Here is a 65,910-nt window from a genome sequence, read left to right on the forward strand (position 1 = left end):
AACAAATTGGTGGATCATTATGGCATTTTTATTTTCCACAATTGTTTGTAAGATTTAAGATCTTCTTGCTGTTACTGTAAATGGTGTTTTAAAAAACCTAATTGACTAAATCCAGCTTGACATAAGGAACCAACGTTTCCTCTTTCATCAAATCTTTTATCTGAGTGCTCTTTTAAATAATTTAATCTTATCATATAAAAGGTATTTGTATAATCTTAAATTGACTTTAAATAAACAGGTGGATAACCTCTTTATTAAAAGTCAATTTACACTCAATTTACTTCTGCGTTTATTGGAATTACTTCACAAGAAAAATCCATCTAAACGGCATAAAAGAGGTTGAACATATATCTATTTAGCTTATTGAAATTTTTTAGGCTATAAAAAGATGTTTTCAATAAAAAAAAAAAAAATGTTTAAATATTAAACGCAATTTTTAAATATTATAAAAGTTTCTATATAAAAAAATCTTAATAACAAAAAAACTAGAAATTCCTTCTAATGTGATCAATTTTTAGATACTCAAAATCAGTCTCAGTTGACATATATGACCTTTGATCGTATTGCTGGAGATAAGGTTTCTGATGATTCAGGCTATTCTAACCAAGGAAATTTGATCCGACTGTCAAAACTTGCCAGAGATGCTGGAAAATGTGGTAATGGACTCCGATTTCAAGGCGGTAAGCTTGAAACATAGGGGGAAGGGTTAAAAGATTTATTTACAATCGAGATTTAACTTTAGCAGTTCTTAAAAACAGGTTATATTCTCTTGAATTGAAACCCAATCAAAAATAAACCACAAACAGGCATCAAAATTGCAGTGTGGGTATACATAGATTCTATTGAAGGACAGCAAGAAATATTTCAAACTATTGATTCAAAAAGAGCAGTTAATAAACAGGGAATGTATTACTTAGAAGTTAGTAACGGCCAGCTAAGATGGTTTCACAGAAATGAAGAAGAAGAGGTTTCAAAAAAATCCAAATAACAAAGCAAATCATGTAATAGAATTTCCTATTTGAAGATTCATGTTGGTATTCATATACCGCTGATTGAAATAGAATAGGTAAATGACATTTGGAATTTGCCTAAAAAGGAAGTAATGACAAGAATCAGGCAAATAAAATTCTAATTGTAATCATATTTTCTAAATTTTGAAAGCATATTAGATTTTAAATAACAATAAAAGGCAAGAAAGTCTATAAGATGATTGCAGTCATGCCTCGGAAAACATGTGCTTAAAACTTGCATGAGCCTATACTGAAAAACTTAATCACATGCTTTTCCAGTATGTTCAACTTAGTAAAGTTTCAGGAAGAAGATCACCTTTTATACCCAAATGCTGGTCTTGATACAGAAGTAGCAAATTTTTCTCAAAGTTTGCTGCTAAAGTTTCTCTTCTTATACTGAGATAGTAAAAATGTAATTTAAATGCCAATTGTTAAGCTTATAAGACTTTTGATGACGATGATTAATTTCCAAAACCCTTGTGTTGTTCTCTTAAAAAAAGCTTATGATAAGCTGAAGATAACCTGTGATGCAAAAGTTTTCAGATATAACAAAAAACTTTAATACTCTATATATAAACAAAGATAAATCCAAAATGTTTTCTTTCCAAAATAAAGTATTTCTTTTTGAAGAAAAATCAGTTGAATGTTTAATGAAAAAGCTCTATCTGTAATAGATTTTATCTTGCTTTGACACTTTACAATAGCAACTCTCAGATATTTATATCAGTTTGTTTTAGGTTTACTTGATGCGATTAATCAAGACTCGCTTTATTTAAGCATGCTAACCTTCCTCATAAATCTTTTGAGTCAAAATATTTTCAATAGGTTGTGCTTGAGGTAAAGTTTCTAGTTTGGATTCTTTAGTAATATGACATATTCGTGCATCTAGAAAATCTTTAGATTATGAACTAGCTTAGTCTTAGACTAACCAAGATAAATAATGAAAGTTGCCATAATACTTGTGAATGAATGGAAGAAGTTTATTTTATGAAAATTCATTAATACATGTTGATGTATTAATTATAGCCTTGGAAGAAATAAAAAATACACATACTAAATATGCTTATCAACATCAACAACTTTTTCGTAATTTATTTTTTTCAAGAAAAACGAGCATTTTCTGGGCATGTTTCTTTGATGTTTATGTTGCATATAGATACTCCTAGTATGTATTCATCTGCAAAACAAAATAATTTTTCATCAGCAAACCGTAAGCGATTTCCTACAACAGAACTGGTTAGCAAGTTTTTTGTTTCTTTTCTTTACTTGTGTTTATTGTTCTTTAATGTTTTTTGGAATGTTTTCACATTTTCTGTATTGAAAATCTTTTTTTTTTTTAATTGAAGACCAATTGTTTGCTGATTGATTCCAAATGTAATTCTCAGACTTCCCTGACTGATTCCTTTCCGATTGTTAACATATTTTTGAGCCTGACTTTCTTTTCTCTAGTCTAATATGTCGGACGACTGGAGCACTTGTTCTTAAAATAAATTAAAAAAAACTAAACAATTCAAATATCTTTAACCTCTCAAACATAAAAAGTTGAGTTATTTCATTTTTTTTCGAAGTCATTTAAGAACCCACAGTTTTTAGAATTGTTTTCTACAAAAACACTTTTGAAAAGCGTTTTGCACCATTTAACTTCAATTTAAATAAATTTGTTTAATACAACAAATATTTCAATTTTTCAATATGTAAACACACCATAAATTCTATTACATAAGCAACAAATCAAATAATCGATGCAGAACAGAATAATTAAGTTAAAGTTTTTCCAAGAACTACATCATCACCCGTTACAGTAAGAATCTAACTGAGGCAGTTTAAAGAGGCTAAAAGCAGCATTAGAAAGTTCTATTGTTTATTGGTTCTAATCTTTAAATAAAATCAGGTAAAAAGGCATTATCATTGTATAGAGAATATATAAAGAATGAGCGCTTGCAAACAGTCACTACTTTTTTACCTTTACTCACGAATGGTGCTTATAAACTTCATTCTAGAACTCAGTTTTGCGAAGGATAGATATGTTACTTAATAAATAAGGAGATAGTTAGTTAGATTTGTTATCTTTTTTTATTTTTTCATTTATTAGCAATCATAATATAGTTCCTACAGAAATGCTTAACGTTTAACGTTTAATGTTCAACGTCGTTTCGTCATTAGTTACTAGGCTTTGAATTAGTTAATAGGCTTTGGAAAAGCGCGTTCTTCAAATGCACGCGGCCAATGGAGAAAGATCTTTTGAGCGATTAAAACTTTTCTTCTTTTGAAATTTAATTATTAGTTTAGATATATTACATAAAGAATCATGTTAAAATAAATAATCATCGTTACGATCATATTATAATTGAAGTAAGTATGAGAAATAGTTATATATACATTTTTATCAGATAAAGTAGAAAGGATTAAAATTTTTATTAGATAAAGTAAAAAGGATTTAAAGTAGAAAGGATTTTAATTTTTTAAATCTTTTAGATTTTGTTTCTTTTAGTTTTTCTTTTAGCAGTTTTATTTTTACTATTTTATTTTTTAGAAAGAAAATAGGGGTATGGATGTTATTTAAAGTTATAATAATGCTATTTCCATAAAAGGGTTATTAATACTTTGAAATTTCTGTGATGCTATTAACTATTTTTGTTCTTTTTTAAAAAATTTAGAAAAATAAATTAAAGTTTTGTGCCAACACTGACAACGTATGTCACATGTTAATGTATGTAAAGGTTAAATTTTGTTATGAGGATTATAGTTCTTATGAAAAAAAAAGAAGGTAAAGATTATTGTTTGTAAATATATATTTTGCATCTTTTTAAATTTTCTCGCATCATTTTTAAAATTTTTGTTTGCACACGTTTATTGTTTGCATATATGCTTTTTTGATATGTATGTGTATGTGGTAATAAGTGCTTTATAGTCGTTTTATCAATGTGTTTTTAAAATAATGTTTTTTTAATAATGTAAAGTGTTTTTTTACTCTTTGTGTATATGTTAATATGTGTTATATAATTGTTTTAAAAATGTGTTTAAATATGTATATAAGGAATATATTTAACCGTATATACATATTTAAACATATTTATTGTGTTTATAGTTGGTACATATGTTTATATTATGTTGTTTCCATGTTTTCAAAGTGCTGTGACTTGGTAAACATCTACCTGAAAATCAATTATTGTATTTTAGAGAAGAAGCAGAACAAATGGCTTTAGGTCGTGCAGTTCAACGTGATACGCACCTAACGGCATGGTGTAAGTTAAATACTGAAAATGAAAGAGCACATTGCTATTCTTATGTTGACATTCCTTATCACTTTATATTTGATGATAAACATTGTAAATGGAAGGTTAGACAAAGGGGTGGTAATAAGGTGATAGTAAGAATGGATAAAGTTAATCCAACTGGAGCATTGTTTTTTCTTAAACTGTTACTTTTGCAAGCAAAAGGAGTAACATCTAGGGAGGATGTGCGTACTGTTAATGGTATTGTCCTTGAAACGTTTCGTGAAGCATGTGTTTTGAAAGAATTTTTGACACTGAATGGCAGAATGCTCTTTCTGAGGCGATTTTAGCACGTATGCCAAAGCAAATTAGACAGTTGTTTTCAATTATTTTGACCTTTTGTGAATCTGACAATCCTTTACATCTCTGGAATACATGCAAAGCTTTTATGATGGAAGATTTCATTCACTGCTCAATCCCACTTCTAATAGCTGAACAAGCTACTCTTCATCAAATTGAAAAGATTATTAATCAAAGTGGTAAAACGCTGACTGATTACAATCTGCCTGTTATCGATGAGTTTATTGCCTTAAATATAGAAAATTTTGATGAAAACGTTCAACAACTGAAATAGTAGAATTGTGTATAAACACAACCAGCTGAAATAGTAGAATTGTGTGTAAAATGTTCTTTGCATTGGCAATGGGTGCAGAAGTTTGCATTAACTGAAAATATGAGATTACAAGATGGGGAAGGTGAATTTTCCCAATGGCTTCTAAAACTTGGGAATGGAACAATACCTGTCAAAGAGGAGGATCCTTTTAAAGGAGGCATTAAAATACCAAATCAGTGCATTATTAGAGAAAATGAATCAGTTGTTGAAAAGATTTTTGGAGATGCTGATCAAAATGATTATTCTAAGCACGTGATTTTAACACCAACTAATGTTGATTCATTTTCAATGAAGAAGTGATTGAATATCTGCTGGGTGAGGTCAAAATTTATTTAAGTGCTGATCAAATTGATACTGATGACCTTAATGAAAGAAATAATTTTCCTGTTGAGTTTTTGAACAGCTTTACTCCTTCAGGTATGCTACCTCATTGTTAAAAATTGAAAATTGGTTGTGTAATTTTGCTACTTAAAAATTTAGATCTCAAAGCTGGGTTATGTAATGGTACTCGAATGAAAGTTTGTGCTCTTCAAAATAATTATATTGATGCAGAGGTTTTGACAGGTGTTTCAGGTGGTAAACGGGTTTTTGTTCCTCAAATTCAGTTGGCTCCATCAGATTCTAATTTACCTTTTGTTCTGAAACATCGTCAGTTTCCTGTCAAATTGGCTTATTCAATGACAATTGAAAAATGTCAAGGTCAAACATTTGATAGAGTTTGAGTATATCTCAAAAAACCGTGTTTCTCTCATGGTCAACTATATGTTGCATGTTCAAGAACTAGAGCATTTAATAGTTTGTTTTTCAAAACTGATAAACATCTCATTCAAGATATGGTAGGTGAAAAGTGTTACACGAATAATGTTATAATTTTTTTATTACTTTAATATATTTTTCATAGTTTTTGATAAGTATACCTGTCATTTAATATGTTTATATGTGTTATATGAACCATATTTGTTTATAGCTGTATATATGTTTAAATTATGTTGTTTCCATGTTTTCAAAGTGGTGTGAGCTGGCATTATATTGAGCAAGATTGATAACCTTGCCAGCTAAGCGGTGTACTTATAGCAGAGGTGTGACTTGGCAGCATTTAGTGTCAGGCGGTTTTACTGCTTTAGAGCTAGGTTGTGTTGTCTAGCCTTTTTTTAATTATTCTGGAAACACAATGTCTTTCATATTTTAATTTGGTTTGTTATTTTCGCTGGATTTTAGGATCAAGTGTGTAAATATTCTATTGTTATGTGTTATTGTTGTGATGTTTTGTGTTGATAGACTGCTTGGCTTACCTTCACGTTGGTGTCTATTGTTAAAAATGAATAATAGGTAGTTTTATTATTGGAACTTACTGCTTTTATTTATTTATTAAAAGCCAACATTATGCTAAAAATGCAGTTTATATCTTAATTTGATTTTTTTTTTTTTTTAAAGTTTGTTTTAGTATTGTTAATCCTTTGCACTTCAAAACAGATTTTATAGCTACATTTTCGATAAATGTTTTTATTAACTGCCATGTCAAAATAGGTTTCTATAAATAGGTAAATCGATTTTCAGTTTTTATGTGGTTTTTTTTTTTCTTTAAGATTTACGATTGACGCATTTATACGATTTATAAAATGAAAACCTGATTACCTTTTAGTGTAAATTTCTGTCAGTTAAAATGATTTCAATAGATGCAATTAGTTCAATTTTTTTTTAATTTTCTCTATTTTATGTCTAATAATATTTGTTGTACGTAACTAAGGGGATCTTTTTAAACGGGGAGGTGAATATTGTAGTTTTGCGCATTTGTCAAATATCGAGTTACTTAAGTTTTATTAGGTATTTAACTAATTAATTAGCTTAATTTTGAGGAAAGAAAAAATTTTTATATATGTTAAATTCTTAAATCATTCTTTCACATTTTATTATTCTGGTAAAAGGTCTTCATCAAAAACTTGATTACTCTTAGTAAAAATAGCTCTATTCTCCTGACCACCATTAAGGCAAAAACGGGAAAGGGAGATCCTTTATTAGTGTAAAAATATTTAATAGAATTAAATTTCGAGTAACAAAAGGAATTTTTAGTAAATGGTAGCAAATTACCGTTTATTAAAAACTGTTGAAACAAAGAGGCCATATGTAAAAATGGTCAGATTAGTGCCATAAATAGTAATGGTCTAATGTTCAGTTATTTTTAATTCATTTATTTAGTTGTGGGCATTTAACGTTTTAAAGACAATTTCCTTTTTTAAAGAAACATGTATCAAGGGGATACCAACAAATTAATAATTCATGTATAATTAACGTTCGCTTTATATTACTCTTATTAATTAAAGTTTTTCTTATAAGAACTATAACAAAAATTTAGCTTTTTTCGTCAATTTAAAGCATGATGAAGTGTTATTATTTTCTGTCAGTAACTAAAAACGTATTGTTTTGAACTTAGTAATGTCAGGGAAAATGGTTCTGCCTTATACTGAAATGAGATATATCAGTTTTAAATTTCTCAAATAATGTTAAATAATTGGTAAATTACTTTACCTCCGCATACTTTTTATTATAATTTTACAGATGGTTTAATTTTTTTCAATTTGAAGGCGTTTTTCTAAAAGGGTATTAGTAATGGTTTCGCAACTTTAAATTGTGGAAAACAGCCACCATAAATTAACAGACCGACCATAACCCGTATTACGGGTTGCTTTTTGCTAGTATTAATTATTTACATTTTAAATGCTGCTTTAAAAAACGAGGCCTTTTAATTTGCTTTACGGTTTTGACAATACAGGGGTTCACTTTTAAATGCTTTTTAATTAAAAAAAATGTTTTGAGATTCTTGACATTAAATACCACCTGCAAAAAGTTTAAGAAATAAGATCTCTGCCTCTAATCAATTTTTTAATATAAAGTTAATCCTAGATGATTGATGGACTGTAACGCTTTCATTTTTTGTTAGTTTTTTAAGAAAGCATAATAATGCAAGAATGATTTTTTAATGTCAACTTAATAATAACTTTAGTTAAGAAAATTATGAACTACTTGTTTAAGATTTATTTACGCGTTTTTTACAACATTTCCACGAAACCTAAATGCAACCTAGGTAATAAGGCTCCAAGAAAACATCTTCATTTTTAATGGGATTAATACACCTAGCTAAAGTAAGAAATCGTTTTTTTTGCACAAAGATGAATGTGGTAACAGCCTGCAAAATAAAATAAGCTGATGTCTTTAAAATTAAATACTGAGTTTTAGTATCCGTTCTTATGTTTTCCAATCAATGCCATGGAAATAAACAATATAGAAGCAATAAACAATATGGAACCGAAGATAAAGTACCATAAACTTACTATTATAAGAAATTTGTCGCATAATTCCGCGCAGGTAAATTTTAGTGTTTAAATCTCTGACTCTAATGTTTTGTGTATTTTAATAAAATTAAACGTTACTAAAATATGTAAACATTCTATTAAGGTAATAACCACTTGCAGTTACTCAAGTGAACTAAGGCGGGAAACCAGGAGTTTTTTAACAAAAACTGTACTTATGCTATAGTTGATATTTTGTTTAATGTTAAACAAAATGCCACATATTTGGTACCGTTGGAAAGATTTTTTGATGAATTTCTTGATGCAATTAAAATATATATTTTATAAGTAACCTACGAGATAGGATAGGCGCTAGAAAGTAGCCAATATTTACTACAAAACCTGTCCGCGCACAGAGATTAGCGCTCGTTTTCGGCTAAATTTTGCTTCAGAATATCCGTTGAGCTTTGAGCCATACAATTACATCGTGACAAAGTCTTTTAAATTAACATAGAGCTCGAAAATTAAATAAAAACCGTCTTTTTTTTGTTATACAATAATAAAACTTTGTTTTTTATAGAACAAAAACAAAAGTGATAACGTTTGTCACGTACTTTTTGTGCACAGTTTTCAGTCGGGTTCACTAAAAGGTAATAAAAATTTATAAGTAAATTATGGTTCGGTTGCGCCAAAGATAAATGTAATAAAAATGAGTCTCGATTGTATTTTACTCGGTTATATTTCCTCAATATTCTCGGCTGTAGTTTTCGGTAAATTTATTATATAAATTATCTTACGCGTCATTCGCAACAGAACTGTTTTTTAAAAATTGCTTATATATACAAAAGAAATTATTGACGCCAAATACGGTTTGCATAAATTATAATGTTCTCGGTAGCGAAGCTTACCGCGGTATGCATAAGTTATTAACAAAACAACCGATCGAATTTAACTAAAGCTTTCGGCTTTTTTTTTAGAAAAAAACTGGTTTCCCGCTTTAGTACACTTGAGTAATATACTCACTTAGAAGTATGTATTGCTATATGTGATCATAATTACTATGTATAACCATACTCACTTAAAATTTTTTCATCATTAAATATTTCACTCTATTTGAAATTATTTAAAAGATTTTTAGCAAGGTTTCTAATAATTAAAAAGAAAAAAAAATGAAAAAACTCATTCATGATATTTTGAGTAGAAGTCAAAACAGCTTGTATGTATTTATCTTGAGCTTATCAAAAAATTTCAAGGAACATTAACTTTAAGACTCCAGAAAATAGAGGTAAGTATTTACTCAACTAAGTAAACAAATGTTATCTAGTATTCCAATATTTCTATTAAAATAAGTAACAGAAACTCTTTTGCGCATATGCTTCACATTCTAATTTCGAAGATGATCTTGGAAAACATTCCCATTAAAAGTTCTCTGAATTTGTAAAATTTGACACTTAAAGATGAAAAGTCTATCAGTTAAATGCAATTATATTGGAAAATCGATAAGGCTTTAATTTTAAGGAGATAACATAAAGAAATTAGAAGCTTTACCCTAAATTGACGTGTATTTAAAGCTCTTTTAAAATTTATGCTGTAGAGTTCGACATTCTGTTTTTGTAATTCAAAATAAACTTTGTCACGCATCGAAGGTTAACTTAAACACGAAACATTGGATTGCAACGTGCTTATATGAAAAAGAACAGTATGAAAACGCTTTAAAAATGTTTCGAGAGGTAGAATAAAAGAGGTATGATATAAGGGTTTTTAAGAAAATCATGAAAAAGAAAAGTTGAAAACAGAGGTTTTAGGAGAGAGATATCTAGTTACATTAAATACTAAATACCGGATTGCTATGTGCTTATATAAAAAACATTAGTTCGATAACGCTTAAACAATATTTAGAGAGGTAGAAGAAAAGAGAAAAGTGACTTTAGGAGAGAGACATGCATAAATACTTTATACTTAATACATGGTTAACATGTGCATATATAAAACATAGCAGTTCGAAAATGCTAAAAGTTTATTTAGAGATGTAGAAAATATGCGAAAAGATGTGTTAGGAGAGAAACATGCAATGAACTTATATACTAAATACATGGTTGAAATGTGCTTATATAAAGCAGAACAGCTTGAAAATGCTAAAAGTATATTTAGAGGTGTATAAAATATAAAAAAAGATGTTTTTGGAGAGAAGCATCCAGGTACATTAAATACTTAAAACACGATCCGAATCTTCCTAATAAAAGATAATAATAATTCGAAAACCTGCAAAGATTTTAAATAATGTAGATAATAAGCGTAAAGTATTCTAAGGAGAGTTGCATGCTCATACAATAAATTTTTGAACGAAGTAAAAAATGTCTAGAGAAAAAAAAATTGCAAAAAGAAATGATGAAATACTAAATACTAGATTGAAATGTGCAAAAAGGAAGTGATGAAATACTAAATACTAGATTGAAATGTGCAAAAAGGAAGTGATGAAATACTAAATACTAGATTGAAATGTGCAAAAAGATGTGATGAAATACTAAATACTAGATTGAATTGTGCAAAAAGATGTGATGAAATACTAAATACTAGATTGAAATGTGCAAAAAGATGTGATGAAATACTAAATACTAGATTGAATTGTGCAAAAAGATGTGACGAAATACTAAATACTAGATTGAATTGTGCAAAAAGATGAGATGAAATACTAAATACTAGATTGAAATATTCATTACATAAATTGTGTTTGAGTACTTTGATACAATGTAATAGAAAACGATGGCTTTTTGTATTGTTTCTTTTTTAAATTATATAATCGATGCTTTTTTTTAAATTTATTTGATATCAGAGTTTAACTTCGAGCCTACACTAGCTGAACGGACCTTAATCGTGAACTTAATGAGTTTATCATGTATTTCGTTCTTTAGACTTGGATTTTTATGAAAATGAGAAATACAATCTTTAGAAACCTTGCTGTGCGATAGGGTCCATGTTGCTATGTCGCGCTTTCCGCTGTCGATATTCCAGTGTAAGTATAATTTGCAAATAGAAAAATATGTAGTACGCAGGCTACCTAAGATGGTCTCCGCACCTACCTCAGAGGGTGTAAAAAGGCCTAACCATGAGCTCTAAGCTTTGTCAAGCTAGGGGCAAGCTCAGCTGAGTAGTGGTGAGCTAAAACCCTATTTTACATCTACTAATAAATATTAAGTGTAAACAAAAGTTTATCTCATAAAAATTCAAGTAGCACGTATACAATTAAAGACTTAAAGGCTGTACTGGTTTTAATCAGTTGAAATGTTTTCTCAAGACATATATGGAGTGCTAGAGTTCATTCGAATTTTGTTTCTCATGATTCAAGCCCCTGCTTGAGTTTATGTGGAAAATTATATTAGCTTTAACTCAGGGAATCTAGGGAGCCAAACATCTTCTGGCAATGGTTGTTGTTTCTGAGCCAATACTAAAATAAGTTTGATGAGTGAAATTTTTTTAGTTTTCAATTAAATAATTGAAAGTTCTTCAGATTGTCTTTTCTGATAATTCATGTCCCTTGTTTTTGACCACATGGTCTTGAGGGGATTTTCTCAATATGGATCTTGCACTGTAAGCAACTGTATGCAGTATACATCTTCACAATGTTAAAGTAACCCATATCATACCAATACCAGGAGCGTCACTACATGTACACAGTTATCCTCATGCTTTTTTAAATAGAATTTTAAAGCAAAAATGTTTATATATTGCAAAGATTTTTTGTAGGAAGCAGAGAAACCCAATAAACTACGATTGATATATTGCTGCACTGCATGTGGTAAACACAATAACTTTACTTAAGTCAACTAAAAGTTGACTTAAAAGTGCTTGCAGTTTATAATTAATAATTATGCAACACTTTTTTTTGAAACTTTCATTAAATGAAAAAGATACCTTCAAGTCAGCACATATTACTCAACAAGGAGAAGCCTTTTTTTCACAAGCAATCTGCTACTATAGGTCCTATAGCAATGCTTTTCTTGCTTTTGTTTTCTTTAATACTATCATATGTCTCTACAGATAAATATTAAACATGATTAAACTTACAAAAAACTTCCAATATACCAGATGAGTAATGTATTTAACGAAATTTTTCGAAACACAAATCATATATATATTTTTTAAACAGATATGATGCAAGTTTAACCTGAAACTAACTCTTAGACTAAATATAAAGTTAAATAAGAAAAAGGAAGTTAAAAAGAATATGCAAACAAAAAATGCGTGTTTCATTGGATAAATTTTTAAACGTAAAAATCTTTTTTTATGGGAAAACCTTTTTTTATAGGAAATTCAAGGAATAGTAACACTTTTAAACTCTTTTAAAAGGTAAAACATCCAAATGTTATTGTTAGGTTACCATAGTTATTAAATGACAAACTTAATAATTCATAATTATTTAATCATTTTTAATTACTAAAAAATGGCAAAGTTCAGCTCAAACATTTGCGACAACTTGCTTTTGAACTTTGAAGATGAACCCCAAAACCAATGTAAAAAAAACTTTTTTTAAGATAACCTGCCTAAAGTACTGAACCTTTAGATTTCAATAATAAAATTATTCTACTCCATTTTTTCTGTCTTTTACTAAACAATTCTAAATAACATCTAACATTTAATAATGTCCATTGTCATTATGCAATAACATGCTCAAGTAAAACATCTCATAGTTTGTTTTTAACACTTTATTTAAGCTTTAAGGGAGTACTAGCCCAGATGTAATATTGCTTAAAAGCTATAAGTATAAGTATACTCTAAAACATGCTCAGTCAGCGAAAAATATACAATTTAACTGCATTTTTAAACAACTATTTCTCATGAAATACTTAGTGTTTGCGACTAAAACTTTGCAAAAAGGTTAATAACTTGTTAATGGAGGGTTTTGATCAGAATTACCATCATTCCTTATACAGAATTAAAATGGCTGTATTTTAAACATAGATTTTTTAATTTTTAGGTAAAATTTGTGCTGCCAATGTCAAAATAACTCAACAACATCTCAACAACTGCCAAATATCTCAACAACAGGAAAATATAAATACCTCTTTTTGCTTAAATAGCTCTTTTTGGTTAAATCCCTTCAAAATAATCTGATGAACTATTTGTGAAAAGTTTAGCCTTAATCTTCAAGTAGTAGAAAAAATAATTTTATTTAAAGTTTAAAAATCTGTTTATAGAGAAAAAGCAAAATAGCAAAAAAAAAACAACAATTTAACTGTTATTATTATTTTAAACAATGGAAATAATGTAATGGTAAAGTTGATATAAAGCAAAGGAGATATATATAAAAGATTATAGAAACAAATTTGTTGATTAAATTTATTGAAAATTAGCCCAAAAGTAAGCAATGTTTATGTTGCTATACTGTTGCTAAGGGCTTCTTTTTAAGATCATATTTATAAATTGAAGTTTTCTATAACTAAATTACTTATAAACATAGTAAAACTATACATTTTTAAAATCAAAAGTTATTCAGTTTTCCAAATTTGAAGAAAAAAAAAATCTGAAATTGTTGAAATTCTTAAGGCTCGCGCCACCTTAAAGAATCAAATAACACAAGAGTTTAATCCTCATTACATCTTTATAACACCATACTTAAAAATCTAAGAAAAACTGAAGGCCTAAATAGAAACAAATAGTGTAAAAGTATAATTAGTAACTGCGTTTTCTTGATGCCAAAAATTTAATGTGGGAGGTCTACCTAGTTTAAAAACTTGCATGTTTACACAGAAGTTGAAGAGACAATAAAACAATATTTAGATGAAAAAGTTCTTAGCGCACAAGAACAGAAATATTAAACTTTACTTACACAATAATTTTGTGTTATAATTTATTCAATATTGGATGCTTTATTTTCCAAAGAACTTAGCTTAAACTTTTGTTTAAAGATACTTTTAAAATTTTTTAAGATTTTTGAAAAATTTAAAAATTTTAACTATCAAACTAATATGCAAGGTTTTACGGATTTTAAAATTAAATTACTTCAGAAAGTAATCAAGTAAGGTTCTGAAATTAATTTTCATAAAGACGAGAACAATTTATTTATTTTTTAATTTCAATTTTTTTGTGCTAAATATGTAATGAACTGTTTGGCAATTTTACTACTTTTTTGTTCAAAAAGTATTGACGCTTTTTTATGAAAAACTGACTTGAATAAATATATTTCAATATATATGTATAATACAAAGGACAAAAAAGGATTAAAATACAAATGGAATTACGAAAAGAATCCTGTACATGGGTTGTGAAGAAGCTTGGCATTAAAAAACTTATCAAAAGCTCTGCTTACAAAAATCTATTGAAAAAAGGGTTTCTTTAACCCTTTAACAGTCCGCGCGTTTTCTTAAAAACGGTCGCTATAAGTTTTGCGTTTTTTTTGAAGTGGTCTCTAAATGTCCCGGCTATTTAAAAACTTCGTTTTTTTACTTTTAATTTAAAAAAATGTTTTTACTATTTTAACACTATTAAACACAAAACAACACTATTATTCATGTACAAGAATTTTTAACCATACTATAATAATAGAAAATGTTTATAAAAAATAAGTTCTAACATTCAGTCTTTGTGTGAAAAGTCATAAAACATGGAGCTGCACAAAGTCCAACATCACATTCTATGCATCACACATCACAGTCCTACATCATATTCTAGCTCTTAAAACATTTTTAGCCCCATCAATAGAGCAAGTTGAAATGGTATAAACATCCTTTTTATCTTTCCAATGTGTTATCATGATATTTGTTTTTTCTTCGTAAAGAACTTTGCGTTCATTTTTATTTAACTTTTCATGGATAGAAATAGGTAAACCTTTTCTGTTTTTTCGAAGTGTTCCTATGGTATCTGTAGATCATAGCAATAATACTAATAAAAGGTCATAGGAAGAATACCAGCTGTCAACGTAAAGTTTGTAACCCTGATCAAGTAAGCCATTTATAAGAAACATAAAAATTTTTGTTGCAACGTAGCGATAATCTGAACTTAGAGTATTAGTCAGCTCAGATCCTATATATAAAATGGATTTCCATGCACATCCTGAATCTGACTCGCATAATGAAAAAGTTTTTATACCAAATCTGGCACTTTTGCTGCGAATACAATGTTTCCAAAAAAGTCTTTATTTCCACAATAAAAGTGGCTCATCAATTGATATATTTTGTGTAGGTGTATACACCTCTTGGAATTATTTCGTCAAATAATCCCATACTGCGCTTATTTTGGATAAAACAGGATATTTATTTGGTAATGTGGTAGAATCAACAAAATGAATAAACTTATCGATTAACTTGAACTTGTTATAGGATAACAACCACTTAATACCAGCACTTGCAATTAATGGATTTGTGGTGTAATAAATTTCATACGTGGGCTTCCAAAGTACTCCTTGATGTAAAAAAATTGCAATATATTGTCTGACCTCTGAAACTGTCACAGGCAACCAACGCCTCATTCTGAATTTAACTGATAATTCATTTTTATTTATAGTTTGGGAAGCATATCGATTAGTTTCATTAAAAATAAACTCACAAATTTCATCTGTAAAGTAAAGCTCTAACAAATAAAGAGGATCATTTTTGACTATTTCCTGATTGCACCCAGAAATACCGGTAAATTTAAAGCGGTGAACTCTATTATTTGAAGATTCAGATTTCCAAATCAGTATGTATGAGCCAGGAAATACATTTTCTAGGGAAATGTCACTAGAACTAAGAGCATCGACCAATACAAGCATTTCTTCTTCTACACTTAACTCTAATATCTCTGGTTCGGAATTTTCTTCATCATAAACATCAGATAAACTATATTCTTTTTCTAAAACCTCACTCAACTCCTCGTTTTTATCGAATGTATAATTTTCTATTTCCTAGCGAGTAAATATTCGCTTTTTCGTTAATAATTTATGCACTGAAAAAACATGCTTGTGTGCCATATTTAAAATAAAAGTGATCACGTGCAAAAGTAAATTATTGAATAAAAAGCTTATTAATTATCCAGTAATAAATTTTGTGACGATTAGAAGTATAATTACTCATAAAAAGACAGAAATTATGAGGAGATACACTGAAACGTAATATTACGGCATGGACATTCAGGAACCACTTTTAGTTTGCGTAATATTACGGCATGGACATTTAGAAACCACTTTGGATTTGCGTATTATTACGGCATGGACTGTTAAAGGGTTAAGAGTTTTTGCGGTGTTAACTATTTTATCATTTCCACGCTGTTATTTTTTGTGAAAGCAGCCCGTTTTCATGCTAACGTAGAAGTAACTTTAGTTATATTAAATTATCAGTCGCATAAAATAGTTGAAATCTAAAAATTTTAAATTTGTTTAAACTTTAAAACATAAAACAAATTCTTTAAAGCAATATGAAAATAGTTATTACTTCTGAGTCAAACTTGATGCTTTGCCTATGGTAATAAATAAATTTGTAGCTTTTCCTATAGTATAATTGCTGAATAAGATAGTATCATAGCTTATACAGTAATTACGCTTATAGAACGACGCAAACATAACTTTAATCTGTCTAAATGCCATGATTTTTTTATATTCTGCTCGGTTAAGATATAGCAAAAAATATTATAAAATTTCATTCAAAAGGGGAATTTGTATCATGGAGTTGATACAGGACCAACAGCATCACTACCAGACACATTTACACGGTCCAACGCAGCTTTAGCTTTATTTACTTGATGTAAACCGAATGCAATACGGCTCTAAATCTTGATGATTAAACATCTGACAAACCTGCGAAAAACGCTAAATGCACAGACTCTTCTTATGATTTAGCAATACTGGCCCATTTCCTAAAGTCAGCCAAGATCACTTCAGCTTTCTCTCCGTCGCTTAATCTTCATTTTGTGATTAATTTGTATGTAGTGTGGGCATCTAGAGAAAATACTGCAAAAAATATACGCACGTCCACAATCGTACCTTTTTAATATTTCGAGGTAAAAGCATCCTATACTGAATGGGCAGCTTCTCTGAGAAGAATCTGAAATAGTAGTTCAAACTTTAGATTCCGATAATCAGCAATCACTTTTGTTCGTTGTATGCAAACTGTAGCATCCAAAATGCTATCATACGTTTTGAACATAGCAAACAATTTCAAACTTTGCCCAGTTAGCTTGCAGCTTGCAATGTTTCTCAAAAATATCAGAAAAACCAACTCATATCAGCAATTTACACATATTTACAATAATTTTCTAACAACTGTAAAAATTATTAACTCCTTAAGGCCATTAAACGTTCAGAAAATTTTCGCAACAGAACTGCAGGTAAATAAGAAATGTAAGCAAATAAAATGTCTGAAAATAAATGGAGTTCAAAACTACATTATCCCCTATTTCAGTTTGACAAGGATAAAAAAAATAGATGCGGAAATTAGTAAACTTGAAAATATACTACTCATTTCCAAACACTAAATAAAAAAGTAAATACAGTAAGTATTCTTCAAATGATGGAGTAATATTGAATATCATTCATATACCAGAAGGTTGTTTTGAGCTAGCATCTGCTAACAGTGATATGCCAAAACATATGGAGTGAAAGGTCTTTTTAATTACAATCAGTATTATATAAACATTTGAGTAAATCAAATAAAATTAAATCTTTGCAAATGTTGAAAATTATTTAAAAAAATATTTAAGTTGGTATCAAATTGATTATCAACTACACAATGCCCATGTCATGAGTTTTAGTTTCATATATCAAAAACAATATCAAATGCACACAAACAACGAAAAAACATATCATCTTAATGTCCGTTTGTTGCTAACAATGAGTGAAAATTTAAAAATAGGGTTTGAAACTTGATAATAAATTTTCTAAAAGAGTTGTTCAACTCATGGTTAATGATGATATATGGCGTGTGATTGATAAAAAGCCTACCGTTTTTAGAAAACTTAATCATCTTAACTTAAGTGATGTTTTAAGTTTTTGACATATTGGAAAACAAGCAGAATGAGCTGTAAATTTACTACCAGAAACAGATTTAGAATCATTTTTCTAGTAAAAATCACTTGATAAATTCGGTTTCAATCCAACCGCAATCAAATTTTAATGAAGAAGGAGCATCAACACCGTGAATAGAGCGAAACTTTGTTTAAAAGTATGGTAATACATTAAGGGCAGAATTAAACTTGAGTAACCGTAAAATAAAAAATGAAATATATCTAACTAGCGTACTTGATACTGCTGCTGAAATAAAGGTTGAAAACAATTCACTGTCTCTAAAAAACTCTGTAAATACCTACACATATGGGTTAATTAAAACGTTCATAAAGTTTTGAGTGTAACTGACCCAACTATTAATCAAGATTTTGCTACAAAAGAATTTGTTAAAAAAAAAGGCATTATTTATAAAAAATTCTGGAAGTATAATGAGTGGTAAGATCAACATGGAAACTAATAGAATAGCAAGTTTAGCATATCCTTCAGTTGATGAAGATGCATTTATTAGAGCTATTCTGATGAAAACGTTATTTGAATGTTAATGGTCAAAATAACTTATACTGATTTAAAAATAATACTTGGCAAACTTAGCTGAATGTCAATATTTAATTGATAGAGGTATGAGTACAGAGTTAACTATGATAGAGACAAGAAAGATATCCGCATTTTTAAGTAGAATTCTTACTGGCTTGAGTGCAATACTATGCCTTACTGCAAATCAGCTGAACAGACGTTCAGATAGGAATAATGAGCGATATTACATACATTTCAGTGGAAATAATTCTGCAAGATTTCTATCAGCAATAAATTTAAACCCTGTTTTTGGTGTAGCTGATTTCGTTAATATACTTATGGTATACAGATTAAAGATATATACTGCAAATAGTTACGTCGTAAGAACTTGTTTATTCTCTCACGATGATGGCGCATAATATTAAATCTTTTCTTATAAATCTTAAAGTAGTTAATGGTTCCAGGAAATAATAATCATTCGCTGGCGATTGGAAGTGGTCTTGTTTAAAATAATGCTCCTATTGCAATTAATAAACTAAAGCAAATGCTTGAGCTTTAAGTTAATTAACATGTTTATATATTGTGACCTTCTTATTTGTTCATCAGCTCATTCCGTGTGATACGATTGAAAACGGTTTGATTACTTTACTTGCCCACCCTTAAAAAGTATGCAAATACCATTTGTTGGGTTAAACCCAACAGGACTCGTAACGCTCGATGAAAGTGTAAAAATTTTTACACTTTATAAAAGTCTTTTAAGTAATGATGATCATATATAAGCACAGTATTTAACTTTTTGCTGAAAATTTTTAGTGGGTTATTGTTCTAATATAAATAAGCACTGAGCTTGAAATTGTGCGAAATACTACATGAAGCATTTAAATGACGATGAGTAATTAATTTCATTTGAATAATTTTTCACATTTAATAGCAGTATTTCCTTTTTATTTTACTATGATCAAATATACTAGTCTTACCTCATGGTACTTATACCCACTTTAAAATAACAGTTTATTCGCACCTGCACCTTTGCACTCTTTACAATCATTTTTAGCTTTCAGGTTAATGCGAAATCCATTAGCATCTTTACCCTCACTCAAGCATACCCAACATTTTGCACTTCATACGTGCTGAAATCTTTTTTTATCTTTATTTGCTATTACATTATTCCTTAAGAAATTTACAGCTTTAACTTTTTTCCATCATTAATATATATTCGTCTATTTGGTCAGCTTAGAATTATTTTGTTTTATCTGTCATGAATGTTGGGAGAAAAGGAGATATTAATTTTAGTAACAAATAATTACTTTTAAAATAAGTTATATTTTTTAAAATAATGTTTTCATATTTAAAACATTAAAAGCAAAAATTCTCAAAAATGAATAACTCACCAGCCCTGTTAAGCCCATTTCGAGGAATTATTTAAGCTATCCCTAAGACACTTAAGAGTAACTGTTTTCTTTATAAACTTGATAAAACTTTTTCCATCAGATTGTGAAGTATACAACTTAAAAACTCCATTCCCCTTTTAAAACCGCGTCATTTTAACGCATTAAATACATTAAAACCGTACATGCATTAACAACTACGTATATTAACACCCAAACGCTTTTAACACTTTACATACTTAACACCTATAAACACGTTAATTGCATATTAAAGACGGCATTGACGACACCATAATGCTCATGATTGATTGAAACTCTAACATTAAGTGATATAAAAACTACCATTAAATAATCAAAACAAAAAATCTGACATCTTCTATTACATTAACTGATATTGTCAAAGTGAAATCTAACGTATTTGTATATGCACATTGCAATCTGAGACTTTGTATTTAATCTATACACAAATTCAACTCTTAAATCTTATTTTGGCATATTTTCTACTTTACTAAATATATTTTACTTCTTTCAAAAGAATTTAGCGTATGAGCATGCATCTTTCAAACAATACCATTTCGCTAAACTTCTACAATATTTCAAACATTCTTTCAGCAATTTCGATTTGCTGTTTTTCATTTAAGCAACTTGCAATCAAGTGTCTATGAGAAAAAGTTTCTGCATGTTTCTCTCCTTGAATCTCTTTTCGCATTATTTCTACATCTCTGAACATTTTTTCAGCGTCATCGAGTTGTTGTTTTCCATATAAACACTGTGCAATCATATATTTAGCGTATATTGTTTCTTCATTTTTCTCTCCTAAAACCTCTCTTCGGATTATTTCTACGTCTCTGAACATTTTTTCAGCATCATTGAGTTGTTGTTTTCCATATAAACACTGTGCAATCATATGTTTAACATTTATTGTTTCTGCATGTTTCTCTCCTAAAACCTCTTTCCGCATTATTTCAACATCTCTGAACATTATTTCAGCGTCATCGAGTTGTTGTTTTCCATATAAACACTGTGCAATCATATATTTAGCGTATATTGTTTCTTCATTTTTCTCTCCTAAAACCTCTCTTCGGATTATTTCTACGTCTCTGAACATTTTTTCAGCATCATTGAGTTGTTGTTTTCCATATAAACTCTGTGCAATCATATGTTTAACATTTATTGTTTCTGCATGTTTCTCTCCTAAAACCTCTTTCCGCATTATTTCAATATCTCTGAACATTATTTCAGCGTCATCGAGTTGTTGTTTTCCATATAAACACTGTGCAACCATATATTTAGCGTATATTGTTTCTTCATTTTTCTCTCCTAAAACCTCTCTTCGGATTATTTCTACGTCTCTGAACATTTTTTCAGCATCATTGAGTTGTTGTTTTCCATATAAACACTGTGCAACCATATGTTTAGCATACATTGTGTCTGGATCTTTTTCTCCTAATACTTCTTTTCGTATTATTTCGACATATGTAAAAATTTTTTCAGCTTTGTCGAATAGTTGTTTTTTATATAAACACATTGCAATCCAGTATTTAATATGTAGTGTTTCTAGATGTTTCTCTCCAAATATTTCTTTTCGTATTATTTCGACATCTCTGAAAATGTTTTCAGCATCGTCGAATTGTTTTTTTTTTATATAAGCATAATGCAATCTGGTGTTTAGTACGTCGAGTTTCTCGATGTTTTTCTCCTAATGTTTCTTTTTGTATTATTTCTACATCTCTAAACATTTTTTCAGCATTTTCTATTTCTTCTTTTTTAAATAAGCACATTGCAATCCAGTATTTAGTACATAGTGTTTCTACATGTTTCTCTCCCAATTGTTCTATTAGCAAATATTCTACATCTCTATACAATTTTTCAGCCTCATCAAATTGTTTTTTTTTATATAATTGACGTGCTTCACAACTTTTTATATTCAGCGCGTTTGCATGCCTCTTTCGATCTTCGTGTTCTGTTAAATAAAAAGAGGAGGACTTTAATTTTTGTGAAAATTAAAGTATATTTTTTATATAAATATACTGCTAAAAGAAGACCAATCAAAATGTTTTTAAAGTTTAAAAAATCAGAATTCAAAAACACATTTTAAAGCCAAATACTTTCGCTTCTCTTCTTAAATGATAACTTTGATTTATTTTGTTGTATTATTACTTATTTGCATTTCCTTGAATATTAATGTTTAAAATATTAAACTTAATAAATTTCTTGAATTATTTGCTACAAAGGGTGCGAGTGTATGTTTAGCTATCAATGGTGTGAAGATGTATGATTTAATATCACTGGATATTTGCTAAAGCTGGATAAGCAAGATTAAAATATTAAAGTTAATAAATTTCTTGAATTATTTTGGTAAACTAATGATAAACAAAAAATAAACTCTATTGGTGTCTTCTAAGATGACGGAAATGAGTTTTCCCTTTAAGTTCTTTAAGAATATCACCACTTTGCATGGTCAAGGTTGATCCGAAAAGATATTAGTTCAATCACTTATTCAGAGATGCACGTTACATAATCACTTTAAGGCGAACACAAATGTTAAAACTCATGTTAGGCAACTTAAGTTAAAATTGAAGTACACTGAGTCTAAATACCAGTTTGAAAAGAATATAATGGAAAATGGAATATGAGAAAAACAAACATCAGCCAAGATTTGTCACAGGAAGTTCTTCTACACTAAAGCGATCCCTCAGTGGTGCAAAAAAGGATTGATACTTAAGACAAGCTCAATACATTCAACTTAAATCTTCCAGTATACTGTTAAATTGGGCTTTAGTTTATAATTATGTTTATCCCAAATGCTAACTATGCACGCTAGAAAATTAGTAAAATATTGCTTACCCACGATTTTAAGTTTTTTATTAAATTAATATTTTACCAACAAATAAAGTTTTTTGTTAAATTAACATTTTTAAAAAATGAGAATACTTAATATTCCAATGTTCGTTATCATTACTCGACTAAACACAATCACAAAGTCGAAGTTACTTTGTTACACAGGTGACTTGAATTTCTAATCTTCGTGCAAGATTTTATTTAAAGTTAATGAACAAATTATTATGGCTAACATACGACTAATTATCTAATCATAACTAAAGTAGTGCAGAGAGCAAAGTCGTTTCATTACGAAATAATGAATAAAGAGTTTCTTAGTCAGTTTTTAGAGTTTAACTCCGAAAAAAAGACATTCTTTCTTCCACGGATGTAAAATTCCCATAATTGGCACGTTTGCCGCATTTTTTTAATCTTTGATTGTGCTCCTGAATATAATTGCAGCAGCGTCATTTCCACTAAAAACATACTTACAAGTTTGTGAGCAAAGGCATTCATAAGAGCTGCTATTACAAGAATGTTGTTTGAAAATTTGCATTTTACAAACAAGTTCATCAAATTCATTTATTACATCGATTGTTGTATTAATCGATGAAACTTCGTAAATCTCAAGAGTATTTCTGTAAAAGTTTTTTATGAGTAGTTTCATGTTTGAAACATTAAGACGTTTGGTTGAGTTTTTTGAACTCAAAACAAAAAGCAATATTTAAATCTTTCTAATTATCCCTTTGATCAATGAGAAAGCCCGTTTTGTAAAGAAATTATTTTCCCAATTTCGTTACACCCTGAATTCATAATTCAACCGTGAGATTTTGCTAAATGCCTCTTCTTATTTTTTGAAAAGAGAAATAATGATCTCCAGTTTTCTCTTTTCTTGAAATATTGAGAACTGTGTATTAAACTTTTTAAATATTTTTAAACTTCATTGACAAACAAGTTCACTTGCAGCATAGTTTTTATTTATTATATGAATTCTTCTTTACTTTTTTTTTTTTTTTATTGAATAGTTAAAAACCTTGGCAACGATCTATATAATAATTCAAAAGAGAGTGAAATATCTGACATTGAAAAACTTTTTAGTAAGCATCATATATATATTAGCTTACAAAAATGGTTACCCATTTTAGTAAGATATAGTTTTATTGAAATACTTACACTAAACTTTTGAACCAAATACTTAAGGCAAAAGTTTGCAAGAGTGAAGTTTTGTGACAAATTTCCTTTATTGTTCATAACATTAAAGTAGGATACCTCGTTTTTGGATTATTGCATATTTTTATGGCATAGCCTGAAAAGCAAAAATGAAAACAGCTTTGCGATAATAAATGGAGTTAAAATGGACAGTTTTCTATAGCTCAATATTTATTTTTTAAACGATTCAGCTTCTTTTCAATTCTCTTTTTTTAACAAAAATATAACAGACCCTCTGCATTATCAATGCAGATTAGAGCAACACAAATTTAAGTGCCATTTTTTTTATATACAGAATTAAAAATAAAAACAATTGAGAAGGTAAATAAAAAGAAATAAAGGTAAATAAAGAGGAATAAAAAAAAAAAAAACCAAAGAAAAATAAACCAAATATTCTGTTAATAAGCAATTAAAAAGTATTATAAGACCACATCTTTGAAGGTACTTTTCTCTATTAAGCTAATTCTTTCTCATTTATTCTGTCGAGAGTCTGTCCTCAGCCGAATTGAGCTCTAGAATGACACGATAAACAAGTAGTGACTGTTTGCTAGCGCTCAATCTGTAATACTCTTTATGCATTACTTATGCCTTTTGCCTGATGTTACTGAAAAAATAGAAGCAGAAAACAATACAATTCCGGAAATCTTTACTGGATTTCAATAATCAATCAAACCATCATTAAAAGCGTTTCAAATTTTAATGAAAAAAGTTGATCTCATTTGAGAAAACTTCCAAGTACGTCTTCGTTTCTTACATGCCAACCTAATGTTCGTAAGGTCAAAAGGTGTGGATTTTATTCGTGAAAAGAGAAAGTAAAACTTCTCTGCATCAAGCAAATTCTTTTAGTGTTTAGCAATTAAAGTTGAATGAAGACACCACGAAAGCTTCTTGTCGCCATAGTTAATTGTTGACGTATATTACGCACAGGGGGCTGTTTCTTTTATCATAAACTGAGCTAAAGTTTTTTAATGTTGCTTTTTACCTCCTTAAACTCCCTTAGTCAGATGACGCTGTAAATTTCCTTGTAAATCGTTTTCGCAGTGTAACGGGCGATGCGTTTTTCGCATTGTAACGGGCATTTGTTTTGGGACAAACTTTAATTTTTCTTCTTACTTAAACAATCGATGCTCATGCAAAAGAGTTTATGGAATCTTTATTATACTAAAAGATTGAAATTTTTGAATGTATTGTTAAATATATTTATTTAAAATAAGTTTAAATGCTGTAGAATGAGTCTTTTTAAAAGCGTCTTTAAACTTTACTCTTTGTGAAAAATCTACATATTAAAAAAGTGGATTCATAAATCATTTTAAAAGGTGGAAGAGATTTTAAGTATTTTTGAGTTATCATAGAAATACTTTCTATGATAACTTAAAAATACTTAAAACTGAATTTATTTGGTTTTGAAAAAAAGCGCTCTAATCACTTGACTCTTTCAAATAGAGAAAACAAAATCAACCTTAAAGACTTGTAAACAATCGAAGTGGAATCAGTCAAAATACTTAAAACTGAAGTTTGAGTCTTACGTTTGGATTAATTGATTTTCAATTAAAACAAGGACAAATGGTTGTCAATTGAAAAAATGAGTATTCAATATAGAAAACGCAAAAAGACTCCCAAATACATTAAAGTACAATAAAAGCAGAGAAAAGTAGCGATACACTTGTTAACCAGCTCTAGAAAAGGAAATCACTGTTGGTTATCGATGCTGAAAAATACTTTTGTTTTGCAGATGATAACGTACTTTGAATTTCTAAATACAACATGAACATCAAAGAAACATGCCCAGAAAATGCTCGTTGAGAAATAGAAAATGTTGAAACATTGTTAATGTTGATAATCGTATATGGTTGTGGTATGTGCGAGCCATTGTTTCGTTCCTTTAAGAGTATGGCAATACACAAATCTATATAAATGAATGTTTATTGGTTTGAACTTTTCAGACTTTCTTATGGAAAGTCTTAAAACAAATTAAAATATATTGCGGATAGTTTTTTCATATAACAAATAACTGATTTTTCTTCAAGTAAAAATATAAAAATATGAAGATTGGAAACTCATGAAAAAACGGTTATATTGAATAAGTTATCTTCGATTTTGCTTAGGTTGATGGGCTAAAATTGAAAAACTTTACGTTTGCGGTAAAAAATAAAAATATTGGCATGCTATTAATTTAACATTTAAGTAAAGAAAATGTTAAGTTAAGTAACTTCCCCGTTAAAACTTGATTCGCACAGAAATCACATTCTGAACAAGAAATCATTAAATAACGGTTAAGAAACTCTTTTACATAAAACAACAAAACCATATTAAAAAAATACAGCGCAAGAAAAATAGGGCTGCACTTACGAATCATTTGGATCTCATTAAAAATATCTGTTTTACCCATCAATCTAAGAGATTTTTCGACCACAGACATAACGCCGGAATGGCTTTGTAAAACGAGCAAGTTAAGTAGCTCGTCCATTTTAAGCTGATCGCTGTTTTTATTAAGATCGATGTTATCAATAGTAGCTTTTGAAAAACTAGCTTCTTCCGCAAACCTTTTCCACTCAGGAGCTATTTTATCAACCAAAATACATTTTATTCTTTGGTCCATGATGAATGTGTCTAAAACAAAAAAGATTTCTGCATGAGTTTTTTATTATTAATTCATTCATTTTCTAAAATGGATTTTTGATCTTTTTTTTAAACTGACATTTTAAAAACTTTTTAATAATAATACTCAACTGTTGAAATACCCTATGTTGAAATGTACTTAAAATTAGAAGTGATAGGCTAGATTATCTTTCCAAGAGTTACATCATACGTATTTGACTCCTAGTACAGATGTGGAACGTAAATAAATACGGATCAAACTGAGCCGTTTGGTTTTGGAAGAGGGTTTGAATAGAAGTAGAAAAATGAAATAAAACATAGATTTTCTAAAAATGACCATTATTCAGATCAAATTTACTTATCGCTGTTTGACAATATCACCATGGTAGTTGTTTTAATAGAGAAAGATGCGTCTGTGTTGATCAGTTAACAGAAAACAGTTTAAATGATACCATTAAAAGAAGAAATTAGAAACAATGTCACAATATATAATATAAAAGTTCAAAAATGAAATGTGTTTTGTTTAAAATAGAAAAGGAATGTAACCATGTAATTAACATATCCAATATAAATAAACTACACAAAATTTCTACAAAAGATTTTTATTGTGGGGCAAAAATTAATTTTCCAATTTATTATATAAAATTTTTATAAACGTATAATATGTATAGTTGTAAAAAAAACTAGCGCATAATAAGGTATTTAAGGAAAAGCTAACTAAATACTGAAAAATGCAAATTAAGTTGAAGCCATCTTACCTTATGATAAAAGCAAGATGGTTTTAGCTAAACTTGTTTATACATAGCTCACAGTAAAAAATGTTGTTTTATCTTTTTCATATAATTCTGCACATGAATAAAGTACCCACCTGAGGCAATCACCTCTAAAAAGCCAATATTCAACATCAGTTTAGTACATTTTTCGGACAGTAAAAACAAAGAGTGCTTTCCTCTAACTATTTCAAAACTTTCCTCTTTTTCAATCCAAAAGTTTTTTTTCCATGTGGTTCAGCAGTTACTTTTTACTTTAATGCAAAACGATTTTTGTTTCCTATGTTATATATTTCCTTGATTTTTGATGAAGTTGGATCGTTTTGAATCAGGGTGTCTAATAGCGATGATTTATATGAAAAGATGGTCAGGATTGCAATTTTTCCTCTTTTCTTTGACAGTCTCGTTTATAATCCCTGCTTTGGTACTGGGATAATAAACCTTGAAGACACTTTTTCAAACAATGAGGTGGATTGCAAATAGATGAAGTTAAAGGCCTAGAGGAGGTGGATAGTTATGCTGATACATTCAGTATAATTTTCAACTTCGTTCAATCTTGCTGATATAAGCCATATCAAGGGGCTGCATTTGATGTGTGAAATGCGGAGGCAAAAACAAAAGAATTGCACCATTCTATCGCGCATGTTTTTCGATTTCATTCTTTTAGTAAAAGATTAATGTTCAGCTAAAAGAAGTAAAATTTGTGATATTACTTTTGCACCAGAATATTGAATAGTATTTTTTGAGCAAACAACAAGCAACTTTTTTTCTTATCCACCCACTTGAGTGACATTCAGACTAGGTACCTGGTTGTCTCTCATCCATTAATTCTGTCTTCATTCGTTTACGAGAATAAATTATTATGGACTGCATGTACCAACCTCTTGATAAAGAGCAAATAACTGCTATAACAAGCTGATCCTTATCAGCTAAAGTGAAAGAACCAACTTGTCTATAACCTTTGGTTAAAACAATGTTAGAGAGACACTTTGAAACTAAACATATACATGTTTCGTCACACTTCCAGATGTTTTCAACATGAAGCCTTCTTGTATCCTTAATAATCTTCAGTAAAGAAAAAGTGAATCAGCAGTCACTTGGTCAAAGCTCATGGCATGAGCTGCTAATGTAGCAACAGGTTGCTACGAGATAAATGTTTGGATAAATGTTTGGAATGTCTCTTCTTTAAAAGTATACTCAGTTGGTATCTAATGAATAACAATTACCATTTGTGATGACGTCATTGTTTTATATTTTTAGAAAGTGAACTCAAGATATACGCGGAATATATATGGTATATGGAGAACATAGATCTTCAGTCCAAATATTTACTTTGTGACATTTTTACTTTCATAAAAACATGATATATAATTATTCGATAACTCAAGTGATAATTCAAAACTAATCACTACTTTTTTGATTCATACTCATAACAAAGTTTATTTATAGAAGAACCAATTTGCTCCAGCACACCTATTTTGCACCAGCTTCCTCTATATAGTTTTGACACTTTGAAATATACTCAGTTAATAGAAGAAGAACTGATAATAATATCGCATCATGGATATTAAAATTACAAATATAGAGGGAAAATAACTGCAGCTCTAGCCATTACTTTAATATTACCAACAACGACCATTAAGATAACTTCCTTTTTAACTCCGTAATTTGCAACTACTTGTGTGTATGTTGAGATGATTGAGCAATAAGTGTATCTCTTTTAGCTGCTTTTGTGAGAAAGGAAGTGGATGAAATTGGAGTGGATGAATATGCAATTAGAACTTTCAAAAAAAGTGTGTAAACTTGTTTCTTTTGTGAATGCATAAAGACCCAGCAAGCACACAAAGTTGAAATAATGTTTATCGACGTTGATCAACGTTATTTCAACGGTGTTTCAAACTTGTGTGCTTGCTGGGGAGTTTCGTTTATGCCAGGCTATCCTTTATTAGTTAAAAAGAGAAATACATATGAGAAAATTTAGAGAATAATTAAAACGAATACAACAAAGATGATTGCTGAATACTAGTTTAAACCTCTATTTTTCGAAATAAATAGATTATGAAGATATTTGAAAAAAAAAATACGCAGCAACTGGCTCGCTTCCTAACGTTTTATCATGTAACTCGGTATTAAATCTACTTATCCATCCGGATAAAAAGATTTAACATCAGGTTACTTGAGAAAACATTATTTATGGTTACATGAAAGGCAGTATTTGACATTTTAGCATGAAAGTTTTAGTAGAAAAAAATTGATAATCTTGAATCATCGCAAATTACGTTTTTGAAAAGGAAAATTTCAATAATTAAAAGTTAATTATAGCTTAATAAAAAATATTAGACATTAGTTCGCTGTGTTTTATTACCAATGCATATATTACCACTTTTTTTTGTGCTAGTCAGAACTTGTCAAGTATTCTATATTGGTATTTTTCTCATAATAATGCGAATACCGCAAAAAACTTATTATCGGAAAAAAGAATTCGTTTACCCTATGCCCGTATGTTAGTGACTGCGTAAGTACATACGCATTTTATCAATCGTTGGTAGAGAGATTATCAAATGTGAAATGTGTTAAACGTAGCCATAAAAAAAGCTCATGAAAAATAATGACTGCAAATTAGTGCTATAAAACTAATTGCTTGTTACCTTTTTAACAGATTTTTTGTTCCTTTTCGTTTTATCTGACAATGACAACTTTATTTAATTTTTTTAATATTAGTACGATTGTAGTAAAATTTATCAAAATGCCACAATGGGATACTAAAGATCTGAGGGAATACTTTTAAAGAAGAATTCAATTGATTATTGTGATCATTAATCCATAAAGTAATAATGCGGTAATAACTCTCTTCGAACATCAATTGTTTGAAAATGAAAGGTTTAATTTTGTCGAGTTCCAAGAAAAAGGAATGAGTAACATAGCAATGACAAATCTACGCACTTAGTGACGACAAAGATCCACAAAAAATCACACAAAAAAAATGATAGTCACCGTACATATTTTCCATACATAATTATATAAAGTTATACTCAAATGCTAATTCAAATTTAAAAACGAAATCTTTTAGAGAAAATAAAGTGACTGTAGAAAACAAACGAATTCTATCAATGGTTGATAGAAATATTATCAAATGTGAAATTAATTAAACGTAGTTAAAAAGTTAAGAAAACTAATTTCAAGTTACCATTTACACAGACTCTTTCTACCATCTCGTTTTACCCATTGAAGAAACGTTATTTGATTATTTTAATATTAGAACGATTCGTCAAATTCTAAGAAAAAGTGATGAGTAATATAGCCATGACAAATCTACGCACTTAGTAACGGCAAAAAACCACACTCAAAAAATGATTATAACCGTACTTATTTTCTAATATAATTATATATACTTATATTCATAAATGCTAATTCAAACTAAAAATATTCTTGTTGTATATTTTTTTTATGGTTAAAGAAATAAGTTCGAAATAAAAAATTTATATGTGTAACGTTTCAAATCGTAAATTACTTTCTACATTTCTTCCAAATTTTTTGGGAAATTTAATGCTAAAATTTTCTAAACAACAAAATAAAATTAACGTGATGGGTATATATACAATAACCTAGTAGTTTTACGTACAAACGAGTGAAAGTTATAGAAATATTGTTGAGAAGTATATATATATATCAACGACACTTACATATTCAACGTGATGCCTACTAAACAAGCACGATTAGAGGGTAAGCAAGACCATGCCCGTACTTATTTGCGTAGACTGTTTTTAACACGGAACTTATTTCCGTAGACTGTTTTTAAGACGGCCCGAATTTTCGGTTTATTGTTGTTAAGGGTTAATATTAGGGCTGTCCAAAATCAAAAATGTTTCAAAATTACCCCTGGCTGCATAAAAAATTGTTTCTTAACAAATAAAAACTATAGTTAAAAAAAAAACATATTATAGGATTGTTCTGAGTATGCCGAATTTGCTTTAAAGATTCACGTTTTTATGCAAAAACATCCCTCAAAAATTTATCAAAGGCGAAGATAAAGAAGTGAGAGGGGAATGAGGAATATATTGTATCAGTTCCAAATATTCAAAATGCACTTTTTTTAATGAAAAACATGACATTTTTGCGTAGAATCATCAAACTATAAAAGAGCAACCAAGATCGTTTCCCAATATATGACAAAAGCTCTGACTTCATTTGAATTGATGGAAGAGTACGTGTTCCAGAATTGATTGAAAGTGGCTTTCCCACATTCTTCATTTTTAACACAGTTTTAGTTTTTTCATTTGAAGAAAGCTTATTAAAAAAGAGACTGAAGACCGACACCTCCTCATTTAGATATTAAAAGTGCCTGTAAAGAACTTCTTGACCTTTAAGAGCTGCGACAGAGAAGCCTATGATCTCTCCCAGAGCTCCTAGATCTTTGTATAACTGAATATCATTAACTGGTGCGTCTGCACCTTTTGTTTCTTCTACCCAAGCTTTAACATACAGAACTAAGCTGAAAGTCAAAAAAATCCTTAGTTTTACTGCATCAGAATAAAATTAATCTTCTTTAAAGATGAACACCTTTGGTGCATACAATAAATGTGACACCCATATGGCATGATGATAAGCTCCACTTGTTTTCTATAGTTTAGGTTCTGGTCCATCTAAGAGATAAAGTGCAAACTCCGCAGCTTTCTTATAACCATCTCGTAGTTGTTTAGATTTTATTTTTTTCTCTAAGAAAACACGAGTTTCGTCTGCTTTTTTTTTGAGGAAAGAATTATCAAGATCTAGGGACCTATTGAAGTTTTTTAGTGGAACCTTCTCTGAGCTAATCCCTTCTTTCTGAAAATATTTGAAATCCAAATTAACATCAGCTTTTGTTTCTTCTTTAAATAAAGAGTTCCAAAATGCTCCTAGAATCAATTCTAAAATATGATGGTGACAAGCAAGCCAAAGAAGAATTTTCATTGATTTTCATTCCTCAAGAAGAGTTGCAGCTCCATACTTAACCCCTGTATTATAAGCAGTCGTATCAAAAACCTTGGCAACAATGTTAGCTTTAATATCCCATTTTTCTAAGTCTTTTAAGACTCCCTTCCAGATAGCAAGTCCTGTACCAGACTGTATAAGTTTTATTGATAATATTTTGCCTTTAACACAATAAGGAAAATCACTCACAAAACAGTACTCAAAATATTCGCCAGAGATTTATTTCAAAAGCTTTCCATACCAGTTAAGTCTCAAATAATCTGATTTAACATAATTTTTAAATTCTGTTATTACTTTCCTTGCCAACATTTGCCTATTTTGCTTTTTTGATCTTCTTATGGTATTTGTTGAAATGTTCACATCCTCAGGTTTTACTCCTCCTGTATAAAATGAAAATAAAAGTTTAAAGATTGGTCAATAATATTTTTTTTTTATTAATCCAAAACCAACCTAGAACAATAGAGGCATTCATCATTAGTTGAGAATATGATAGGTTTGTTCTGTCTGCAGTTGCTGTTATTGTTGGATGAGAAATAAAGTTTTTTTGTAAAACAAAAGTAATAGTATCTAATCTAGTATCTTTCCTTGCCTCAGGTTCACTTTTAGGAGAATTCTGAGATGAAGCAACCGTAGAACTATTAGGTTCATTGACAAGAGATTCTTCAGCTAAGTCACTGGTATAACCATCAAACTGAACAGTTTCTTCATCATTTACTTTTCTTTTCTTTTCCTTCTCAGTCGCCGTCTGTTTCTCCTTACACTAAAGTCTAGCACATTATCCTTTATGCTAATTCCTCAAGTTTTTATTCCATTTTTGAGAGCTGTACCAGGCAATATCTTCATAGGCATACTTAGGTGGTCTGGATTTGCTAATTCCATTTTTACAACTAGGAGAAGTAATATCAAAAATTCCATATAAGACTTGATTGAAGCTCAGTTCAAGTAAATTCTTCATATTTAAGTGCTTACTTTTAGGTTTTGCAAGCAACCTCCATTTTACATTTAGCTTTAAAATATATTCAATACTGTAATTGTCTTGCTTATTGGGAATGTCGGCTTTATCTCAGAATAGTTTGACTGACTTCAAGCATTGCAGCTAACTTAAATTTTGAAATATTGCTTTGAGCATGCAATGCCTCCTTAACTTTAGAAAGCTCTTTATAGAAACTGTCAATAATTCTCAAGTTATACCTTAAAATTAAAGACACATATTAAATAAAAAATATAAATAAACTTTCAAAAGCTTAAAATAATGTCAGTCAGAGTTAAAATTGTGTCAAGTCTAACCAAAAAAATTTGTAAACATTTTTGGTGTGGGCAGAGATTTTGTTTTTAAATTTTCTAAACATTATTCAACCAACCATATTTTGTTTCTTGTCTTTAAAACGTTCTCGTATTTCTTTTTCACAGACTTTCTTACATTTTCTGATTTAGTATCTTTTTTCTTCTGTTTAAAAGGTGACGTTCTTTTTATAGTCTTTTTACTTTGAAACACATATATACTGTAATTTAAAAAATTTGAGCATCCATTATCTATTATATCTTGTTTATTATTACGTCTTTAAACGAACTTTGTTTATGACAAAAAGAACCATTCTGCAATTACTTAAAAAGTGTTTTGCAGAATATACAGAAAATTGGCATAACTTTCATGGAAGTATTTTGTTGATGTTTTAGTTTAATATTATAAATATAAGGATAAAATTCGGCAGTATTATAACTTATCCCACAAAAATCTTTTGATTTAAAAAAAATGCTTTTAATGATAAAAGGAACTACATTTACTGCAGCCATCATCACAATATCTTATTTGAAAAAATTTATATGACAATGTGCCCTAGTAAATATGTTAAAGAAGCTTATTTTTATTTGTGTATTAAGCTTTAATGCTGATAAGTATCACTTTTATTTGATCTTCATAAAACCTTTAGCTAAGTAGATCACTTGCAAGATTCTATAATGGAGCCCACAGAAAGATACATTGAACTTGCTTGTTGAGTTTTAAAGCTATGCTATTACTGATAACAAAGATTTATGCGTATTAAAGATTGTCACTTGTTAAAAATTTAACAACTTTATTAGATGTCATTTGGTAAAAATCTGTGTTTAATTGCTACAGACACTACATTTCCGTGTAGTGTCTGTAGCAATTAAATTTCGATTTCGCACGACTAATTTTAATTCTGTTAAAAAAACTGTTTGAAAAAGGTTTATCTTGTATCATCACTTATGATTCTGTTGAAGATGCTGATGAAAGCCTTTCTAGGTTTTAAAATACGCTGGTTGAAAAACTTTAAAAAGTTGAATAAATTGCCTATCATACCTACGCAATCTGTTATAAGTATGAAGAATATGCATATTAGATTTTTTGAGTTCGCTATCTTATCCGCGAAATATCCCGAGATCAACCTAAAGCTAGTGTGGCCACGTTAGAGGAACCGCGCTTGTTTGCAAGTTATAGCATCAGCGGCTGCCGTGGATGGTATCGCTTCTTCGTAACGGCTCCAGGCTCTGCTTCTTTGTAACAATTCACCACATCGACAACCACTAGAGCATATTTAAATGTGCGCTTGCCGACTTTGTCATGTATAGATGAAGTAAGCCCGTTTGGTTGACCTCGTTAAGTTTGCTCTCACCAACTATAGGCCTAGGTATTGTTTTTAACGGAATTGATGAAAAGTTATGATCTACGAGATCGCGGCTTTCCCTTTGTGGAGGAAAAACTTGCAATATATTTTGTTTACAGCTGGTAAGGTGCCACTCAGACGTTTTTTTAGTAGGGTGCGCTTCGAACGTCTTAACCCTAAAACATATAGGTCGAGCTCTTCTCTACTCGCATCGATCAGAACTAATAGTTCATCTATTCGGGCTCTTTTGAGCTTTTCTCCAAAAGACATTGACACATACACTGCAAGTTACCTCACTATATACTATAGGAAAAATTTCTTCTCTAAATAAAATTTAATCTCTAGGTCGCGGGAGTCTCTGTGCTCAAGGAAAGTCGTCTCACAGACGTCGATAATACTATAGAGAGCCTAGTAATACTGATAATAATTCTTCTCAAAGTGTCTGCAGCTGAGATTGCTCTTTGCTGCACGGTAAACTTCATCAAATTTTATCGTGACGGCTTTCCTCTCTAAACAGAAGAAAGTTTTATTTACCGGAATATCTCTGGATCAGTATATATTGAATATAGCCCATCAACTTCTCAGCCTCTCTCATCAAATCTTAGCTCGATCCTCGACACAAGTTTGGCTTTTTCCAACCGTAAGATAAGGCCGAGGCTCCTATGCCGACCACTGCGCTGTAATACGCAACGTCAACGATTTCTTTCTTACAGTCAAGTGTGGGGGTAAATCTTGCCAACCATTTTTGTCGATATATCACAACTCCAATTTGAACCTTACGACTAGTCAAGACAAATGAAGACTTACTGGGTGCGCACCTTAGCATTCTTACTTAATAAAACCCTAAAATTGAGGTATTGCCTGATCGAGATTTCTGGCTGTTTTTAATGAACCCAACTTTAATCAGGTGTTCAATCGTGAAGATGAGGTCCTTGATAAACTTAATCACACTACTAAAGTCATAGTTTATCAACGTTTCTTCCAAGCGAAACTAGTCAGTCCAGCTAGGGAATAGAGCATCGCGCGCGTTAGCTACAACCTTGATGTTCATACTCACTCTAACAAAATAGTCTAATTGGTGGTCATTATTTTAGAAAGGCTGGCCATCCCTAATTGGAATGATAAATCCTATAGAAGGTTATCTTCTTTGGGCGCAACGAACACAGGTAGGATATTTAGGGAAGACCCTATATATATATATATATATATATATATATATATATATATATATATATATATATATATATATATATATATATATATATATATATATATATATATATATATATATATATATATCTTAAATCATTACCGGCAGAGATCGTAGAAGAACTGCTTGGGGATGACTCAAACAAATCCATAAAGATTAGCTAAGAGCTCCGCAAAAAGAGCTCTGTTGAAATCTAACGTAGAAGGTTGGCTTTGCTTCAAGTAGTGGAAATTGGTTGCTTGACGAAAAAAAAAAGCTAATCGCATGACAATATCAAAAGATGGATTCAGAGGAGGTGACTTCCGTAGATTGAAAATATAGCAAGGATGGGCAAGAGTATTAGCACTGGGCTCAATCATATAGCATCAACAGCATACACAGGGCTTTTCAAAAGATACTCTCTCGTGGGTGATAACGCTGCCCTAAATTATTATTTCCATTATAACCTGGTCTTGCAGCACGCCCTGTGTGCCCTTTCAGGAAAAGTATGTCACCGTTTAAGTTTAGGTATTGCTCCGTTTGACTTTGTTGTTTAGCACCGTTCAGTATGTTGATTTAACTTGCCCAGCTTGGTCTGTTCAACGTGATGAACAGTTTTTTGAAAAAATGAGCACAGATGATTTTGATTTGTCTATTGAAACTTTAGATTTGATAAAGTATGATGGAGAAACCAACAGTCAACGTAAAACAAAAAGAAGGGAGAGCTGTTAAGGCAAAGTAGGCATTATTGCTTTAGCCATCGGAGCCGTAGCTTTCATCTTCTTAATCGTGCAGGCCAGAAATCTAAAGAAAAATGATCACACTAGCACTAAATTTCATTCCGCAGCGCACTCTGAACAGATATCCCCCCAAATCTAGACTTCTTTACGAACAGTGACAAACACTAAGAAGAAAGCGCCCTGTGCCCGCAACAGGTGCGTACAAAAACTCGAAAATGGCGATGTCTTTGAGATAATTGGCTGTCGCTAAGGATTCCTAAAAACGATGTTTCTAGTTGTCTTCGAGCATTCCGGGTTTTCCATCTCGCTGTCGTACGTTTTGTGCATCCCCCGTATCATTACTGTAGAGTTGCGCCCAATAATTATTTTCAAGAGCAATAAACTAATCGATAGTTAATTCTCTATCATTGATGGGGGCACTTATACCTTCCTGAAGTGAAGCAATTATCGCTCAAATTTGGGTATATAGTGTGTGATAAAACTAAGAAGAGGACTTTACCAATATCAATGACTCTGAGCTGGCTCGGTAGGATGCTGCATGTTGCGCCAATACATACAACTCCTATTCAAGGGATTGAGTTAACTTCAGACTCTGCTAGACTAGCAGCGATGACACCAGTCAGCAGACCAGTCTTGTCAGAGATAGCGATCCATACTGTTAGCCTTTTGGCTGTGTTTTTTCTTTTTTTCGATAGTAATCAGTAATCTTCAGAGAGCTTCTCTATATTATTAATCTACTGGAGGACCATCTAGAATCTCAGGGCAAATCTATCCGTAGCTAATAATATCGTCAGTGTCGACTCTAAGATCACGGATGGTGCGGATGGTGCTGTAAAAGCCATGCTTATGATGCTCAGCAACAATAAGTGTAACCTCTCCCAAGAAATTTTTGTGTTAGACTTATTTTATGGATGTGATTCTCGTTCAATTAGACCAATGGTGTATTAGGGTATATCATCAAAGACATGAGAAACCACAACATACATACCATCTATATTTTTATAATCAATCAGACCAGTGCCACTTTCACATTAGCCTCACCAATTCTTACTTCACAGTGCTCGAGGAAACGACAATCCAAATTTCCAGGGCTATGGATGTTTCTAATAACGTACGATGCTGATAAGTTCTTCAACTTTCCAGGGTAATGGTAGCAAGGTTCTTGATATTATTAGTTTTGATTACGAGTTATGGGATCCAAACGATAAGCAAAGTGGAAGATGTGGCCTGATACTTGCATTGAGCAAATATTCTCTAAATTTGTTGAGACTGATAGCTGGCGTCGGAAAAGTCCTTTTAGTGTTTGAGAAATGTGATATCTAGGGCCACTCTTGTCGATGGTCAAAAATATATTTGCTGATTTAGTGCGCTACCAGACAGCTAGTCCCAGCAATGCAGCTACCGAAGCCCATGATTAACGTGTTGAGTTCTGCCTGATACTCTTCTGATGACTTACCTGTGGGTAGCTAAACAACAGTTTTTTTAACAGCGTTGGCCTTCAAAAGTATGGCGCGCCAACGCTGTTGAAAAACCTGTTGTTTAGCTACCTAATGTAAAACTGTAAGTAATATCACTTATTATTCTTATGTGTAGAAGTGATAGGTTGATTTGCAGTAGATGTTATGGATTGTGTTGCGTTTAAATTAAATATAAACGCACATCAAATCTCATGGATATTTTCTCTCTTAAACCTGATGGCTTACATATAATTAAGCGAAAGTTACATACACAATTTTGCAAAGACTATATTGATGATTTGTATTTAATTGCTAACGACAGCTGATGAAACTTTAAGCGCTTAGAACGGCACTTAAAGTTTAATCAGCAGTCGTCAGCAATTAAATAAAAATCATCAATATAGCCTTTGCAAAATTGTGTATGTAACTTTCACTTAAGTGTCCTTATTCATATTGAGAAAAAAGAAATTAGTTTTTATATCTGCAGTTGGAAATCTATTCATTCATATCGTTCCGTAGAACTCCTTAATCTAAAATAAGGATCGTGTGCTATTAGTTGAGACATAACTTGTAACTTCTTAAGATTTCTCTAAGGTTATAGAAAATACAGCACTTAATAATATTTCACTTAACTGTAGGTTTTATATTTTGTCTTCCATACCTCCTATGATGGCTACATACATACATATATACATACATACATACATACATACATACATACATACATACATACATACATACATACATACATACATACATACATACATACATACATACATACATACATACATACATACATACATACATACATACATACATACATACATACATACATACATACATACATACATACATACATACATACATACATACATACATACATACATACATACATACATACATACATACATACATACATACATACATACATACATACATACATACATACATACATACATACATACATACATACATACATACATACATACATACATACATACATACATACATACATACATACATACATACATACATACATACATACATACATACATACATACATACATACATACATACATACATACATACATACATACATACATACATACATACATACATACATACATACATACATACATACATACATACATACATACATAAATGCATACATACATAAAGCCTTGATTAAATGCTTAAAAAAGTTACTAAAAAATCGGTAAAAAAAAGTCGTCGTAATGACGACATAAATTGTGGGTAATGAAAAGCGTAAATCTTATGCAAGAATAAAAAAAAAAAACGGGTGTCTTCTATCAAGTGATAGAATTAACTTTTTCATATACTCATTTAAGAATCAGTTACTGTGAAATCAATTTGTAAAAAAAATCAAAAAAGAGTTTACAATAACTTTTTCTAAAGATTGCATTTTAAGTTACATTTTTCTCAAAATTACATATTTTTTATAAAACCATGTCATTTGAAACAAGACACCCGTGTTATCTTTTGGATTTAATTAATGTTTTTAATCATTAGCTTGCAGCAGCCGTTTTCATTTATTAAATTTTATTTAATAAACAAAATGGCTGTTGCTAGCTCATCGACTACTGTCTTTGAACAAAATGACTTTTGCTGCTGCTGCTGGGAATTTTTAGGAGTGAGGGCCAAGTCTTTATACCCTGTAAATTAAAACAATAAAAACAATAGAAGATCTGACGAAGCTGTATATATATCCAGGGTATTCCCTTGAAATTGGTAATTACCCAACTGTAGTTTGCTCTAGTTGTAGAAGAAACCTTTACTTGATGAAGTCCAGAATACACCCAGAGGCTCGTGGGGAGAGAGAGTATCAAAGGTAATTCTCATATTTAAAAAATAAAAATATTTTTTAAACTCATTAATTTTTTAAAGTGTTATTATAAAGTAAGCCTATTAATCTCTAAAAAGTTTTATGTTTTATTTAAAAAACCATACCACTATTTATATTAAATCATTCATTGTAATGAAGCATTTATCTTTATATAATTATGTATTTAAATACCACTTTTGAAGGTTGAGTGGAAAATGCTGACCAGGAAATCAGCTTCAATGCTCCAAAGTAGTGAAACAGAACCAATCATATCTTCTTCACCAGATAACTTAAAGCTCTGAGGAAAATGTTTCTCAATGTTATCTCCTGGACACACCCACAACTGTTCTTCTTCAGTTGCTGTAACAAACTTGATCTCTCTTGCCAAGAGTTTGGGAAGCATTCAAGCTGAACAAGTTGCTTCAGGTTTATTAAAAGTTAAGATGAAAGCTGACTGCATTCCAAAAGGAGCAACTTTTTCTTTATCAACTGGTGGAAACCCATTGGTTGTAACTGTTGGATGTCCTGCCAACAAGGCAAATCGAAGAACAGTAAAACAAGTATCTTTACAGGCTATAAAAGAACTTCAAGTAATATTGGAACTTTCTATTAACGACACCAAACAGTTAATATCTTCTCTTCGGAAAGGATTAGGGAATAAGACTGCTGTAGAACCTAATATTTTTGGCAAATTGAATGATCTTGAGGAATCCATATCACATTTTTATAATGTAGAAAAGGAAATTTATAAGTATTAATTACAAAAGTGCACTTTCAGAGTGTTCTAACATTTTGTATGAATATGTTTTATATGTAAAGAGAAAGAGATCCTCCACCATGAATTAGTGATGGCTACACATACAAATATTGTAACTATATAATGTGTAACCATTATAAGTTAAGTAGTTTTTTTTGTAAAATTAAGTGCAACAAATATTAAATTGACTTATATATAAATTAGAATTTATTGTTATCTTTTTTGTGTTTTATACATTTAATTTTTTTGTGTTAAAGCTTTAATCCCTAAATTTTCCCAATCTGGAGATGCTTCAACAAGTCGTTGATTGTGAAGGCTATTTTTTAGTGTATAAATAAATAATGACATTATTTAAATATTTTTACAGATAGGTTTCCTAGACAGTGAAGATGGAAAAGTTTCAAAGGATCTTGTGTATGTTCAAGAGACATCATCTTTCATATTGGATTTGATAAATCAACGTGCTCTAGACCTTCATTCAGCATTTGTAAGAATTTCTATGGATGGTGGAGGATCTTTTTTGAAAGTTATAATTAATGTCTTTGATGCAAATGAAAGAACAAGGTATGCAATTTACATGAATAGTGGTGTTCAGCGTTGTCTAATTCTTGAAATAGTTGAAGATATTCCTGATACAAACCATAACTTAAGAATAATATTAGAAAAACTCAATTTGCAAGATGTCAAGTTTTTTGCAGCATTTGATTTAAAGTGTGCCAATGCTGTGTTTGGTCTGTCAGGCCATGCAGGAAAAAGAGCTTGCCTGTGGTGTGAAGAGTTGAGAAATGAAGAATGCGGAGAACTAAGAACTCTTGGGAGTCTAGATTATTGGTTTGAAAAATATGTTGTGGAAAATAACTCCAAGAAATCTAATATGAAACATTATATGAATGTGATATATCCAAGGATTCTCTACCAAGAGGAGAATCCAGATACTCTAATCCAGCATTTAGTAACACCTCCTGAATTGCATCTTTTGATTGGAGTTGTATCTACTTTAGGATGTCTGCTTATGGATACATGGCATGAATTTGATGACTGGCTGAAAACTAAAAATGTTCTTCAGAGAGGGTACCATGGTAGAGGTTGGGATGGAAATAATTCCAACAACATCTTGAAAAACCTGGATGAACTTGATAAAGTTGTTACATTTCAGGTTCCTCAACTTAGACCTATAGTTCAGTGCATGAAAGACTTTAAAAAAGTAAAGGATTCTTGTTTTGGTCGAACTCTTGAGTCAGATTATAAGTTAGTATTTGCTCATTTAAAAAACTCCTTCCTATCTACCCAAGATCTTGCACAGGTTCTATGGAAAAAAATTTCAGTAAGTTGGAAGTTTCACATTTTGCTGTGTCATGTTCAGCCCTTTGTTGAATACCATAACTGTGGCCTATCCAAGTTTGCTGAACAGTGTGGAGAAGCTATTCATTCTAAATTTAAGCCTACATGGAGTAAATTTAAACGTAAAGAAGAGCATACTCGACATGGAGAGCAACTACTATCCTCTGTAGTTGATTTTAATGGAAGAAGAATTTAACATTAACTTTGATTTGCAGCCCTAGAAACAAAAAGAAGTCAACAAGTCCAGGATAGTGACTATAATCCTGTCAAAACGACTATTTTCATAGCCACAAAATTTGTTTAAAAATATTACAAATGGCTTGTTTTGTAATATCTCAAGAGTTCTAATTCACAAGAACAACTTTCATTTTAGGCATGTATGTTTTTATAGTGACCACTATATAAAGAGAGTTCTGGCTCATTTTCATTTTTCATCATCGTTGTGTAAATTTTGATGATCGAGAGGGGTTGAAAATTTTGATGATCGAGAGGGGTTGAAAATTTTGTGAGACATAAAAAAATGATTTTCAAAAAAATTAGGTGACAAAAGATTTTTATTTTTCATGACGTGATAAACGCGTAATGAAAAAAACTTTTTAATTGTTGTAAAGGTGTTTAAATCTTGCACGACGCATTTCTTTTTCTTTTTTTATTTGCTCTTGTTCTTATTTTTCTTCGAGAATTAATTTGTAGGTTTCAATGACTTGCCATCCTGCTCCTTGACTCCTTAAATATTCGATTCGGTCAAGTGTTTTTATGCTTCTAAATTTCCCGTCCTCATTTCGTAAGATTTTTGTTTTTCCGTTCATTTTATTATGTCAAGAAAAAAATTTTTTTCACAAAATTGAATTTAAAAAAGGGACGCTTGAGAATGGGGAGTTTGGTCCGAGAAGCAATCCAGCGCCGATAGATTCATATCCTCTTCCGCTTTTGACGTATTGTCCATCTCTGAGTGAGCCTCCTTTAGGCCAGGGTGTTAAAGATAATCCGTTTCCTCCATGTGGTACCATTTTAAAAGCGTTTCCATTTTTTTTGGCGTAGATGACACCTCTTCCTGAAATTTTATCGATCACATTGGACCCAATAGAGGAGGCAGCTCCACCCAATAAACCAGTGGCAAGCACTGGAGTGGCTCTAGCTGCAAGCATTCCCAATAAAGGTAAAAGAGCTCCAATAAATCCTCCTTTCACATTTGCGTTGTGTTCTACTTGGGTTTTGCTCATTTTAATGGTGACTCCAACTCCTCCATGGAGAGCGTCTAAAAGTTTTCGGTGTTGATTTTGCGTCACAAGTAAAACGTCGTTTCCGTTAAAATCATCTCTTGAAATCCGGATGCTCACGGGTTTACCTTACTGTCCCTGAGACACATTTAATTTGACACTAACATATTTGCTCATTTTTAAAATGCCGGGAAAAAATATTTATTTCACTTCTCGGATGTGATAACGGATCGTGATGTCCTCGCCGCGAAAGTCGATTAAATTTCCATTTTGGTCAACGACGCGAGTGATCATCGTTAAAATTTCTGGGACTTTGACAGGGAGGTAAACCAAATGGGTGGGTCTTTCGATGATTTTAAAACCGGGACCCACATCTGGATAAAAGGAGTAAATGCAATTTAATTGCGAGCCGTTGATGTAAGCCGATCCGATGACGTTGTTGACGATTCTGATCGTGTTGACGCTTGAAATTCTGACGATGTCGTCGGATTCGTATTCCGAATTGGAGTCCAATTGTCTTTTTGTGAATCCCAAAAGTGAGGCGATGCTGTTTTCCGCGTTCAAATCCATCAAATAATTCTGTCCAAGTTTGATGGTTGATTTTGAAGTGTTTGAATTGGATCCGATTTTTATGTTTTCTGGAGAGTAGCTGATTTTATTTGCTGTGACGTAACTGGTGCTTTGAGAAGCATAATTTTTTATTGTGTTTGAGACGGTCTTTTGTAAATAATTGTTGATGTCAATGATGTCATAGCTCCCGTCTGGAATGACGACGTTATCCCAATTGGCTCCGTTGTTCATGCTGTACCGGAAAGAATTGTTTTTGCTTGTGATGTTTGGAAAGCTGTTGTACGTCTCAAGACCAAGAAAAGCCATTTCATAAGTTTTTCCTTTTTCAAAAACGATTTTGACCAAGAATTCTGTTATTATTACGTTGGAATTTCCATCCACGTCGATGATTATGCCTGACATTTTTTTATTACGCGTCATTTTTTTTTTTTTTAAATGGCTTCCTTTGGAAAATAAAAATTGTCAAATCTGCTTCGATATTTTCCATTGTACTTTTTTGACGACAAATCAATCACCGCAAATCCGTGATGTTCAGACCAGCAATGTCTGCAAAACTTTTTAAACTCTTCTTTTCTCATGTCGCTCGAAACGTGGTCTCGATAAATGTGGTCAATGTTTTTTGAGTCTTGAGGAAAGAGACAAATAAGATTGGTGTTTTCTCTGATCGTTTGTCTTGGGAGCATGAAATAATTTTGGGCGAGGTAAAAGCAATCGACGTTGGAGTGTCTTCCTCGGATGTAATATTTTTCGCACTTGTTTTGTTTGGTCAATTGCAAGTCGTCAAAGATCATCAAATTGTGTTTGGACGAATCGAGATCTTCAGGTTCAGGTACATCGTCAGCCGTTTCAAAAAATTGACACTCCATGTCCTCGGTTTCGGAATAATTTTTTGAAAGGTCGTTGATGACACATTCAGGGTTTAGATTCAATTTTTCTATTTCGTTTTGTACCTTGAACAAGTCGAGGATAAGTTTTTTTGACAAAATTTTTTTCGAACGAACTTTTTAGTATTTTGTACTCGGGGTGGAAAAGAGATTTTCCAAAAACTTGCAAATGGTTGTAATCCAACCATCCAGGTTTGAGCAGTAAATTGAGAAGCAACGTTGTTTTTCCGCATCCGGACTTTCCAACGATGATTCCTCGAATGCTTCTCGGTAAAAGCTTGTTGTTGTTCCTTTTGCTTTTTCCAATATTTCATGACAAATCGGTCACTTCCATTTTTTAATTTAAAATTTTCTTTTTTTTAAATAAAAATGTACTGCGTCAAATGCAAAAGGGAAACAGAAACGATCGATTTGAGAAATGAGGTCACAAAAAACAACAGAAAATGGTCAAAGGAACTTGTGATGTTTGTGGAACGACCAAATGTAAGTTTGTTTCTTCTCATACGGCAAAAGGGGGAGACTTGGTGGAATCGATCAACAATTTTTCAAAAAAAAAAAAGCTTCTGTGGGCGAAATTTCCAGGAGAAATGCATATTCCAGGAATGAATTTTGCAGGGTCTGGCACAAACTTGGACAAAAGGCTCAGATCCACCGACATGTATCAAGAGTGGAGCAAACCGGTTGACCGAGTTGACAATGCGGCATACCATCACGATTTGGCATATAAATATTTAAACGACGTTCAAAGCAGAAATTTGGCAGATCAAATGATGCTTGAAGAAATGAACTCCATACCAAACCCCACTCAAAAAGAAATCAACGAGAGAAAAATTATCACGCCAATCATCAAAACCAAAGCCAAATTCGGGTTGGGTGTCTCTGCAAAAAAAAAAAAATTCCTAGTTTAAAATGGACGGATCAGCTTGCAGAGGAGCTTCACAAACCGGTGATTCATAATTTTAAAAAAAGAAAAGTGTTTGTGAACGACGTCGATGAAATATGGGCCCCAGATTTGGTTGACATGCAATCGTTTTCAAAATTCAACAACGGAGTAAAATATTTGCTCACGGTGATCGACGTGTTTTCAAAGTATGGATGGATCGTTCCGTTAAAAAGCAAAACAGGTCTTGAAGTGGCTGAAGCGTTGAAAAAAATCTTTGAAGGTCTCCACGGATCCAAAAAATCTGAAAAAAGAAAGTGTGTCAAAATGTGGGTTGACAAAGGAAAAGAGTTTTACAACAAGCACGTGAAAGCGCTGGGAGTGCAGTTGTATTCCACTGAAAACGAGGGAAAAAGTTGTGTCGTCGAGCGATGGAACAGAACGATGAAAGAAAAAATGTTTAAATATTTTTCAGCCAACAGCACCAATAAATACATTGACGTTTTAGACGAAATGGTGAAAAATTACAACAACACAAAACACTCTTCCATCAAAATGACTCCAGTTGAAGCCAGCGAAGAAAAGAACAAAAATAAGGTCTGGATGAATTTGAATGGAAAGACACAAACAAAAAGAGCAGAACCGAAATTTTCAATGGGTGACCAAGTGAGGATCATAAAAAAGAAGTCTAATTTTGAAAAAGGGTACACACCAAGATGGACTGAGGAGGTTTTTACCGTGTCAAAAATTCAGCGAACGGATCCACCCACGTACAAAATTACCGATGCCAACGGTGAAGAGATTTAAGGAACTTTTTACGAGCAGGAAATGCAAAAGACGCATCAAGACATATTCAGAATTGAAAAAATAATTCGCCGAACAAAAAGCCAATCACTGGTCAAATGGAAAGGATATCCAGACTCGTTCAACTCATGAGTGGATCATAAAGAATTGATCCGTTTAAAAAAGTGATATAAAAAATTTTCTTTTCTTTATAAAAAGATGAATTTCGTAACGATTAAAAATTTTGACGAGAGCAGATTATCGGTTAGAGAAATTTATTTAGCAACCAAGCCCATTCAATACTAAAAGATTCCGCTTTTTTATGAGTACCCCCATGGAAAAGGACCTTTTATTTTAAGAACTCCCGTTTTGTTTTCTCTGGGCGTGTTTGAAAATTGCAATTTTGCAACGGGCGAGCTGGAGGGATATTCTATGTTCTTTCTCGGCTTCAACGAAAAAAACGGAATGAACGAAAAAGAAAAAAAGTTTATCGAGGGGACTGAAAAAATAACAAAATTTCTTCGCGAGAAAGTCAAGGAAATGGTTCCCACTTTGAAAAAAGGAGGAAGAACGAAAAAAATAGTGACGGAGGAGTTGTCCATTTTGAAAAACAAATCCGATAATCCAAACGCAGCGCCCATTTTTTTCGGAAAAATGTTTGCAAAGAAAAACGAAAAAAGCATTGAAGTGTCTTCTTTGTTTTTCAAAAAGAAAACGAAAGAGTTCGTGAAAGTGGATTCTTTGGAATATGTTCGACAAAAGTCTTACGCTGTGGCCTCTTTGAGAGTGGAAGGTGTTTTTATTGGATCGCAGATCGAGTCCATTCAGGTTAGAATTCCCGAAGTGGTCATTGCAAAAATGACCACTTCGGGAATTCTAACCTGAATGGACCCCCCACACACACACACACACACACACACACACACACACACACACACACACACACACAAGTTGTTTAAAAACAGCGCCTCAGCAGAGAATCACAATTTTAATTTTCATTTGAGCCATTTGGAGGAGAGAATCAAGGAGTTGGAACGAAAAAATCCGAAAAATATTATTTCGGTCAAAAAAAAGTTGGATCATCCCACCTATTTCAACGCCAAAGGACAGCACGAGATTTTTGCTCAGAAAGACATTAAATTTCCTGCTCTTTCTCACACGCAAATCTCGTTGTCCGTTGGACTTCAATTGGACAAAGGGATTGCTGTCGTCACTTTGATGAACAAAATAAGCGACCAATTGAGCTTCCACAAAAACAACGCTCTTATTTCCGAGTCTGTGGACAACGTCATTTTGGACGTGAACAGCAACAGCATCCATGACGTCATCATCAAAAAAGGCGAAAAGCTTTGTATAATAAATCACATCGATTCGAATTAAAAAAATCTGACGTTGTTAAATAAGATGGAGGTAATAAAAAACATTGAAAAAATTTACCCAGTTCTTCCAACGGCACCATCGGATGGTGGGCACATTTACCGGCTTCAAAAAATAAGTGAGATCCAAAAAGAAATGGAGGTTGAAAAAGGGAAACGAATGGCCTTAAGCAAAAAATACCATCGAGCGGCAAAAATTATTCGTTTCGCCGATGACGGATTGAAAACGGTATGCATTGGTTTGGGGGTTACAGGGATTGCACTTTTGTCAACCGTCGTTGCCACTCCAGTTTCGATTGCGTGCGAAGGGGTTGCTGTTGGATTGGGAGCTTTATCCATTTTCGGAAATCAACAGAACAAAAAAATGATGATGAAGGCTGAAAAGCACGAAAAATTGAAAGTTCTTTCTGAATCAAAATTGAACACGATTAACGACCACATTTCAAAATCTCTCATGGATGGATTTGTGATCGATTCCGAATACGAATTAGTTCTTAACGAGCTCAAAAAATTCAAAACCATGACTGAAGAAATACGGACCAATGCAAAAGCAGCATTGATGAATTGACCAAAGAATCGTTGATCCAAAAAGGAAGAGAGGACGCGATAAAAGCATTCAACAACCTTTTTAAAAAAGGCGAGTAAACGCAAACACGAACGAGTTTTTGTTTAAGTTTTTTCCTCCGTATTTTAAAAAATGTCCTTCTTTAAAATACAAGACCCGAAAAACCGAGATGAGATTGTGAAAAATTATATGGCCAACAGAGAAAAGATTTACAATGAGAGTCTCAACGCCAACATTTCAGATGCAAATTATCAGACTGATTTGAGTAAGTTTTTTAAACCACTGATTGAGAGCAATGAAAAGGTGAAAAAATAACTAAAGAGCATCGCATACAAAGAGGTTGGAAACGGTCCACTGACTTTGACTTACCCAGAAAGCGAGTCGTCTTCTGAAAGTCGCGGAAAAATGTTTATTGGAGACAAAGAAATTTTTATCGACAATAATGACGTCATTATTGATGGAGAAAAGTACGAGGGGACGGTAGGTTTTTGGGAGCTGATCACAAGATCTAAACCTGATAAAAGCAAATACACGGATGAGGACTTGAAAAATTATGAAAAAATACTGGTTGAAACGCATGCAATGGAGAGGGAAGGGAAACTAACTGTACCAAAAGCATCGAGAAGTGAAAAGTGGAAACGATTGTTTCAAAATTTTGGGAAATAAATTACGCAAAAACGAGAGGGAAAAAAGCTCACGGGGTGATCATTCTTCCGAGCGATCCGAATGCGCTTGTGCAAAGACTTAGCTTGAGCATCGCCGCAGGACATACTGGAAATATTGCATCGAGAAACGAAGCTGTTGCCATTTGTGACGAGCTTTTGAGACAGGGTGAAATCAACAAGGAGGAATACAGATCAATTCAAAATAACATCGAGTCGTGAAACACGAATCCAAAGGATCCAAAAAAATATTTTCTCGTTTTAAAAAAATGCTCATTGTGAACAACAGAAGATATATAAAAAAGAACGTCGTCAGGGGTGGGGGGATCGTGGACACGATTAAAAATTTTTTGAGGAGAATGGCAGCTTCAAACGCTTCGCGATCGTCTCTTCATTTATTGAGAAAGGCACCAGCAAGCGAAATTGGAAGAGAAGTGATCACAGCCGCCAAATCTGCAGGAAAAGAATTAGCCTCTTCAGCAATATTAACCGCCAAAGACGCTGCCATCGACAAAGGAAAAAAAGCGATTGAAAAAGTTTACGTCAAGACTGGTACGGTGAATCCGAGCCAATTGCTCAACACGATTGTATACGATGCGGCAAAGGTGGATCAGTATGCATCGATTAATCCAATGGAAGAGCTGCATAAAAAAATGTTTGGATCTTCCATTCAAGTAAAAAAGAAAATGACGAAAAAGAACGCGGCCAGAATCCAAGATCTCGTAAAAATGGGGAGCGGGCTTTTGATTGCTTGATTTTTTTTGCGAATCAAAATGACATAAAAATTTTTTTTTGTCATTTTAAAAAATGATAAACACCGACAGATTAAGAGTTGATGAAATGCCCGAGTACGACACCGGCATTGAAAAAGTTGATTTTATTGAGTACCTCCCAACAAACCTCGATTTAAATTCTTCGTGATCGATCGTTTTTGAGATTGATTGTCAGTCTGTGCAGACACTTCCGTCTGAGGCCTACATCCTTGTCGAAGGGGTTCTGAAAAAAGCGGATGGAATACACAGCAGCAGACAACAGCAGCAGACAACATTGCTCTGGTGAACAACGCCGTCATGTATTTGTTCAGTGAGGTCACTTATGACTTATCAGGACAGCAAGTGGAACGAGTCATGTATCCAGGTCAAGGAACAACAATGCTTGGATTGTTGAAATACCCTTTTGGTTTTCAGCTTGCAGATGGTTTAAAACAAATGTGGTACAAAGACACCTCAAATGCTACTGGAACCACAGGGTTCAACGTCAGACGAGACCACCTGTTTGCAGACACCACATCCATTGGCGCATTTTCGTTCCGGATACCCTTAAAGCACATTTTTGGTTTTTGCGAAACTTATGACAAAGCCGTTTATGGATTCAGACACACCATCACCTTCACAAAAAAAGAATACGACGACGCCATTTACAGATCGGGGACTGTTACTGCAGGAATGGTTGACTTTAAAAAATTCCGACTTTTCATGCCAAGAATTGAGCTGGATGTTTTGAAGAAATCAGAATTTCTGAATTTTATGACGAAAAAAATTTCTGTACCAGTGGCATATAAGGCAAACAAAGTCGAAAGGCAAGCCATTCCCGCTGGTCTCACAGAATTCACCTGGACCCTTGGAAGAATCACGGACAAAAGCGTTCCAAGATTTATCGTGTTTGGGCTTCAGACAAACAGACCATCCAGTCAAACCGCAAATCCAGCTGTATTTGACCATTGTGACGTCAACAATTTTTTCGTGACCGTCAATGGAGTAAAATATCCAAATTACAATTATGAATTGAATTTTGGAGAAAAGAAAATTGTCATGGCTCATTCTGACGCGTTCTCTTTTGACGAAAAATATTACGGAACAAACGAACTTGTTTGTCAATCCGGTTTGACTCTGCTTGAATACAAAAATTTGTTTCCGTTGTTTTTTGTCGACATTAGCAAGCAAAAAGAAAGGGTTGTTTCCGAAACGGCCGAATTGGTTGTAAACCTCAAATTCCGAACTGCAGTGTCAGACAGCACCGTTATTTTTGCAGTGATCATTTCCGACAAATTGATCAAATTCGTTTCCGACGGAACCAACATGAACGCTGTTTATTAGGTCAGAAAGACCGCCATGAGATTCTTGACAAAAAAATGGTTTAAAAAAAAATTTTCTTTTTAAAAATAAAACATGCGGTATACAAAAAATTATCTGAAAAATTTGCTGGTAGAAAATGGAGTCACAATGACCTCAAACAATTTGTTGACTTTGATGATGATTGCGGTTGAGAACAACCTGATAAGCAAAGATTTGCTTTTGGAAAGTGCAAAAGAATACAGAACGGTGGGTCGACCAAAAAAAGAAAACGCGAAAACGGAAAACGCGAAAACGGAAAACGCGAAAACGGGAAAATCGATCGATCCAAAATACGAGAGGCTTGGTTCAATTCGAAAACAACCTGTGTCTGTAAAAATGACCAACATCGAAACCGGGGAAGTGGTTGAATACGAATCCCTTTACAAAGCGATGAAAAAGACGGGGCATGGATGGAGGTATTTGGAACGTCGAAATGGAAAAGTGGAAGATGGGATAAAGATTGAAATTCTAAATTCGGAAAAGCTCGAACACAGAAAAAAATCGCCAAGTCCGAAAAAATGAAAAATGCGAAAAAAAAATTTTCAATTCTCTTGGAAAAAAAGAATTGAAAAAAATTTTTCGTAAAAAGAAAAAAAATTGATTTTGCGAAAAAAATTTTCTTGGCGTAATAAAATGGAAAACAAAATGCGCAAACCCGCAAGGTAAGAAAAAATCGACAAAAACAAAAAAATTGATTTTGAGTTAAATAATTTTCTTGGCGTAATAAAAATGGAAAACAAAACTGTCAAAGAATTGCGAGAAATTGCCTAAGTCTAAAAATTGAAAAATTATTCCGAGATGCGAAAGGCTGATCTCGTTGAAGCAATAAAAAACACAAGACCTGTTATTGACTCTCAACCATCAGCTCGCAGACAAACCACTGAGGCAAGACCTCTGCCCGATCCGAAGGTGGATGAAAAACCAACAGTGGTTAGGTTTGTTCAGCCTTACGCTCCGAAACCTGTCATGGCTCCGAAACCTGTCATCGCTTCGAAACCTGTCATCGCGTCGAGTCAATCTGTCATGTGGAAACCAGCTCTTCCTCCAAAACCAGCTCATTTGCAAAATCCTATCGTTGCAACGACATCTGTTCAAGAGCCTTCGCGTTATATCATTGACGCTCCTGTTCCAGATTCAACTCCCGTTATGACTCCTGGAACTTTTTCAAGGTTTGCAACAGCTGTAAAAAATGTGGCTGTCAACAGTTTCAACAGCGTGCTTGAGTTTGTCTATCCGTACGTTCCAGATGCGGTTAAAAAAAGCTGGAAAAATAAAAAAAGAGAATTGAAAAAAAGAATCGTGTCTCTCAAATCGCTCGTGTTCGGAAAACCTCAAATTGATTTTCAATTGTCTGATCACGCGTTGGGTCGTACTGCCAAACAATTTTCGCATCAAGTCGAAGGAAACTATATTGACGCATATGCCTTTTTAGAATTGGCGAAAGACGCAGCGATGAAAATTCTTCGAGAGAATAAAAATAAAAAAAATGAGGTTGATTTGTTGCTCATTTCAGACAAAAAAAAACAAACCATTATTGCCTGATAAAAAATCTAAGTCGACTCATTTTAACCCAAGCAACCAAACACAACGGAAAAAAATTTTTTTGCAGAAATTGCTTGCAGGGGATGAAAAGCGAGGAGGACCTTTCAAAGCATTCATCATATTGCAGAGAGAACGAGTGTGTAAAAATGGATCTCCCTGATAAAGGAACAACCCTTCAGTTTAAAGGCTTCGAAAAGTCGATGAAGGTTCCATTTATCGTATATGCCGACTTTGAGAGTTTTATCAAACCGATTGACTCGTGCGAACAAAATCCAGACCAGTCTTACACAAAAAAGTTTCAAAGGCACGTTCCGAGTTCCTTTTCATACTACATCAAATGTTTTGACGAAAACGTTTATGACGGTGATCCGTCGACTTGCGAAGCATTAGGCAAAAATGTTGACGTTGGCAAATTTTTTGTCGAAAGTTTGGAAAAAGAAATAAAAGAAATTTTTGGAAAAATCGAGAAAAAAAAGATGGTTTTGACAGAAGAGGATAAAAATAATTTCGGCTCCGCAACAGTTTGTCACATTTGCGAAGAAAAAATTCTCAACGGCGACTAAGTGCGCGATCACTGTCATTTTACTGGAAAATATCGAGGAGCAGCCCACAACGATTGCAATAAAAATTACAAAACTCCAAAATTCGTTCCTGTCGTTTTTCACAATTTGTCGGGTTACGATGCCCATTTGCTTATCAAAAAAATGGGAGGAGAACTAACCTGCGCTCCATGCAACGAGGAAAAATACATCAGTTTCTCGAAAAAAATCAAAGTGGGAGAGTACATTGGGAAAGATGGAAAACCCAAAGAAAAAAAAATTGAATTGAGGTTCATCGACAGTATTAAATTCCTTTTATACGGTTTGGATAAATTGTTAAAAGATTTAAAGCCAGAACAGTTCAAAATCCTCGCAAAATATTACGAAGGAGAAAAATTTGATTTGCTTTGTAAAAAGGGTGTGTACCCTTACGATTGGGTTGACGGATTCAATAAATTTCGAGAAACGCAATTGCCTCCAAAAGAAGCGTTTTTCTCAAATCTCACCCACGAGGGAATAAGTGACGAAAAATATGCGCATGCGCAAACGGTTTGGAACGCGTTTAAATGCAAAACGTTCAGAGATTATCACGATTTGTGCAACGTGTCGGACCTTTTGATTCTGGCGGATGTCTTTGAAAATTTCAGGGACGTTTGCATGAAACATTACAAGCTCGACCCCGCCTGGTACTTCACGTCTCCAGGGTTGGCCTGGGATGCTTGTTTAAAAAAGACAAAAATAAAATTGGAATTGATGAGCGACTCCGACATGCTTCGCATGGTGCAAAAAGGAACCCGTGGGGGAATCAGCATGATTTCAAACCGGTATGGAAAAGCGAACAACCAATACATGGGCGACTCGTACGATCCAAGCCAACCGTCGAAATTCATCCAATACTTGGACGCCAACAACTTGTACGGATGGGCCATGAGCAAACCTCTTCCCACTCACGGTTTCGAATGGATGACAGAAGACGAACTGTCCGATTGGAAATCGATTCCGTGCATTTTGGAAGTTGATTTGGTTTATCCGGAAAGCCTTCACGACGAACAAAACGATTACCCTCTGGCTCCTGAGAGAATGAAAATTGAAAAAGTGGAAAAGCTCGTTCCAAGTTTAAACGACAAAAAGAATTATGTCCTCCACTGTGAAAACCTAAAATTGTACCAATGATTGGGAATGAAATTTCAAAGGTGCACGGAGGCATGAAATTTGAGGAACGGGATTGGATGAAACCGTACATTGACCTCAACACCAATTTGAGAACGCAAGCCACCAACGAAAATGAGAAGGAATTTTTCAAACTGATGACTTATTCTGTGTTAGGAAAAACAATGGAAAACATTGAAAAGCGAGTGGACGTTAGACTGGTGACAAAAAAGGAAAAAGCAATAAAATTAGCGGCAAAACCAAATTACACCAAACACACGATTTTAGACGAAAACCTGATTGCCGTTCACATGAAAAGAACACATCTTTTTTACAACAAACCAATTTATTTGGGAATGTCTATCTTGGATTTAAGCAAGACTTTAATGTTTGAATTCCATTATGAATACATCAAGAAAAAATATCCCGGTAAAACAAAGTTGTTGATGACGGACACTGACTCGCTGGTTTACAAAATAGAAACGGACGATTTTTATAAAGACATTGCTGGTGATGTGGTGAGCAAATTCGACACGAGTGATTTCAGCAAAAGCCATCCAGCCATTCAAAGCGTTGGTTTCAAAGATGGCTTGAACAAAAAGGTCGTCGGGATGTTCAAAGATGAAACCGGAGGAAAACAGATTGAAGAGTTTGTCGGTCTTCGGTCAAAATTGTATTCATACAAAATCCATGAAAAATAACAAAAAAAATGCAAAGGAGTCAAAAGAAGTGTCGTCGAAAAATACATCACCCACGGCGATTACAAAAAATGTCTCGAAACCAAAATAGAAAAAGTAAACAAAATGAACGTCATCCGATCTCGTCGTCACGATGTTTTCACAGAAGAAATAAACAAAGTCTCTCTGAGCGCTGCTGATGACAAAAGAATCATTTTGGAAGATGGAATACACACGTTGGCTTATGGACACTACAAATTAAAAAAATCAAAGCAAGAGGAGGAGGAATCAGAGCACGAGGAGGAGGAGGAATCAGAGCAAGAGGAGGAGGAATTAGAGCAAGAGGAGGAAGAATCAGAGCAAGAGGAGGAGGAATCAGAGCAAGAGGAGGAGGAATCAGAGCAAGAGGAGGAAGAATCAGAGCAAGAGGAGGAAGAATCAGAGCAAGAGGAGGAGGAATCAGAGCAAGAGGAGGAGGAATCAGAGCAAGAGGAGGAAGAATCAGAGCAAGAGGAGGAAGAATCAGAGCAAGAGGAGGAGGAATCAGAGCAAGAGGAGGAGGAACCAAAGCAAGAGGAGGAACCAAAGCAAGAGGAGGAGGAATCAGAGCAAGAGGAGGAACCAAAGCAAGAGGAGGAATCAAAGCAAGAGGAGGAATCAGAGGCAAAAAGGTTGATCGCAGAGTGCCGAAGGATAATCGCAGAAAACAGAGAAATTTCGAGTAAGTCAAAAATTAATCGCAGAGTGCAGAGGGATTTTAAAAAAATTACCAAAGTAAAAAAATGAGCAACAAAAAAATAAATGTGGAGGGGATTGTTTTGCCAAACGAGGCTTTGTCAACTTTTCAGTTGATGGAAGCAGCAAAAAAACTGAAAATAAAAAACTTTCGGGGAGTTTTTGTCAGAGACGCGATGCCAAAAAAACCGAGAAAAAAAGAATGCGGAATTGTCAACACGGGGGATTCGAGCACGGATGGGTTTCATTGGGTGTGTTGGTTCAAAGATGGTGACAAAAAATTCAGCTTTGACTCTTACGCTCAACCCCCTCTCATCGAGCTCGTCGACTATTTAAAAAGCCCTGTCTTTTACAACAGTGAAAGGGTTCAATTTGGAAACACGTCTTTTTGTGGTCACTTGTGTCTTTACGTCTTGAAAAAGTGCGAAGAGGAAGACAGCTTTCAAGACGTCATCAACACCCTTTGGTGACCCGAAAATCGAATTTAAAAAAATTCGCCCATTTAAAAATGATTAACAAATTCAACAGAAGCGAATTCAGCATTTATTTTGACAATCTTGCATCAGACTCAACAAGCAACGTTTATATTAAAACTGACGGGTCGAGCACGATCACTGCAGATTTGGATTTCAATTCAAACAAAATAATTAATTTGGCAGAACCGACCAACTCACACGATGCAGCCACAAAAAATTACGTGGACACGCATTCGTCGGGAGGAACAGGCACGGTTATTGGAGCTGCAGACTTGGATTTAAATTTTCACAAGGCGATCAATTTGAACGAACCGACAAATTTACACGACGCCGCCACAAAAAAATACGTCGACGTCAGCTCGAGCATGTGTGTTAAAACCGACGGGTCGAGCACGATCACGGGAATAATCGACATGAACTCTCACAAGTTGATTAATGTGAGCGATCCAACCAATTTAAAAGACGCTGCGACAAAAGGGTATGTGGACACCAAAGTCGCTTACAATAATATTTCGTACGTCGACATCAACATGACGTCACACAAATTGACCAATTTGGCGGAACCTATTTCGGCTTCAGATTCAGCCACAAAAAATTACGTCGACACACATGCTTCAGGCTGAGGAACTACAGTGGGTACAGCAGACTTGGATTTGAATTCCCATAAGTTGATCAACGTGCTTGATCCTTCAAACGCGCAAGACGGAGCGATAAAAAGTTACGTTGACTTGCTGTTTCAAAAATCGAGTTTAACCAGTGTCGTTCTAAGCTCGAGTTTTACCAGTTTAGGCTTAAAGTCTCAGTCGGTAGCAGCGTTAACGACTTCCCCTGTGTTTGCGTTTTCCGGAAAATCTGGAGTGTTGAGAAGGTTGTGGTTGGCTTTATACAGCACATCTGGAACGAATATTCCAGGTCAAGTTTTTCTTCGAATCTTTACAGACGGGGAGATCAATGTGGGAAATTATTCAGAAACCACGGAAGGAATCGGCGTGGACAATACCGGTCTCGCTACTGATTTGCTTTTTTATCCTTTGGGAGGAGCTTTTTATGCCAATTCTTTGCAAGGCTGCAACATGTTTAATACCACTTCCTTGGGAGGATATTTCACGTTGGATATGTCTTTCAGAAACGACATCTCCATTCAACTGGTGAACAGAAATACCAATATGTGTTTCACATATTGGATTCAACCTTTTATTTCCACACTTGCTTCCATTCCTGCCACCATCCCTCTTTTCAAGCTGTACTGCAGAACGTTCAGGTATCTCAACACCTCTTACGGAAGTGAAAACGTTTTGCTGAACACCAAAGGGAAGGGAAATGGTTTGTCGTTGAAATACATCAGGATGCACATCATTGGCGCCTCTGGAAACTGGTGGGAGTCGAGAGTCAGAATGTACGACGGAGATTTACCTCCAGGCAACGTGACCGTTCTCATTCCTTGGACGTCATACAACGCCAACAATTATACGTATTTTTCAGGATATGACGGCGACAGCACATGCATCTTTTCATCGTCAGGACTGGAAGATTTTTACTTGTCGTTGTGGAACGGATCAAATGTGACATCGTTTAACAACACATCGACGGGGCTGCTGTACCAATCCACCGCCTCAATTGGCTCTACATCCACCATTTCTTTTTACAGAAATTTCGGAGAAACAGACTCCATGCCTACTGTCGCAGCTGGCAGAAGACTCGTTATCACGCAACTCTGGAGACGCGCAAGTCGGGCAATCAGGAAGCTTTTACCTTCTTCTCGGACATGTGCTTTATTACGCATAATTCTCAATTTATCACGTCATGAAAAATAAAAATCTTTTGTCACCTGAATTTTTTGAAAATCATTTTTTTATATCTCACAAAATTTTCAACCCCTCTCGATCATCAAAATTTTCAACTCCTCTCGATCATCAAAATTTTCAACCCCTCTCGATCATCAAAATTTACACAACGATGATGAAAAATGAAAATGAGCCAGAACTCTCTTTATATAGTAGTCGTTCCTTTTGTTTTATCACTGTAATCATATCTAAAAAGACATTTTTTTTTTACAATATTGCTTTAATAAAGTAAACTTTTGATAACTTTTATAAAACGCAGCAAAAAACCAAATTTGGTCCCTATTTTGAGAATCTTTTTATCAAGAAAAAAATGCTGGACTTCATTAAGAAGTTTAGTTCTTTTCATTTTTGCATTTGCTAACACAGATGATAAGTCTATTACCATACACAACAGATAATTTAGTAAGTGTGTGGCATTAATGTTAAAAGTCACGACAAAAATACTAACAACTTTGATGACAAGCATTTTCGCCCAGGCTTAGTAAAAAACAAAGAACAAGAAATATGAATTTTTGATACATTTAATGTTGATCAGTGTAAAATCATTTTTTAAAAGTGTAAAATAGTGAAAAATAAACGAATTTCAGAGGCTTGCATGCTTTCACTAATATAAAGTTGCAACAGTTATGAAGAAGGACCAAGAAAGTGCAAAATGAAATGGATTTAGGTTAATACTTACCACATGTTTTTGCCATAATTTTTTTTGACTTTGTCATTGATAAAGTAACCCAATTCATCTTTTAGGATCTCAATTCTACTTAAATGTTAAAAATGGTTTCACCAATATAACATATATATAATAATATAGCATATATGTAATAATATAAAACATATAATAATACTTTTTCATTACCTTGGTTAATTAGATTTAATGAAGTACTGTTTTTTAAGTGCAGTGGGATTAGGATGTTGCTGGGAAAACAAAATTGGATTTAACGTTCAATTATTAAGCCCGTGAGAGAAGATTTTTGTTCGACAATGCCTTTATAGACATATTGGCCCATTTTTTACATTGATAAAATAATTTTACCTATGTCACACAAGGGATATAGATAATTGAAATCTTTAACAAAAGGAAGTAAGGGTTTTTAAAAATTTTGATTGCTTCTACAATATAGCATTGATACTAACAATTAAATTGCTTATTTGAATTAAATATGTACAATCTCCTTAAAGCATTTATTTACTAGACTACAAAATAAAATTCTACTACCTTTGTACTGTAAAAGAAAATCATCTTTCTAAAACTCTGATGGTGCAAACACGCCAAATCCTTAAATGAGTAAAAAGAATGCAATTTTATTTAACTTAATTGTTAAACTTTTTAGGATGCAATTCATGTTGAATTATCTTAATAGAAGTTCATCAGGGTCTCTCATAGAAAATCTTTCAATAAAAAAAAAAATCCCACCTTAAGAAAGTTTCATTTCATATGCTTGCATCTTTAGAAAATATTATTTTATAACCTATTTACTGTATGATAAGATACCAAGATTCAAGTCGAAAAAATAAATTACTTAAAAAGACACATCTTTTCGATTAGATATTCAGAGAGGAATATAGTCAAGTGTCATTTTAATGATTTTTAAAAATCTCTAATAATGAATAGAAGTATGTACATCAAAATAACATTTCATATTTTATCTATTACCGTAAAACGGGGTGACTTTGATACGCGGGGTGACTTTGATAATTTTGCCTGTTAGTTTCAAAAGTATTGATTTGGAGATGTATTTGCAAAATTAGAAACTTTTTTTGTTTTTTTCCTAGTACATTATTATATTTTGCGTATATTTTTGAAAATTTAATGATTGTGAAGTGATTCTAGCTTGTGCAAATGTGTTGGGATTAACAAGACTTAAACAACAAAATAACGATTTTTACATGTACCAAAAAAATACCAAAAAACATATGATTTTAATTTTTTGGAATAAATTTTTTTCTAAAAATCTATACTTAGATGTTCAAGTGGTATATTCCAGTTATAATACCACTGTAATATACCACTTATTTTTGTCAATATTCAAACGAGTTCACACTTCACAGGTATAGCAAAATACCGTGTGAAGTGTATGAGTGAATATATTCAAAACAAAGATAATAAACAACATCTATTAACAAACTACTAAACTAACAACCATCTGTAAATGTCTAGTTTATAAACAAATGGAAACAGCTGACTGGAATGTGCTTAAAAGCAGTATAGAACGTCATATAAAAAGTCAGTGTGAAATTGAAACCGATAGTCAAACTGTGCGATGTGCGCACAAAAAAAACCGTAAAATCTTAAAAATATATTGTAAATTGTGTTGTAAGTTAGTAAAACTCCAAAAAAAAAATATTAATGGCACTTGTGAAGGTGGCTTAATTAATAAGCTTTTAAGAAATAATAAACTATCAAAGTCACCCCCAACGAAGGATTGAGATAGATAACATTTTTTACTTAAAAAAATATATATTAGAACCAAAAAAAAAAATTATATTTAACGGAATCCTATAAAGGAAAGGTATAATGTTATATCGAAAAAATAAAATTCAAAAAAAAATTTATACGAAAGAATTTATTTGCAAAAATGCTCGAAAACCTATCAAAGTCACCCCGTTTGACGGTACATATTATAACATTATTGTTAAAGTTTTGAAACTGTGTGCTTTAAGATATCATCATTTTTGCCAGAGAAAGTTGAGGGCTTTTGAGCTAATTAAAAGAATTTTAAAACTGCAAAGAACACATATTTGAAATAAGTTTATGGCAGCATCAAGCGGCTTTAGGGTTTACACAAACTTATGAAAAAGTGCATTCCAAAAAGATTAGTTATAATTTATTTTATAATAGGTTGCATTCTCAAAACGATTGCAAAGTTGGGTACAAATGCAATTTTTTCTCGGTGAAAATGATAGTTTAACCATTTGAACATGCTTAAATTGTTGGGTGTCAATCTTATTAGCGTCATGTACCACGCCTTTTTTTCCGATATCCATTTATAATAGCAAATGAAATTTATTTTATAAAAGTGCATTGCTTATTATCAACTAAAAATTTGAATGCACAGTTTAATTTGAAAATATTTAAAACGTCTAATATCTGTTTTAGGTTTTTAAGAGTAATATGAAAAAAGAATGCCTAACACTGAAGTTTGTTTCATCAAAATATAACTTTAAATGTTGCAAACAGGAAACTTTTATTAGAGGAGAAAAATTTTGGATAAACTTACTAATTTCTGCAAGCATAGCAAAAGTTAATAAATACCATGTTAAAATAAAGCAACACCTAAATAAATGATTCACACTTCAAGATCATATTCCACAAACCCTCTGCTTCCTAACACACTTTATTTCCCCTATGAGACACCTGAAACGTATCAACTCAAGCGCTTTTGTATGTCTAGCAACCGAGTCGAAAATATAGAGAGCAAACTTCGTTGAATATTTTTAAAGTCGTATTAAAAAATGGAAAAAGCACAAGGAATATAGTGATCATTTTCCTAATTTAGCAGTAAATGTACTTGATAACTCTGGAGTCACAAAAGTAAAAGTTGTTTGTCATTAAAAGGGGATAATCTTCTTACTGAATATCAGATTTCTTCTGAATCCAATAAATATTTTTAACTAAAGTTTCTAATTCAAGCGCAGTTGAAAAGTAGAAACTTTAAATTTTAGCAATTTTCTTTGTTTTTTTAAGGAATTAAACTTTGAAAAAATACAAGTTTTTCCATATTCCGATTTCGGAAAAATTCGAGCTCAAAAATTTAAATATTTTCAAAAGTCATTAAGTCGATTTAAGAAAAAAATTTTGACTTTTTAAAATGCTTATATCCTTTTTTTATAAAAAAAAAACTAGCATTTCCTAGCTTCATTTTTTAAAAACTCTTATATCACCTGGAATTACATTTAAAAGAAATAGTTGCTTTATTAGCTGATTATTAGAAACAGCAACTCAAAGACATTAATCGTACTTAATAAAGATGAACAATTGGAGTATTTTGACTCAGTCTGATAGGATAAACGGACCAAATATTCAAAGAAAACTCGGTAAAGCACTCGATCTCGTAATATTTGGTTCAAGTTTTGGGTTTTTGTTAGGAAATTGAGCCAAAAACGGGGTTTGTTGTTTATTCCGGTACTTACCAGCGTTTCTGTTGATTGTTTTCGTCACTTTTATGGTCAGCCTGATAAATTACATCATAAATTACCAAGGCTTTCAAAAGAATTTGGTGAAAGCGGCCAAAATCATGAAGTTTTGACAACTTGTATCAAAATTGACCAAAAAACGGGGTTTTGGCTTCCTGCGAATTACAGCGAGTAATAAAAAATTTCTATTCGGTTAGAAAGGTTTGTTCCCACTTGCGCCATTAAAATGGATGATATTTTAACATGGGAAGTTCTATATTTTTAGCATTTTGTTTAAAGCATCAACGGTACATTATTTTCTTGAAATTTCCATGCAACTTTTTAAGTGAGAACAAATGATTCACTTGACATAAAACATCAGTTTAGAAATCCCATATTCGACACAGCATCTTATATGAGTTTCAGCTCGGTCATTTCGTTAATCAGGCCGAACATAACGTATGCCACCTAGGCCGAGGCAGAATTACCAAACCCATTTTTCAAGTTTGCACTAATTATTTTTGTTCCAACGACTTCCAACTCAAGAATCTCCAAAGATCTAGTTGCCCAACTGAATCTGATTCAGAAGAAATGCGCATATTGGTGAAGGAGAATCCAAGAGTTAGAAGACGTTGTTAAGTATTCATACAAAGATGTTCTCACGCAAAAGTGCTAAAAATTTTTTTCGCTATTGCAAAAATTCTTATCTAACACATTTAAGAATTCTCAGATTAAACATCAGGTGAAATGAGTTTTATTTGCTTTTTTTTTCTTTATCTTTCAGGTTGAAGGGAGTTTTTTTTTTTGTTGTTTTTTTTTCTTTATCTTTCCAATTCCTAGTCAAACTTATCTTTAAACTTTCCATTCATTCTAAGGTCAGAATAATTTATGAATGTATGAGGCAGTTTTTAAAATAAATGCCTAAGTAATAAATGACTTCAATTATCTACTTTACAAAATATATTATATAACAGGTTACTACACAACAATTGTGTTACATCAGTATTAAGATTGGGTTTTCACATCAGTGGTAATGCTGTGGTAATAGAAATTCAATTATAAAAAAAAATTGTTAAATATGATGCTTTGTTTAAGACCATTTTAATCTAGGCGGGAGTTCTGAACTCTTTGAAATGAAACAAACTCTGAATTGCCAAACCAACAGCTGAAAAGAATCCAAAAGCCTGAACAAAAAAAAATGAAACAAAAATTACAATACCATATTTAAACAACAATTTCTTTAAGATTTACCTTTAAATTAAAGATACGAAATTGAAATTGAAATTTACCATTCGTTGTATTTTGTAATCGTTTTATATTTTAAACGTCGCACGTAGGAGTATTTGACGATTTTAGCTGGCCAAAATTATTTCTCTCTTTTTAACAGCTGAAAACTTTACCATATGACAAGAAATTGTAAATTAAATAATTTTGTACAAATCCAAGCCAGTGGCGTTCAATATAGGGGAAAGATGGGTACTTTAGGGATTACATTTTATTCTATTCAATAGGATTTGAGGAAATAAAAGATATATTATTTTTCAAACTTTATTATAATAAATAACATACTATATTTTAATATTTAATTAGATTCCACTTCGTCATTGTCAGAATATTCTTCATTTTCGTTGTTTTCAGTGTCGGAATTTTGGACTTCTCCAGGAAGAAGCAATTCCACAGCTTCTTTTGAAAAAGGCTTTGTAAGTTTGTGTTTCTTTTTCCCAATGTTGGACAACAGAGGGTCGGATGTTAACAATAACCTATTGATGATATCTTGGTTACAATCTTTTCTAGAAAATTTTCTAGCATAGCTAAGTTTGTACTCCCGGAAATGTTTGTTTCTGGCTTCGGCAGCCTTTACCGACAATTGTCCAATTGGCAAAAGCGCATTCTCTACTATATCAGGACCATGTACTAAAACTTTATGCAGAGTTGGAGTCATGTGACACCAGGGGTATAGTTCAACATAAAGCTTTGCAGTATCCAAAGTATACTGTCTGAACCTTTCTACATCAATCTTGTGGCCACTGGAAATTACTTCTAGGATAATTTTCATTCTGGAAATTAAACGGAAGTCTACTCCAGTGATATCTGCAGATGTTTCCTGTTCGTTGAAGAATCTCCTGCTTGTGTTGCCGTTATTGGTATTCCCAAATCCAACCTTAGGTATGTCGACAAGAATGCCCATTTTGCTCTTGAATTCATCTTGGATTTTCTTTTTCCTATCTGAGAAGAGTCTCTTCTCATCTTCATTCAGCCTTTTCTGCCATTTTTTTACAGGCAATTTATATAATAGGTGAAGGAGACTTTCAAAACACCGTATTCTAGCATTCAGAATGGATAGTCCAAATTTGTAGCTGCTTTGATTGTCAACACATGTTCTGTCCAAATCATTAAATTGTCTTGATGTTGCTTCACAAATATAATATCGCATGGTCGATTTAGTGGTGGTTGCTGCGTTACAGACTTTCCGTCAATCATAGTTAACATCATCACATGTTCTACTGCTATGTCTTGAAGTTTAGTTGGTTTCAAGCCTGCAATTTTGTTTTCCATGTAAGCAATTTCTTCAGCTATTACATCAGCAGTTTCTTTTATGAACCTAATTCGAATTGGCCTGCAAAACCTTGGAGACGATGGTGTAGGGTTTTGCCAGATAACCTTTTTATTTACTCCACAAGTTAGCTGTAATGGAACCATTGAGCATTGAAATATACTGGCATCAGAATTAGAGTCATCCTCAAACTTTTGATTAAACTGTGTCTGCTGGGAGTTATCATAACCCCATTTCGTAGATAATTTCATATGTTTACGCCCACTTTCCGTTAGAGTCTTGATAACTTCTTCTAAATACAACACCAATCTTTCGGCAGTATGGTTTAACAGACTTTGTAAGTCTACTTCAGCTAAATTTTCTGTGACTGTGAACGAATCATGATCAAGAAAGCATGTTTTTTTTCTTCGACCAAAATACTGTAGCAGGGCCATTGCTTCTTGTCACTTGTATGTACGATTTCATATAGAGATTTTGTTAGGCCTGCGTCAGTAAATATTAAAAGAGCCTCTAACGGTGTCAATGATTTTTTTGTAGGTTCAAGACTGCTGCGATAGGCTTTTTTATACTTTCCCGCTCGTTTGGGAGATGTTTTAAGATCTTTGAGGACGGTTGCAGCACTTCTTTTGCCACTTGTTGTCAAACAAGTTTCAGCTGCAAAAACAATAGCTTCTGGTTCCACATCTTTCCTGAGCTGTTCTGTTTTTCTCCTCTTTGAACGGTCACTAGAATCGACAAAACTTTTTCTTGGTCGTCCTGCTGATGATGGAGTGGATGGGGTACCCGGTATTTGGAAACTCCCTTGCAGCCAAGGGCCATGCTTCTTAAATATTTCATGAGTTCTGGATG

At 32.4% G+C, this 65,910-nt stretch overlaps 4 protein-coding genes, 1 long non-coding RNA gene and 1 pseudogene across 5 annotated transcripts in view; 3 read left to right on the forward strand and 3 right to left on the reverse strand.

Moving 5' to 3' along the window:
* The window catches only part of LOC149880753 (uncharacterized), a 4,637-nt gene extending 864 nt beyond the window's left edge, over window positions 1-3,773 (forward strand). The window contains exon 2 of the long non-coding RNA XR_016446007.1: window positions 519-3,773. This is a non-coding gene — a long non-coding RNA (uncharacterized LOC149880753). The remainder of the gene's footprint in view (window positions 1-518) is intronic.
* A 16,392-nt stretch (window positions 3,774-20,165) lies between these two features.
* On the reverse strand, window positions 20,166-26,696 carry LOC149880754 (uncharacterized). Its single transcript, XM_090069814.1, has 2 exons — window positions 26,438-26,696; window positions 20,166-22,022 (listed from the first exon to the last, which is right to left on the reverse strand). Exon 2 carries the CDS (start codon window positions 21,585-21,587, stop codon window positions 20,646-20,648), a length of 942 nt encoding a protein of 313 aa, XP_089925940.1. The 5' UTR covers window positions 21,588-22,022; window positions 26,438-26,696; the 3' UTR covers window positions 20,166-20,645.
* Window positions 26,697-40,591: 13,895 nt separating this feature from the next.
* LOC149880755 (uncharacterized) lies at window positions 40,592-42,584 on the forward strand. Its single transcript, XM_090069809.1, has 2 exons — window positions 40,592-41,024; window positions 41,409-42,584. The coding sequence occupies exons 1-2, from the start codon at window positions 40,601-40,603 to the stop codon at window positions 42,575-42,577; spliced, it is 1,593 nt and encodes a 530-aa protein (XP_089925935.1). The 5' UTR covers window positions 40,592-40,600; the 3' UTR covers window positions 42,578-42,584.
* A 12,101-nt stretch (window positions 42,585-54,685) lies between these two features.
* Window positions 54,686-55,366, forward strand: LOC149880756 (uncharacterized). Its single transcript, XM_090067876.1, has one exon. The coding sequence runs from the start codon at window positions 54,686-54,688 to the stop codon at window positions 55,364-55,366; it is 681 nt and encodes a 226-aa protein (XP_089924002.1).
* An 8,086-nt stretch (window positions 55,367-63,452) lies between these two features.
* The window catches only part of LOC149880757 (plasmolipin-like), a 9,701-nt gene continuing 7,243 nt past the window's right edge, over window positions 63,453-65,910 (reverse strand). The window contains exon 5 of the mRNA XM_090069394.1: window positions 63,453-63,691. Within this exon, the coding sequence (XP_089925520.1) occupies window positions 63,614-63,691 (78 nt within the window). The 3' untranslated portion in view covers window positions 63,453-63,613. The remainder of the gene's footprint in view (window positions 63,692-65,910) is intronic.
* Window positions 65,089-65,910, reverse strand: part of LOC149880758 (uncharacterized) — a 1,012-nt pseudogene continuing 190 nt past the window's right edge.

Source organism: Hydra viridissima, unplaced genomic scaffold (genome assembly GCF_058129835.1).
Source record: "Hydra viridissima isolate aposymbiotic clone 2 unplaced genomic scaffold, HvirCarnegie_v1 scaffold_12, whole genome shotgun sequence".
In the NCBI taxonomy this organism is placed as follows: domain Eukaryota; kingdom Metazoa; phylum Cnidaria; class Hydrozoa; order Anthoathecata; family Hydridae; genus Hydra; species Hydra viridissima.

Bases quoted from the DNA above. Each gene is read 5' to 3' on its own strand.
- LOC149880755 (XM_090069809.1), top strand. From the start codon at position 40,601: ATGTTATCTCCTGGACACACCCACAACTGTTCTTCTTCAGTTGCTGTA. The intron at 41,025-41,408 runs AAATTTATAAGT...TATTTTTACAGA, and splicing joins TTTTTATAATGTAGAAAAGG to TAGGTTTCCTAGACAGTGAA.
- LOC149880754 (XM_090069814.1), bottom strand. From the start codon at position 21,587: ATGTGTTTATATAAAAAACAACTATTCGACAAAGCTGAAAAAATTTTT.
- LOC149880756 (XM_090067876.1), top strand. From the start codon at position 54,686: ATGATTGGGAATGAAATTTCAAAGGTGCACGGAGGCATGAAATTTGAG.